The 72,089-nt window shown below is 42.8% G+C and overlaps 3 protein-coding genes and 1 long non-coding RNA gene across 5 annotated transcripts in view; 3 read left to right on the top strand and 1 right to left on the bottom strand.

Moving 5' to 3' along the window:
* The first annotated feature begins 457 nt into the window (after positions 1-457).
* On the top strand, positions 458-3,754 carry LOC116355380 (uncharacterized). Its single transcript, XR_004204397.1, has 2 exons — positions 458-1,029; positions 2,877-3,754. It is a non-coding gene; the product is annotated as an uncharacterized LOC116355380 (long non-coding RNA).
* Positions 3,755-17,276: 13,522 nt separating this feature from the next.
* LOC116355355 (zinc finger protein 502-like) lies at positions 17,277-23,166 on the top strand. 2 transcript variants are annotated; one of them, XM_031798769.1, is made up of 2 exons: positions 17,277-17,911; positions 19,734-23,166. In XM_031798769.1, exon 2 carries the CDS (start codon positions 22,197-22,199, stop codon positions 23,163-23,165), a length of 969 nt encoding a protein of 322 aa, XP_031654629.1. In that variant the 5' UTR covers positions 17,277-17,911; positions 19,734-22,196; the 3' UTR covers position 23,166. The 2 variants fall into 2 exon arrangements, with proteins under 2 accessions (XP_031654629.1, XP_031654630.1); XM_031798770.1 differs by having other exon boundaries at positions 17,291-17,911; positions 19,734-20,927.
* Positions 23,167-35,113: 11,947 nt separating this feature from the next.
* Positions 35,114-61,621, top strand: LOC109884405 (zinc finger protein 501-like). The gene is made up of 2 exons (XM_031798749.1): positions 35,114-35,723; positions 56,975-61,621. The coding sequence occupies exons 1-2, from the start codon at positions 35,396-35,398 to the stop codon at positions 58,102-58,104; spliced, it is 1,458 nt and encodes a 485-aa protein (XP_031654609.1). The 5' UTR covers positions 35,114-35,395; the 3' UTR covers positions 58,105-61,621.
* A 6,896-nt stretch (positions 61,622-68,517) lies between these two features.
* Positions 68,518-72,089, bottom strand: part of LOC109887104 (zinc finger protein 2 homolog) — a 13,995-nt gene continuing 10,423 nt past the window's right edge. The window contains exon 2 of the mRNA XM_031798740.1: positions 68,518-72,089. This exon is cut by the window's right edge and continues 1,466 nt beyond it. The gene's annotated coding sequence lies outside the window, so the exon portion shown is untranslated.

The following is a 72,089-nucleotide window of genomic DNA, read 5'->3' as shown; positions in this document are numbered from 1 at the left end:
TTCTTTACTACAGAAAACATCATTGTGGGGTTCCCGTCATGATTTGCAATGAGATTGGTAAAGTTTAACTTGTGTGCCGTGTTCAGTGCCTCTTTGTATGCAGTCTGTTGATATACCAGGGCCTAACTGCATCAAACAAAGCTTTCTCCCAGCAGCTTTCATAGAACGTAGATCACTGTTGAACTAGGCTGCAGAGCGTTTGTTTAACAGAATGAATATGACATTGCCTTAAATGCAGTGTTAGATGTAAAGTTTAAATTCTCATTCATTACAAATCTTCACTAATCAATCAACACATGCTTTCATTTCGACGTATCAATGTAATATTATTATTTAATGACATACATTTTAAAAATAGACTTTTTGGTCAGGAAATAAAATAAAAATGTCCTTATACTGCGTTACCCACTCCAGTCAGCTGATAACAATGCTGCCAGTGTGACGTATAATCTAGTGGACGGGACCCTTCAACAACAACAGCGAGTCGGTCACTTCAGTAGCTTGCTAGGCGACATGGCCTAAACGTTCAAGCTTTTTAGACTGTTTCAGTGCATATTTGCCCATGTGTTTTAAACATACGTCTGTTTTATAGATAGTTGCCCCATTTATTTTCATATTTACGTTGTTAGTCAGGCAGATGTCTTAAATTTGCCTATCGCTAGGCTATTCGCTAATGCTAACTAGCTATTATTCCCGACCATGAGTTCACTAAGCTACTCTCCTGCTAAAGAAGAGGATGGACGGAGAAAGAAGCTCTCGTGAAAGAGGAGGCGGAAGAGGAGGCTGTTACAATACAAAAACAAGTAGAGGGTGAGGCTGTTACCGTGAAAGAAGAAGAGAAAGACGTTACAGAGAAAGACACCTTCAGAGTGAAAGAGGAGGTGGATGTTACCGTGAAAGAAAAGGAGGATGCAATGAAAGAAGATGAAAACGTTTTTGGAATGAAGGATGAAGAGGGGGAGATTATTGTCACATTAGAGGAGGACGAAGAAGAGAAGACTGGAGAACTGATTAACACCAGTAAATACAGTGAGTACTATCTTATAAAACAGGGACATTGATATGATTAACACCAGTAAATACAGTGAGTACTATCTTATAAAACAGGGACATAAACTCTGCAGTTGTTGAACTAATGTGTGATTTTACATTCTACAGTTGAATGTGTTTTTGTACTGTAGAAATTGTTCATGACGTCCTCTAGTGATTTTTAAAAAACGTTTCATGTCGAAAAGTGATGTCTAAATACAGTAAAGTATAAACACACTAAAGGGAAACAAATGTTTTGAGCAAAATAGTTTTTTTTTTTTTGACAACTGCAAACGAGAAGGAGTGAGTGATGTCATAGTAAGGCTTTCAAGGAGTTGGCTTGATGGGAAGTCGTGATGTCATCCAATAGGCGACTGATCTTCATGTGAATATTCATTATTCTTTTTAAAATCCTTCCTGTTCTGTCAAGTTGGTTGTTGATCATAGACAGCCATTTTCAAGTCTTGCCATTGACTTTCAAGATGATTTAAGTCCAAACTGTAACTAGGCCACTCAGGAACATTCAATCTTGGTAAGCTCCTCCAGTGTAGATTTGGCCTTGTGGTTTAGGTTATTGTCCTGTTAGGACAGTTTTTCATATTCAGATCTCTGAAATGCACTCTACCTACTTAACATTTAGTGTCTCCTTATATTACGCTGGGAAAACAGTTTTCATGGGCACAGAAATCCTAAATCATTTCAGAGTTTGCTAAATCCAATGGTTCTAACCGAGAGTCACCTTGACTCTATTGACAACACCCCAATGAATACTGTCATTAATGTGGTTCTTCAATAATTACACAATACTTAATACTGTAGCTGTTTAGTTACAGTCACGTGTTCAACTATCATCAGCTGATCCAGGAAATCATTTTCTGAATGCCAGTCAAATGACAAACATCACAACATGGGTATATTTGTTGTTAGGTGAAGTTATGGGTCCTACAGTAGGTCTATGTTGTTGTTAGCTGAAGTTATGGGCCAATTTGTAAACACTTAGTGTACCAACACTTATCGTCAGGCTGATGGCAAAGCTAGCCAAAGAGCATTTTACTGGTTTAAGTGTTTTTTTTATTAGTATAAAGCAGTTGATTTGAGACAAAAACACAAACATTACATTAAGCAGGAGATTCAAACAAGCCTTACAATTATAATCCAAAAGTAATGCGTATTGCACTCATAAGCAACCTGGAAATGGAAGATATTTTTGCTGTTAGCCTATGAGAAATCCCCTGCGTTTTCCCCCATGGTGGGGAATTAGTGAATAGACACAGATCTTAATGTGAGTTTCCTTGAGTAGCTCTCATGATCTTGTGCTGTAATATTCAGAATACATTGTGGAAAACTAAAATCTTCGCTCACCATTTTGGCTCCAGGCACATATACTACATCCATAACTAGTGGTTTCCTCATTGTCAGATATACTACATCCATAACTAGTGGTTTCCTCATTAGCATGGAGGAGTTTCTGCAACCAGATATACTACATCCATAACTAGGGGTTTCCTCATTAGCATGGAGGAGTTTCTGCAACCAAATTGTGTGTGCATCGCCCTCCTGCCGCAATTTTAGCAAACACAGAAAGGGGCCTATATTGGAGACCAAAAGTCATCTGGCACACTGATTCGAGTTTCAACAACATAAATAACTTATTTCTAGCCTACAATCATCGATTTTACTACTGTGAAAACAAGGGAAAACAAGACAATTGTAATATAATTTAACAGGCGTCAATTATTGTACAACTTCATGACAATGCTCTGGGCATCAACTTTTACCTCAAATAAACAGTGGATTTGTGCTGTTGTGGGCCTTTAACCATCGGTCTGACATTTTCGTTAACACAGGAGAGAGATGTGAATATCGTGGATCCTCTGGGGAGCCTCAACAACATCATGATGCTGACGAGGCAGAGAAGAGTCCCTCCAGATCAGGACACCTCAAGAAACACCAGCAGAGACCCACAGGAAAGAAACCTCACTGCTGCTCTGACTGTGGGAAACGTTGCAAATCTTCATCAGAAGTTAAAAATCACCAGTGAGTACACACAGGAGAAAAATCGTATAATTGTGATCAATGTGGGAAGAGTTTTATTCAGTCAGACTCCCTGAAATCACACCGGAATCTCCACACAGGAGAGAAGTCTTATAGCTGTGATCAATGTGGGAAGATTTTTTACTAAATCTAGCCATCTGACTAGACACCATCAAGTACACACAGGAGAGAAATCTTATAGCTGTAGTCAGTGTGGGAAGAGTTTTACTCAGCTAAACAGTCTGAAAGAACACCAGACAACACACACAGGAGAGAAATCTCATAGCAGTGATCAATGTGGGAAGAGATACAGTTAAGGGAATTTTTATCAATGATGACTAATTATGTATACATTTCAATCAGGACTGACTAATCCGAATACTATTATGTTACTGAATTTTCTCTCTTGCTCCCAGTATTGAATATAATGTAGTCAAGAGTTTAGAACAATGACGGTCTGTTCCTTGGTACAAATGAATGAACTATCTCCAGACTGTCTAGAATGCGTATCTACACTGACTGACCTTGGCTCTAGGCGAGGAGGGAAGGCTTGAGAGCTATAGAGCCTTTCTACCAGTGTCAAGAAGAGACGGAACATTTAGAAAACGCTGACGTCATTTTCAGTTTATAACCTGTGGTAAAATGTGTATGTACTCAGTACTCTCTTGAATAAAGGCTGTTACTTGACTTTAAGACCGGGACTCTGTCCATTCCTATAAAATAAGGGTCTTACAAATCCTTATGAATTGACAGAGTGTTTAATTTTAATTGGGAATTAAAACAGAGGAATTAAATTCCTTCAACAGATACTCTGGTAAAAGATCTCTGATCAAACATCAGAAAAAACATACATGAAGGAGTTGAATTTTAAAAATCATGATATCAATGAAATAATGTCACAATGTAGAATGGTTTAACATTGTAGTAGGAGTATTTTAATGATGTCACAATGTAGAACCCTAAATGTTTGTTCCCTGTTCTATTGATTTCAACATGATATGGATATTAGCCTCAAGGGAAAAATCCAGGCTCCGAATTGAAAGAGTACTATTTATGTTATTTAACAAAAAGTGACTAACAAAAAAAAGTTGTGTTACACTTACCACGTTGGTGACCCACTTGAATCAAAATGCAACACTTCAAAATGTAGCTAGCTGTTTTCTACAAATTGTCCTCTAACCAGTGATGTACACATTATTCCCAGATTCCGTGTGGTTTTTGAGCTGTTAGTTTTAACAGGACATGCAACTTCATCTCCCTTCTGTCACACACATGATTTTGATGAGTTATGACAAATAAGTGTTGTGTTCCTTTGTTCAATGACCCTTACATTTAATTGTATCACTCCCAAATGTAGCTGACTGGCTTCTGCAGGTTGTCCTCTAACCAGTGAGGTAAAATATTTATCCCGCTTCCATGTGTTTTGTTTAGTTGTGTTAGTTTCAACATCACGTACAACCTGATTTCCCCTATAATCGATATCAGTGATTTATTGCTACTTGTCAAAACAACAGTGTTTTTGGTGCTTGTGCAGTTTATAAGGTGCTTGTTTAAAAAAAATACAAGTAATATGATTATTGTGGCAGATGTTTGTGTATACAGTATGGCCCATTTTATGTTTAGGTTTTCAATATATCACAAAACTGTTTCTGCATATTGGTTATTGATTTGTACACGTTAAAACTGTGTGACATTGGGCTATCCCACCTAGCAAAATGTAATTGAAAATACTTTGAAAAAAGGACTATGCAACCAAATATTTTATATTTACATTTCATGTAACATTTAGTAATCATAATTATTTATGTAACCAACTGACAATTTTGGGTACAACTATATTGACATTGTTGCCCTGCTTTTATAAAATCAGGGTTAATTCTCACATGTGCCAACCCAAATGTACTAGAGCATGACATTAGGGACTGGGCCCAGATCAAACAACATGCCTATGGAGTGAACCCTGAAAAGTGAGAGAAGCTCCGCAGTGAGGTGGAAAGTTACTACGGATACTGCAGGAGTTTCCTCTTGAAATCAGACAACATGGTTGCTGATTTTCTCAAGGGTGGGCAGTCAAATAGTTTTGCGTTTAGCGATTGTGTTGCCATGGATCACAATTTATTTTGACTGCTAGTTTTTCCTTATTGGAGATGAGTTTTGTTTGGGCTGTTCCAAGGGGACGAGAGAGTTATTGAAGCTAGTGAGTTTTAGGAAGACGAAAGTTCTAGAAGCTAGTGAGTTTTAGGGAGACGAGAGTTCTTGAAGCTTGTGGGGAAAATATTTTTCTATAGAAAGAAAAAGGAGAAAACATACGATTGTATGTTATTATTTAGAAATGTGTTTTCTTGTTTTTAAATTCTTGAGAGCCAGTAGACATCATGTTTATATTGTAGAAGGTGAGGCATTGTAGTAGATTATAATGTGAAATGGAAGTTGTTTTCTGTTGGTGGTGAGCAAACTTGTCCAACAAAAATATAGGATATATTTGTTGTCTTAAAGGGGAAGGTTTTACAGGCTTTGGTTTTTCCATTTATGTTTGAGGTTGGACTTTAGCACGTCTAGCTCATTAGCACTGATTGGTGTCACCTCATTAGTCAGTATGTGTTACACCTGTGCTGGCTGGTCCAGGTTCTATTTAAGAGTATCTGGCCCAGTGCTCCAGTTGTTTTGATAGATGTGGAGAGTCAACACCTTTCAGTTGCTCCACCTTTTTGGTTATTTGCTTCCTGCTTATAAGTTTGAGGTGGTGGGACGGGTGCGCCATCGTCCGTGAGGAGATGGCGCAAAGTACATCTGGACCGTCGGTTCCGGGGATTGGACTGGCCAACACGGTGCGCTTTTCTTGGCGGGGAAAAGAGATGGAGCCTTGGGGGAGAGAAACCTTCGGGAGGAACATCCTAATGGGGTGTTGCCTTCAGGGGAACCCAATGGAGAAGGGGTTTGATGTAACCCTATATTTGGAAGAAAAACACAATGAGATTATGAAGACGGTGACGGAAGGGAAAGAAGAAGGTCCCCTGTGTCATTACACGGTGACCAGCCTGGCAAGAAACAACTTCAGGGTGGTCACCGTAACCATGTACAATCCGCACGTGAAGGACGAAGAAGTGAGGGCCTTTCTGGGGAGGTACATGGACAATGTCTCCTCAGCGAGGTACCTCAGGGACTCCCTGGGTTTCTGGAATGGGAAGAGAGGCTTCCAGGCGTTACTCAGGGAGTCCCCGAAGAGTGTGGATGGCTACCTCCATCCTCCGGCAATGTTCTCCCTGGGGGCTGACAGGGGAACCCTATACTATGCACGTCAGCCCCCGTTCTGCAGGCGTTGTATACGGCCATACCCTGGCCTCGTGCAGTAACAAGAAATGTCGTTTTTGTGGGTCGGAAGAGCACGAGGCCAGGGAGTGTGACGAGCCCAAGGCTTGCCACGGGTGTGGCTCCAGAGAACACCTGTGGCGTGATTGCCCGGATCGTCACAGGTCATACGCGTCTGCAGCTGGGGGGGAGCGGGGGATGGGGGGAGGAAAGAAAGGACGCGTGCGGATTGTACGGATGGCACAGGGGAAAAGAAGGCAAGAGAAGAGGATGGAAAGAAGGAAGAAATGAGAAGAAAGAGGTGGGAAGAAGGAAAGAGTGGAAGAGGAAAAGAAGGCAGAAGAACGTAAAGGAGCGGTGAAGGGGACAGTGGTGCGAGAAGGAGTGGAAGAGGGAACGGGGACAGTGACAGGGACAGTGACGGAGAAGGAGGGAGGAGTGGAGGTGGGAGGGGAGGGGGGGGAGATGGGGGGGAAGGAGTGGGGGGACAGCCTGCCAGGCTTCCTCGAGGTCGAAATGAGGGATTTGGTGGAGGAGTTAGCGGGGATGGGATGTTGTGTCTCCCCGCTACCTCCTTCACCAAAGAAGAAAGGGATGAAGAGGGGGAGCTTGCCAGGAAGTGAGAGGGAGGGGGGTGTGGAGGGGGGGGGGGGGAGCTAAGAGAGTGGCGGGGGGGGGGGGTAATTTGTCCTCCCGGTTTGCCTCAGCCCCTTGCATTTTAGTGGATGACTCCAGTGAGGGGTCGGTGGGCTGTTTGCTAGAGGGATCCCAACTCCTGTTTGAGGAGATGGGGTCCCCTACATGCAGCCCCGAGGCAAACAGGGAGGGGAGGATGGTGGGTGGGGAGGGAGGACCCAACACACTGCCTGGGTCATGGGTTGGGATGGAGGACGGGGGGGGCGTCAGGAGAGGAGAGGACGTCCCCGCCGGTGGAGATGGACCAGGGGAGCATCGGGTGAGTCTCCAGTTTTTTTTATTTATTTTTATTTGTTGTTAATAATTAAATGAATAGTTCTGTTTCTTTTTTTAGTCTAAATGTTAGGGGGTTAAGGAATAATGTTAAAAGGAGGGCGGTTTTTTGTTATTTACAGGGTGTGGGGTTTGATTTCTGTTTTTTACAGGAGGTTCACCTGAGGGATGGTGGGGATGTGTGTAGATTTAAGGTGCCATCTCTGGGCTAATGGCTTGCCATGGTCTGGTTGATGGTGGCCTGCACACTACTCCGGCAATGGTCGGTCCTACATGGCGCAACTCCAGGGGGGTTGCGCGGAGGCTCGACTACATTTTTGCATCCAGGTCTTTGGGTCAGTTGTCTGGGCGGCTGTTGCCTGTTTTCTTCACGGATCACGACGGGGTGTTCCTGCAGGTAGGGTCGCCAGTCTGCCTCTTCGGTAGGGGGTACTGGAAGTTAGATCGGGATATACTGGAGGAGCAGGCTTTCGTTGACGCATTTTTTTGTTTCTTTCGGAGGCTTGACGGCCTCCGGTCCATGTGCGAGGGGGTGTTAGAGTGGTGGGATTTAGTTAAGGTGAGGATTAGGGCTTTTATAATAGGATATTGTAGAAGGAAAAAAAGGGAGGAAAGGAGGGAGGTGGATCGTATCCAAAGGTTAATTGAACTCGAGTACGAGGCAGGCAACCTCGGCGGGTCGATTGACTGGGAGAGATTCGCAGCCCTAAAGGCGCAGCTCAGGGAGCTGCAGGAGCAGAAGGCTCGAGCTTTCCTGGAGCGTGCGCATAGTGGCTTTCTAGAACATAATGAGACTTGTTCCGCTATGTTCTTTAAGTCGGTTAGGGCCAGGCAGAGTAGGAAGGTAATGCATGGAGTTAGGGAAGAAAATGGTAGTATAGTAAGTAAACCAGAGGAAATGGTCAGGGTGACAACTGATCATTTCCAAGGCTTATTTAAGGAAAGGGAAATGGATGTAGAGCAGGGAAACGTGTTTTTAGAACACTTGTCCCGGCGGTTGCCAGAGGACATTAGAGACGTGATGGAGGCCCAGATCTCACTAGAAGAGGTTGAGAGCGCTCTTAGGAGGATGGGAAAAGGGAAGGTGCCTGGGATGGATGGGCTGCCGGCTGAGTTTTACCTCAAGTTTTGGGGTATACTTGGACCAGTGGTTCTCAAAGTCTTGAAGGCCATCCTTGAGACGGGGGTCCCGGGGGGATCAATGGCTGTTGGTGTGCTGTCACTTCTTTATAAGAAGGGGGAAGCAACTGACCTTGGCAACTGGCGGCCATTGACCATGCTGTGCGTAGATTACAAGATTCTTGCAAAGGTTTTAGCCCTTCCCTACGTCGTCCACGAGGATCAGACGTGCGGGGTAGAGGGTCGCTCTATAAGATGGAACCTACAGTTGATCAGGGATTCCATCGCTTGGGTTGAAGATAGAGGGCTGCCTTTAATGGTAGCAGCGCTAGATCAGGCGAAAGCTTTTGATCGCGTGAATAGATCTTTTCTATTCAGGGTGTTAGGTAGATTAGGATTTGGGGAGAAGTTTTTATAGGATGGATCCGTACTTTATATGTCGGAGCGGGGTGTCGAGTTAGTGTAAATAGTCACTTAGGTGACGTTTTTGACCTCTCGTCTGGGGTCAGGCAGGGATGCCCACTCTCGGCTCTCCTCTTCGTTCTGTACATGGAGCCTCTGGGGGCTGCCATTAGGGCAGACACAGGGGTGGAAGGCTTGTTGATCCCTGGAAGTGGTGGGCTGCGTGTTAAGATGACGCAGTACGCCGACGACACTTCCTTGCTGTTGTGCAAGGACTCGTGCCTGACAAGGTCCCTTGCCATCTTTGGGGATTTCACCCGAGCGTCGGGAGCAGTTCTGAACCATGCAAAGTCTTCCGTCAAGTTTTTCGGAAGATGGCGCGGTAGAACGGATGTGCCTGGGGGGTTATCTCTCTGTGAAGGGGCCCTGAGGATTCTCGGGGTTCATTTTGAGACCTCCGGCTCAGCGACGCTAAACTGGAACATGCGTATCGCAGTGGTACAGAGGAAGCTAGCAATGTGGAAGGCTAGGTATTTGTCTTTTATGGGCAAAGTCCTGGTCCTAAAGGTGGATGTGTTGCCGTCTCTTTTGTATTTGGCATATATCTACCCATTGCCGGCTTGTCTGAGGAGGCCTCTAGTGAGGCTTGTGTTTCAGTTTATGTGGAGTGGCAGGTGCGAGTGGGTCGCCAGGGCACGCATGATCTGTCCCATCGGGGAGGGAGGTAGGGGGGTACCACATTTCTCCCTCAAGCTGGACTCAATTTTTGTTTCTTTCTTGTTAGCGGAGCTTGCTCAGCCAGTGATACACCCGTCCGGTTAACTCCTGCGGGTGTTCTTCTCGTATAAGGCGAGAAGCGTAATGGTGTGGTCTAACACTGGTCCTCGGGCGGAACAGCTGCCGTGGCACTTTGGTCATGCGGCCAAGTGGCTGCGTGCGCACCCCGAGGTTGAAGTTGCCCGAGTAGGTTTAGACCACAGGCACCTGTACGGGGAGGTCAGGCAGGCAGGGAGTCCTGCGCCCGTAGCGGGCATCTCGTCAGTGGTCTGGGAGGGAGTGCAGGCGCGGGGCCTGGACAACGGGCTCAAGGACCTGAATTGGTTGAGCCTTCATAAGCGTTTGCCGGTACTTTCCATCTTGTACCGGTATAGTTTGGTGCGATCCCCCACCTGTCCAAGATCTGCTTGTGGCAGGGAGGAGACTGTGCGCCATGCCTTCTGGGACTGTGCCTTTGCCGGACTAGTATGGGCTAGGGCACAGGTGATGCTAGGTGTGGTTAGGAGTGATTTTGTTTTGACATGGGCTAGGCTAGAGAGAGGCGTAGGGAGAGCAAAGGGAACGGATAGGGACAGGTTTCTGCTCTGGATAGATTAGGGAAGGGGAGATAGGGAAAGGGTTAGGTATGACGGGGAGGGACGATGCTCCCGTGAGGTTTGTTTTTGTTTGATGTTTTTGTAAATAGAGTTTTATTAAGAATGAATGAGAATTATGATTTTGTAATAGTATGAATGGTATTGATTGTAATAAATTATTTTAACCACCTTTTTAGTTTGCTTCCTGTCTTTCAGTTTGGTGTGGGTTTTTCTTTTGTTTGCCTCTTCTTGGGCAGATTTAGTGGGTCTCATGGTCTTTTAGGTCCCAGTTGTTGTTACTTGTCAACTTCCAGTGGACACCCCCATAGTGTCTTTCAGAGCCCCTCCTAAAGAACAAGCTAATATTTTGGGTTGGATATTGCATCATATTGTTAATATTGTAATCAATGGCATTTCTTTACAATGCTTATTAGTCTTTCAGTGGTTATTCTTCTGTTTTTATCCTCAAGTTTGTGTACTAAATATTTCTCTTTATTTTCATTGTTTTTCATGTGAAGCCATTGTTTTGCATCCATGTCTGAAATGTGCTCTATAAATGATGCTTGATTTGAACATATTGCAAAACAAATTAACCCAATGACCAACCAATCAACAGACTCTTGTCCATCTTGGTATGAGAATCAGTCTCATTCCCACTTTTCAAACCTGCTGAAGGTGAGGTGGACTGGTAAACACCACCCCCGGCTCCACCAGGGGCTTGAGGTGGTCTCCCACAGCTCTGCTTATGTCATGTTCTGTGGCCTTGCCGTTCCAGTTCTTGACTGCCCCTGCAACACAGAAAGAAATACATTTAGTCATATTATATATAACACTCAAAGTAATGGATATGGAGCATCTCATGCCTCAGTTACACCTGGCACCTAAATGTGACTTCTCTCATCTGATCACACCAAGCTGCATTAGGTTCAGAGCTACCAGGATGGGCCTATGACATAGCCTGGATGCCGTCAGGCCACCGAATAGGCATAAGCAATGTCAAAAGATGAGTGGGGAAATGTACATTTTACACAAGTGACCTTCATAATAAATCAAATGTTATTTGTCACATATGTATGTTATTGCGGGTGTAGCTAAATGCTTGTGTTCCTAGCTCCAACAGTGCAGTAATATCTAACAATTTCACAAATACCTAATACACACATGTAAGTAATGGAATAAGAATATATCAAATCAAATGTATTTATATAGCCCTTCTTACATCAGCTGATGTCTCAAAGCCCTGTACAGAAAACCAGACTAAAACCCCAATCAGCAAGCAAAGCAGGTGTAGAAGCACGGTGGCTAGGAAAAACTCCCTAGAAAGTCCAAAACCTAGGAAGAAACCTAGAGAGGAACCAGGCTATGAGGAGGGGCCAGTCCTCTTCTGGCTGTGCTGGGTGGAGATTATAACAGAACATGGCCAAGATCTTCATAAATGACCAGCATGGTCAAATAATAATAATCACAGTTGTTGTCGAGGGTGCAGCAAGTCAGCACCTCAGGAGTAAATGTCAGTTGGTTTTCATAGCCGATCATTGAGAGTATCTCTACCGTTCCTGCTGTCTCTAGAGAGTTGAAAACAGCGGGTCTAGGACAGGTACCACGTCCGGTGAACAGGTCAGGTTTCCATAGCCGCAGGTAGAACAGTTGAAACTGGAGCAGCAGCACGGTCAGGGGACAGCAAGGAGTCATCATGCCAGGTAGTCCTGAGGCATGGTCCTAGGGCTCAGGTCCTCCGAGAGAGAGAAAGAGAGAATTAGAGAGAGCATACTTAAATTCACACAGGACACCGGATAAGACAGGAGAAGTACTCCAGATATAACAAACTGACACTAGCCCCCCGACACAAACTACTGCAGCATAAAAACTGGAGGCTTTTACAGGAGGGGTCAGGAGACACTGTGGCCTCATCCGATGATACCCCCAGACAGGGCCAAACAGGAAGGATATAACCCCACCCACTTTGCCAATGCACAGCCCCCACACCACTAGAGGGAAAGCTTCAACCACCAACTTACCATCCTGAGACAAGGCCGAGAATAGCCCACAAAGATCTACGCCACGGCACAACCCAAGGGGAGGCGCCAACCCAGACAGGAAGATCACGTCAGTGACTCAACCCACTCAAGTGACGCACCCCTCCTAGGGACGGCATAAAAGAGCACCAGTAAGCCAGTGACTCAGCCCCTGTAATAGGGTTAGAGGCAGAGAATCCCAGTGGAGATTCAGCCCTAGCAGAGCCCCAAGTCCCATGGGGACGTCCTCGAGGGCGTGGATGTTCTCCCCATCAAAGGCCAGCGGGATTTCACTCTCATGGTGAAATGGGCTTCCGCCGATGTGCAGTGAAGAGCGTTGAAATCAACGCTGTCAACAAAAGTAAGAAAAGATTAATACAATTAACAAACAAAAAATGTTCAGTTATAATTTTATATAAGCATGCACACCTATGTTTATGAAGAAACAGATGATTTGATTTGTGCATAGGAACACTGGACATAAAGGCCACTTGGGTCGTCCTTTTTTTTTTTTTTTACCCGGCAAGACAGTTAACAAATTCTTATTTTTAATGACGGATTAGGAACAGTGGGTTAACTGCCTGTTCAGGGGCCGAACGACATGGGCCGAACGACCTTGTCAACTCTGGGATTTGAACTTGCAGTTACTGTTCCAACGCTCTAACCACTTGGCTACCCTGCCACCCCAAGGTACAGAGGTTGGGCAAGAGCAGAATCACTGCTGTGGTCTCCAGTCCTAGTAAAGTAAAGCAATGATCTTACTACACTTGCTAATTTTATTACAAAATACATTAGAGAAAGGGAAGGAATAAGAGCAAATACCTCTTCTGTATTGTCCTTCAGGGACTGTTAAAATAGCAGGATGATGTCCTCTCCCCTGCCTCGCCTCTCTACCTCTGATAGTCCTTGAATTATCTTTGCGTCTATATCCATTCTATGGACTTGATTCATTTCTGAGAAGATTTGAAAATATACTTTGCACACATTTGTATGCTGCTAGATTTTTGTATTGACTGCTATGTAGGTTAAATGTATCTGTACCTTCTTGATCCCAATTGCATTGTGTCCATGTCCTGTCCTATAAGAATTTCAAAGGAAGAGAAAATGTGTCAAAGAACAGTCTTGCAAGCATTAATATATATATATATATATATATATATATATATATATATATAAAATAAATATTGAAAGATAAATATTAAATAAATATTGAAATATAAATGGCATCGACATACAATTGAATGTAAAATAGACATATTGGAGAAAGCACTATCCAAAAAACTACTGCCATACAGGCCTAATATCACATTTCAAGATATCTTTGTACACAAATTGTTCAATATTTCATCAGGCTGACTTGAAAGATTATAAAATCAAATCAAATCAAATTTTATTTGTCACATACACATGGTTAGCAGATGTTAATGCGAGTGTAGCGAAATGCTTGTGCTTCTAGTTCTGACAATGCAGTAATAACGAACAAGTAATCTAACTAACAATTCCAAAAAAACTACTGTCCTATACACAGTGTAAGGGGATAAGGAATATGTACATAAGGATATATGAATGAGTTATGGTACAAAGCAGCATAGGTAAGATACAGTAGATGATATCGAGTACAGTATAACATATGAGATGAGTATGTAAACAAAGTGGCATAGTTAAAGTGGCTAGTGATACATGTATTACATAAGGATGCAGTCGATGATATAGAGTACAGTATATACATATGCATATGAGATGAATAATGTAGGGTAAGTAACATTATATAAGGTAGCATTGTTTAAAGTGGCTAGTGATATATTTACATAATTTCCCATCAATTCCCATTATTAAAGTGGCTAGAGTTGAGTCAGTGTCATTGACAGTGTGTTGGCAGCAGCCACTCAATGTTAGTGGTGGCTGTTTAACAGTCTGATGGCCTTGAGATAGAAGCTGTTTTTCAGTCTCTCGGTCCCAGCTTTGATGCACCTGTACTGACCTCGCCTTCTGGATGACAGCGGGGTGAACAGGCAGTGGCTCGGGTGGTTGATGTCCTTGATGATCTTTATGGCCTTCCTGTAGCATCGGGTGGTGTAGGTGTCCTGGAGGGCAGGTAGTTTGCCCCCGGTGATGCGTTGTGCAGACCTCACTACCCTCTGGATAGCCTTACGGTTGAGGGCGGTGCAGTTGCCATACCAGGCGGTGATACACCCCGCCAGGATGCTCTCGATTGTGCATCTGTAGAAGTTTGTGAGTGCTTTTGGTGACAAGCCGAATTTCTTCATACGCAACATTTTGCTGCGTGGCAATGCTGTGTTTGGATTCTGAAGGGCATTTATACAAAAGAGGTAGTCTAGACACTGTATTAATACCATTATGCATTTGAATCCCATCTACAGCTTCCATATAAGATATTAATTTCCCTCCACCAGGGGGCGTACATGTAACGTTTCCAAAATGGGACAGTATTGTACATGTAACGTTTCCAAAATGGGATAGTATTGTCCATGTAACGTTTCCAAAATGGGACAGTATTGTACATGTAACGTTTCCAAAATGGGATAGTATTGTCCATGTAATGTTATGCCCCCTTGTGAGTTAATAGTATTGCATGCTGTAGCAGGCTATATAAAGAGGAAGACCTCCATTGACGATTCAGTTCGTTGTAACATCTCGTCTGGACAGGTCACCGTCCTAAGTTAGTTAGTTAGTTAGTTAGTCACAAAAGTGAGAACTGCTCTAGATTGGAAACTTACGTTAATGAAGTGTAAAGCCATGTTGGCTCTATGGAAACGATATACAATATGTGGGAAAGAATATAGTTGTGGGAAATAATCCAAACGTAGTTGTGCCTAGTTAGGACATAACGTTATTTAGATAGATAACGGGCTCGTACAACGCCAACGGTCAAACCCGGCTTTTTAATATTTACGGTAATTAACTCTAACTTTGTGGAAGCTATTCACAGAAAACCATCATTGTCTTTGTTATTCATTAGTATGTTATATTATTATATAAATAATTTTGAGACATATTTAGAGCCAAAGAGACAGTTTCAGGTTGTTTTTTTTTACGTCAACAACAGCAGTTCAAATTTCAATAGCTCTTTAACCATTACGCCTAAAACTTTCAAAACGGGTTCTAGCCAGTTTATACCCGATGGCATACACACAAATTGCACACTTTTTTTGTCGATTTACATCTCGGACTATTTAAAATTATTTATTTTCATTTTTGAATTTCAATAGCTCATTGGTCATGTGACCTAGTGACTTCAAACAAGGTTCAGAGTGTCCACTGACTACCGTTCTATATTTCACACCCTTTAGTTTGTCCATTTTCATCTCACATGATTTTACATACATTTTTCCAAATGTAACATTTCAAAAGCTCCTTGGTCATGTGACCTTGTGACTTCAAGCAAGGTTCAGAATGTCCACTCAGTGGGCCTACACATTGCACACCCTTTGGTCACCCCCAAAACCAATATCTCATTTGGCCGCCTTTCCTTACAGTTCTCTGCTGCCAATGACTGGAACGAATTGCAAAAATCACTGAAGCTGGAGACTCATATCTCCCTCACTAACTTTAATTAAGCACAAGCTGTCAGAGCAACTTACAGATCATTGCACATGTACATAGCCCATCTGTAAATAGCCCATAAAACTACCTCCTCCCCATATTGTTATTTATTTATTTATTTTTTCTCCTTTGCACCCCAGTATCTCTACTTGCACATTCATCTTCTGCACATCTATCACTCCAGTGTTTATTTGCGAAATTGCAATTATTTCGCCACTACGGTCTATTTATTGCCTTACCTCCCTAATCTTACTTCATTGGCACATACTGTATATAGACTTTTCTATTGTTATTGACTGTTTATTCCATATGTAACTCTGTTGTTGTTTATGTCACACTGCTTTGCTTTATCTTGGTGAAATAAAAAGTTTACAAATAAAAAATAAATAATCTGTGGGAATGTCTTATGTCCGTCCTACATGTAGTGTTGGTACATGGAATATATATCAACTGCATAGACCATAAATTGCTATTGCAAATAGAAGTATTATGTTCAAAAACTGACATTTTCAGATATTATTTTGACAAACACACTTTGGTGTTTACAATTCATTCTCTTTTGTCATAGATTTGGTGGGCAGTCATCTGTGATAGACTTTCTTTAAGCAGGTACTGATGAAACTGTCACTTAACATTTTTTTCTTGAAGTCTACAAACGCTCTACATTTATTCACTCTGTGAGGGTTGGATCCTATATGCTACTGTTATTATTGTCCTGTAAATGGTTCAGTGCCTATAATTTAGGCTGTGTGTGTAGAATGGGGCATAAAGGAAATTACCTCTATTACTCTTATTACTACTAAATTATAGTGATAAGGAAAACAGCATACACATTTGGCTTGTGTATTCATTTGCCTATAACTAATCAGAATTCCATTATGTTTACATAAAAAAGAGAATATTTCAAAATGAGAAGATCCTGCCATGGAAAAGACGACTGGGTGGACATAAAGTGGAAAGGAGGGGAAATAACTCCCACCATGGCAGGATGCTAATCACATTTCCACATATTTTAACTTTGGAAAGCGAACTAATGTCCAAATCGTGAAAATAAGAACTGTGCAATGTTGTGCGCAATATTTAGAGTCTGTGGCTCAAATGGTTTGAAAGCGCGAATATCTGTTGAATATCGAACTTGAAACTGTCGTAACACTGGCATCCAAACTCGATAGCACAGAGTTGATCATCCATATGACGTTGGGGAATAGTGCATTGTGGGTAGTTAAGATTTCTCGAAATAAGTTAATAAATATGCAAAAACATAACTGTTTGTTCTTCTAGGTAACCATAAAGTGACCACAACTAGCTTACTAAGTCTTTAACCACACGGTATTGTTACACTGGTGAGTAAAAACGCATGCTTCCTACACTTTAACTTGTTGTCTGAAGATAAAACATACATTTTGCTCAACTGCGTTACCCACTCCAGTCAACAGAGGGCGGTGTGCGACTTTAAGGCAATGCTGCTAGTGTGACGTCTATTCTAGTGGACGGAACGCTTCTTTCAACGTCAGACACCTCCGTAGCTTGCTAGGCAAAAAGCCGAACCAATAAAGCTCTTTAGACGCTTTCGTGTTTATTAGCCACCGTGTTTTAAACCAATTTCTGTCGTCTAGTTAGTTATCAGATTTATTTTCATATTTACGGTGTTGTTAATTAGTCAGCTAGCTGGCTGGTTAAGTTAGCATTAGCCTAACTAGTTAACATCCCTGACCATGCGGTCACTAAGCTACTCTTCTGCTAAAGAAGAGGAAGTCTACTGGACGGAGAAAGAAACTCCCGTGAAAGAGGAGGAGGAGGAAGAAGAGGAGGCTGTTACAGTAAAAAAAGAAGTAGAGGTTGAGGCTGTTACCATGAAAGAAAAAGGGAAAGACGTTACAGTGAAAGAAGAGGAAGACGCGTTCAGAGTGAAAGAGGAGGAGGATGTTACAGTAAAAGAAGAGGAAGATGCGTTCAGAGTGAAAGAGGAGGAGGGGGAGATGACTGTTACATCGAAAAAGGAGGAGGAAACTGGATATCTGGGCCCGGTTTCCCAAAGCCATCTTAAGGCATCCAATGGTTCTAACAATGAATTTAGCCATAAGATGGTTTTGAGAAACCGTTCCCTGATTAACACTAGTAAGTACTTTCTTAAAAACAGAAGCACAAACTCTGCAGTTGTTGATCTGATGTGTGGTGTTAAAGGGGAAATATTCAATTGCAATATCCATATTTGGACTTGTAAATTATTTATTTATAGCCATTGATTCTTGAAGAATTTAACACATGCTTCATTAGCTTAGTTCAACTGTTGTACCCCATCAGAACCCCAAATAAGCCTTTTTTACTCTGTTTAGAAACAATGTAAATCAACACTGTATCGCCTCAACATTGTTAAAACGTTGATATCATGGATGGTCAGTCCTTGCATCCATAGGTCTGTCAATGAATTTGCGACCAGTTACATTTCTCCAGCCCCATCCATCATCTTATTACCAAATAGCATTACCATTGTTTGAACTGCAGATTGGTTGATTGATTGTTGTGTGGCTTTTTTAAAGGGACAACCTAGTATTTAAACAGCAACTAAATGGCTGCCCAGAGACTTGGTTTGGTAAACAGCTGAGGGATGGGGGCTGGAGAAATGTAACCACTCTCAAATTCATAGAGAAAGCTATTGTATCAACCTTAACACAAAACCTAGGGACCTCGTCAAGAAGTTCAAACATCTTGGCGTCACAGTTATAAGGTGTTGGCTTGACAGTCGGTGGACCCAGGATCGAGTCCAGCTCCTGAATTCACTACACTATGAATACAAGGACTGGCCATCCATGATGTCATAATGATAGTTTAACCAGGTTTCTAGGCTATATAGTATATTCTAGAATGACCCGTGTAGATTTCCTGTGGTGGTCAAATTGTTAGAGCTGTTGATAAATCATTGTATAATATTCAGCCATTTATTTTCATGCCATAACATCAATATGCCTAAACAGAAGAGAAGACCACCACCTCCTGCTGGCCTTCATAAATGCTGACGTTGTTGGTAATAGGCTACACAAGCAGTAGGCAACCTACATTTGGGGGGCAAATTTATCTTACCATTTATACTGATCTGCGTGACAGTTTGATTTTCATATGAACATTTTCATGGAACAGTTTAATTTCATTGATAATAGTATCTCAATCATTGTCTGTGATTAATCTACATTCTATATAAATGAAAATTATACAAATCTAAAAGTAACTTTTATTGCCAACTATGTATAAAATTGCCTGCATAAAGCCAACAAATAGAAACATTGCAGCCTGCAGGTAGAAAATATCCCGATAAAAATAAATATCCTAGAAATCACATTGGCTGCACATGGCCTGTCTACAACGAACTTGAAACATTCTATCAACTGGGTCCTCCGAAACTTGCAACATTGTATAAAATATTCTGGGCCCTCAGTTTCCCACTGAGTTTGGGACAGACACAGCTGTTGGCTATTTGTGTAAAGGATAAGAAGTAATCAGGTATTTTATGACATTTCCACTGGATCAGCGCATTATGTTTCTCCCTTTAATGCTGAGTTTTTCCCTTTAAATCTTAGCTCACCATTTTTGTTCCAGGCAGATACACTACATCCATAACTAGTGGTTTCCTCATTACCAGATATACTCCCTCCATAAATAGCGGTTTCCTCATTAGCAGGGAGGTGTTTCTGCAATCAAATTGTGTGTGCATTGCCCTCGTGCCGCAATTTGAGCAAACACAGAAAGGGGCCTTTTTTGGAGACCAAAAGTCGTCTGACACACTGCTTGACTGTCTTAAGACAATTGTAAAATATTTTAACAGACGTCAATTGTTGTACAACTTCATGGATACGCTCTGGGCATCACCTTTTACCTCAAATAAACAGTGGATTTCTGCTGTTGTGGGCCTTTAACCATCTGTCTGACTTTGTTGTTCACACAGGAGAGAGATGTGACTATCGTGGATCCTCTGGGGAGCCTCAACAACAACATGATGCAGAAGAGGCAGAGACATGTCTCTCCAGATCAGAACTCCTCAAGAGACACCAGCAGAAATCCACATGGAGGAAATATTACCACTGCTGCTCTGACTGTGGTAAAAGATTCAACTATTCAGTAGAACTTAAAATACATCAAAGACATCACACAAGAGAGAAACCATATGGCTGTGCTCAATGTGGGAGAAGTTTTGTTTATCCTTGCCATCTGACTGAACACCAGAGAACACACACAGGAGTGAAACCATTTAGCTGTGATCAATGTGGGAAGAGTTTTGCAAAATCTAGCCATCTGACTGAACACCAGAGAACACACACAGGAGAGAAACCATATAGCTGTAATCAATGTGGGAAGAGTTTTTCTACTTCTAGCTATCTAACTACACACCAGAGAACACACACAGGAGAGAAACCTTATAGCTGTGATCAATGTGGGAAGAGTTTTACTCGGTCACACAGCCTGACTATACACAAGCGGACACACACAGGGGAAGAGATACTCTGATTAAACATAAAATACATGAAGGAGTTGTTTCATGATATCACTGAAATAATGTCACAATGTAGAATGTTTTAACATTGTAGTAGGAGTGTTTTAATGATGTCACAATGTAGAATGTTTTAACATTGTAGTAGGAGTATTCTAATGATGTCACAATGTAGAACCCTAATTGTCTGTCCCCTGTTCCATTGATTTCAACATTATATGGATATTAGCCTCAGGGGGAAAATCCAGGCTCTGAATTGGAAGAGTACTATTCATGAGATTCAACAAAAAGTGACTAACAAAAAAAGTGTTGTGTTATACACTTACCACGTTGGTGACCCACTTGAATCAAAATGCAACTCTTCAATGTTTATGTTTTCAGTTTATCCCAAACTGTTTCTACATATTGGTTATTGATTTGGACACGTTAAAACTGTGTTTTGACATTGGGCTATTCCCATTTAGCAAAATGTAATTGAAAAGATGTTGAATGTCCGATGTCCAATATATGTTCGGTTGTAGTTGAAAAGATGTCTTTTCTGGTCGTTTTTTCAATGACTTGAAGACAACTTCATTTCAACGTACTTGCAGCCTATACACATGGATGCAGTATAATGAATTGGTCTATAATCAATTTTTATTAACAATCCTACATCACTCCAGCATTTCTTTGGAACATTCAAATGCTAATTGTCTTTATTCCACTACTGAAGATGTATGTCTCAAAACACCTCATATTTCAAACTTTCAGCCTGACAAAAGATACATGTTTTATTATTCCATGCCTCACCATTCAGTTATTATTGCCAATACATATTAACAAAGGGGTGTACATTTGGTTTTGATATTTCATATTTACAATTCATGTAACGTTTAGTAATAATTATTTATGCAACCAGCTGACAATTTTGGGTACAATTATATTGACACTATTGCTCTGCTTTTATAATATCAGGGTTCATTCTCAGATGTGCCAACCCAAATGTACTAGAGCATGACCTTGGGGACTGAGCCCAGATCCAACAACATGCCTATCGAGTGAACCCTGAAAAGAGAGAGAAGCTCCGCAGTGAGGTGGAAAGTTACTACGGATATTGCAGGAGATTCCTCTTGAAATCAGACATGTCATTGGTGAGAACAACCTGGTTGCTGATTGTCTCAAGGGTGGGCAGTCAAAATGTTTTCGTTTAGTCAGTGAGTTGCCATGGATCACAATTTATTTTTGACTGCATGTTTTTCCGTTTTGGAGATGAGTTTTGTTTGGGCTCGTTCCGAGGGTACGAGAGTTCTAGAAGCTAGTGAGTTTTAGGAAGACGAGAGTTCGAGAAGCTGGTGAGTTTTAGGATTCTATAGAATCATTCTATAGAATGGAAAATGAGAAAAGATACGATTGAAAATTATTATTTAGAAATATTTTTTCTTGTTTTTAATAGCCAGTAGTTTTTAATAGCCAGTAGACACTGTTTATATTGGTGAAGTTGAAGCGTTGTAGTTGATTATAATGTCAAATGGAATGTAAAATTGTTTTCTGTTGGAGGTGAGCAAACTTGTCCAGCAAAAATATTGGATATATTTGTTGTCTTAAGGTGTTGGTATTTGATTTTCAATTTTTGTTTTGAGGTTGGACTTTAGCACGTTTCGCTCGTCAGCACGTTTAGCTCGTCAGCACGTAGGACGCACTGATTGGTGTCACCTCGTTAGTCAGTATGTGTTACACCTGTGCTGGCTTGTCCATCTCATTAGTGGGAAGGTGTTTCACCTGAGCTGGTCCAGGTTCTATTTAAGAGTGTCTGGCCCAGTGCTCCAGTTGTCTTGATAGATGTGGAGAGTCAACACCTTTAGTTGTTCCACCTTTTTGGTTTAAGATGTTTTCATTTTAGGTTGAAGCTTCTTTCTGAAGAGAGCTTTTTTTTAAAGAAAAATGAATACAAACAAGCAAACCTGGTCGGTTCCGGGGATTGGTATAGCAAATACCGTAAGATTTTCATGGACTGAAAAGGAGATGGAACCTTGGGGCAGGGAAACTTTTGGAAGGACTATATTGATGGGATGCCTCAGGATAGAGGTGAAGGAAGTACTCTGCCTTCAAGGGAACCCGAATGAGAAGGCTTTCGATGTGACGTTTCACAAAGAGGAGAAACATGATGATGTATTGAAGATGGCAAAGGAAGCGGTGAAAACGGGACCCCTGTGCCATTATGCGGTGACCAGCCTGGCGAAGAACAACTTCAGGGTGGTCACCGTAACCATGTACAATCCGCATGTGAAAGATGAAGAGGTGAGGGCCTTTCTGGGGAGGTACATGGACAATGTCTCCTCAGCGAGGTACCTCAGGGACTCCCTGGGTTTCTGGAACGGGAGGAGAGGGTTCCAGGCGTTACTCAGGGAGTCCCCGAAGAGTGTGGATGGCTACCTCCATCCTCCGGCGATGTTCTCCCTGGGGGCTGACAGGGGAACACTCTACTATGCACGTCAGCCCCCGTTCTGCAGGCGTTGTATGGCCTACGGCCATATCCTGGCCTCGTGCAGCGCCAAGAAATGTCGTTTTTGTGGGTCGGAAGAGCACGAGGCCAAGGAGTGTGACGAGCCCAAGGCTTGCCACGGGTGTGGCTCGAAAGTACACCTGTGGCGTGATTGCCCGGCTCGTCACAGGTCATACGCGTCTGCAGCTGGGGGGGGAGCGGGGGATGGGGGGAGGAAAGAGAGGACGCATGCGGATTGTACGGATGGCACAGGGGAAAGGAAGGAGAAGGACGAAGAAGGGAAGAAGGAAGAGGCGAAAAGAAAGAGAGAAGATGGAAAGAAGGAGAGATTAAAAAGAAGGTGGAAGAACGCTACCTCCTTCACCAAAGAAGAAAGGGATAAAGAGGGGGAGCTTGGCAGGAAGTGAGAGGGAGGGGGGTGTGGAGGGGGAGGGGGGGGCTAAGAGAGTGGCGGGGGGGGGGGTAATTTGTCCTCCCGGTTTGCCTCAGCCCCTTGCATTTTAGTGGATGACTCCAGTGAGGGGTCGGTGGGCTGTTTGCTAGAGGGATCCCAACTCCTGTTTGGGGAGATGGGGTCCCCTACATGCAGCCCCGAGGCAAACGGGGAGGGGGGGATGGTGGGTGGGGAGGGAGGGAGGACCCAACACACTGCCTGGGTCATGGGTTGGGATGGAGGACGGGGGGGCGTCAGGAGAGGAGAGGACGTCCCCGCCGGTGGAGATGGACCAGGGGAGCATCGGGTGAGTCTCCTGTTTGTTTTTTTGTTTTTTTTATTTGTTGTTAATAATTAAATGAATAGTTCTGTTTCTTTTTTTAGTCTAAATGTTAGGGGGTTAAGGGATAATGTTAAAAGGAGGGCGGTTTTTTGTTATTTAGAGGGTGTGGGGTTTGATTTCTGTTTTTTACAGGAGGTTCACCTGAGGGATGGTGGGGATGTGTGTAGATTTAAGAGGGAGTGGGATAAGGGGGAATCTTTTTGGGGCATAGGAGGGGTGCACTCAACAGGAGTAGGGATTTTGTGTGGGCATAGAGAGGTTAAAATAGAGAACACTTTTGTAATAATGCAGGGTAGAGTTTTGGGGATAGATGTTAAGTTTAGAGAAGCTAGATATAGGTTAATTGGGGTGTATGGGCCACAGGTGGCGGCAGACAGGAGGGAGATGGTGGACTGTCTGGCGCCCCTGTGTGTTACAAACAGGCACTTGGTGATAGGAGGAGACTTTAATATAGATTTAGGGGTAGGCGGTGATAGCAGTGCAGGTGCCATCTCTGGGCTAATGGCTTGCCATGGTCTGGTTGATGGTGGCCTGCACACTACTCCGGCAATGGTCGGTCCTACATGGCGCAACTCCAGGGGGGTTGCGCGGAGGCTCGACTACATTTGTGTATCCAGGTCTTTGGGTCAGTTGTCTGGGCGGCTGTTGCCTGTTTTCTTCACGGATCACGACGGGGTGTTCCTGCAGGTGGGGTCGCCAGTCTGCCTCTTCGGTAGGGGGTACTGGAAGTTAGATCGGGATATACTGGAGGAGCAGGCTTTCGTTGACGCATTTTTTTGTTTCTTTCAGAGGCTTGACGGCGGTCCATGTGCGAGGGGGTGTTAGAGTGGTGGGATTTAGTTAAGGTGAGGATTAGGGCTTTTATAATAGGATATTGTAGAAGGAAAAAAAGGGAGGAAAGGAGGGAGGTGGATCGTATCCAAAGGTTAATTGAACTCGAGTACGAGGCAGGCAACCTCGGCGGGTCGATTGACTGGGAGAGATTCGCAGCCCTAAAGGCGCAGCTCAGGGAGCTGCAGGAGCAGAAGGCTCGAGCTTTCCTGGAGCGTGCGCATAGTGGCTTTCTAGAACATAATGAGACTTGTTCCGCTATGTTCTTTAAGTCGGTTAGGGCCAGGCAGAGTAGGAAGGTAATGCATGGAGTTAGGGAAGAAAATGGTAGTATAGTAAGTAAACCAGAGGAAATGGTCAGGGTGACAACTGATCATTTCCAAGGCTTATTTAAGGAAAGGGAAATGGATGTAGAGCAGGGAAACGTGTTTTTAGAACACTTGTCCCGGCGGTTGCCAGAGGACATTAGAGACGTGATGGAGGCCCAGATCTCACTAGAAGAGGTTGAGAGCGCTCTTAGGAGGATGGGAAAAGGGAAGGTGCCTGGGATGGATGGGCTGCCGGCTGAGTTTTACCTCAAGTTTTGGGGTATACTTGGACCAGTGATTCTCGAAGTCTTGAAGGCCATCCTTGAGACGGGGGTCCCGGGGGGATCAATGGCTGTTGGTGTGCTGTCACTTCTTTATAAGAAGGGGGAAGCAACTGACCTTGGCAACTGGCGGCCATTGACCATGCTGTGCGTAGATTACAAGATTCTTGCAAAGGTTTTAGCAGACCGGTTGCGCTCAGCCCTTCCCTACGTCGTCCACGAGGATCAGACGTGCGGGGTAGAGGGCCGCTCTATAAGATGGAACCTACAGTTGATCAGAGATTCCATCGCTTGGGTTGAAGATAGAGGGCTGCCTTTAATGGTAGCAGCGCTAGATCAGGCGAAAGCTTTTGATCGCATGAATAGATCTTTTCTATTCAGGGTGTTAGGTAGATTAGGATTTGGGGAGAAGTTTTTATAGGATGGATCCGTACTTTATATGTCGGAGCGGGGTGTCGAGTTAGTGTAAATAGTCACTTAGGTGACGTTTTTGACCTCTCGTCTGGGGTCAGGCAGGGATGCCCACTCTCGGCTCTCCTCTTCGTTCTGTACATGGAGCCTCTGTGGGCTGCCATTAGGGCAGACACAGGGGTGGAAGGCTTGTTGATCCCTGGAAGTGGTGGGCTGCGTGTTAAGATGACGCAGTATGCCGACGACACTTCCTTGCTGTTGTGCAAGGACTCGTGCCTGACAAGGTCCCTTGCCATCTTTGGGGATTTCACCCGAGCGTCGGGAGCAGTTCTGAACCATGCAAAGTCTTCCGTCAAGTTTTTCGGAAGATGGCGCGGTAGAACGGATGTGCCTGGGGGGTTATCTCTCTGTGAAGGGGCCCTGAGGATTCTCGGGGTTCATTTTGAGACCTCCGGCTCAGCGACGCTAAACTGGAACATGCGTATCGCAGTGGTACAGAGGAAGCTAGCAATGTGGAAGGCTAGGTATTTGTCTATTATGGGCAAAGTCCTGGTCCTAAAGGTGGATGTGTTGCCGTCTCTTTTGTATTTGGCATATATCTACCCATTGCCGGCTTGTCTGAGGAGGCCTCTAGTGAGGCTTGTGTTTCAGTTTATGTGGAGTGGCAGGTGCGAGTGGGTCGCCAGGGCACGCATGATCTGTCCCATCGGGGAGGGAGGTAGGGGGGTACCACATTTTCCCCTCAAGCTGGACGCCATTTTTGTTTCTTTCTTGTTGACGGAGCTTGCTCGTCCGGTTATACACCCGTCCGGTTACCTCCTGCGGGTGTTCTTCTCGTGTAAGGCGAGAAGCGTAATGGTGTGGTCTAACGCGGGTCCTCGGGCGGAACAGCTGCCGTGGCACTTTGGCCATGCGGCCAAGTGGCTGCGTGTGCACCCCGAGGTTGAAGTTGCCCGAGTAGGTTTAGACCACAGGCACCTGTACGAGGAGGTCAGGCAGGCAGGGAGTCCTGCGCCTGTAGCGGGCATCGCGTCAGTGGTCTGGGAGGGAGTGCAGGCGCGGGGCCTGGACAACAGGCTCAAGGACCTGAATTGGTTGGGCCTCCATAAGCGCTTGCCGGTACGTGCCATCTTGTACCGGTATAGTTTGGTGCAATCCCCCACCTGTCCAAGATCCTCTTGTGGCAGGGAGGAGACTGTGCGCCATGCCTTCTGGGACTGTGCCTTTGCCGGACTAGTCTGGGCTAGGGCACGGGTGATGCTAGGTGTGGTTAGGAGTGATTTTGTTTTGACATGGGCTAGGCTAGAGAGAGGCGTAGGGAGAGCAAAGGGAACGGATAGGGACAGGTTTCTGCTCTGGCTTCTCATGAGTCTCTTTAAAAGGGGACTGTGGGAAGCCAGGCAGAATTTAGTCAAGACAGGGAGAGATTGGGGGGTGGAAGGGATAGTGAGAAGGGTGGAAGGTGATTTGAGGGGGAAGATGAAGAGGGAGGAGAGGAAGTGGGGGAAGCATGCGGCACGGGAGAGGTGGAAAGGGGGTTTAGGGCTGGGAGTGTTAGAGTGAGTTTGGTAAGGGGATAGATTAGGGAAGGGGAGATAGGGAAAGGGTTAGGTATTGGTTAGGTATGATGGGGAGGGACGATGCTCCCCTGAGGTTTGTTTTTGTTTGATGTTTTTGTAAATATAATTAATTAAGAATGAATGAGAATTATGATTTTGTAATAGTATGAATGGTTTTGAATGTAATAAATAATTTTAACCACCTTTTTGGTTTGCTTCCTGTCTGTACGTTTGGTGTGGGTGTTTCTTTTGTTTGCCTCTTTCCTGGGCAGTTTTAGTGGGTCTCATGGTGGGTGTCTTTTAGGTCCCAGTTGTTGTTACCAGTCAATTTTCAATCGATGCCCCCATAGTGTCTTTCAGAACCTCCTAAAAAACAAGTTACATTTTGGGTTGGTTATTTTAACATTTTAATCAATGGCATTTCCTTAGGATGCTCATTAGTCTTTAAGTTGTTCTTGTTTTTATACTAAATATTTTGGTTTATTTTCATTTGTTTTTTTCCTGTGAAACCATTGTGTTGCATCCATGTCTGAAATGTGCTGTATAAATAAAGCTTGATTTGATTTGAACATATTGCAAAACAAATTAACCCAGTGACTGACCAATCAACAGACTCTTGGTCCCTCTTAGTATGAAAAACAGTATCAATCCCACTTTTCCAGCCTGCTGAAGGAGTGGTAAACACCACCCCCTGCTCTAACAGGGGCTTGAGGTGGTCTCCCACATCTCTGCTTATGTTATGTTCTGTGGCTTTGCTGTTCAATTTCTTGACTGCCCCTGTAAGACAAACACATTTAGTCATATAAAACACTCAGTACACCGTCTCACCTCACACTGTATTGGAGCAGCAGCAGCTGACTTGATCGTTGATGCTAATCAGCATGTTTTGAATCTGAGAGTAAATAGAGCCGACGACAACTTTAAAAATGAAGGGTTCAACTGAAAACGATGGTGACAAGTTTGGATCCGACAAAAATGTTAACCTGCTAGGTAGGTTGTTAGGGATAGGGGGCAGCATTTTCACTTTGGATGAATTGCGTGCCCATAGTGAACTGCCTCCTACGCTGTCCCATATGCTAATATATGCATATTAATATTACTATTGGATAGAAAACACTGAAGTTTCTAAAACTGTTTGAATTATGTCGGTGAGTATAACAGAACTCATAGGGCAGGCAAACTTCCAAACAGGAAGTGTAAATTCTGGGGCTGGTTGGTTTTCAACTCATCGCCTATTCACATCCAAATAAGACATGTATCTGGTCGCACTTCCTACACCTTCCACTAGATGTTAACAGTCAGTAGAACGTGGAATGAAGCCTCTAGTGTGATGTGGGACTGGATGGCAGCTATTTGAGTCACTGGTCTGGCAGAATTCCATTTCCTGGTTACGCAGATGTAGTCATGATATCGCCTGCGTTCCATTACTCTGTAGACAAAAACGAATGCTCCGGTTGGAACGTTACTGGATATATATGATAATAACATCCTAAAGATTCATTCTCTACTTAGTTTGACCAGTTTATTTGACCTGGAATATAACTTTTTGTCCGAGTTCGTCTGGACCAGCGCCAGCTTTTGGACATGTGAGCTAAACCTGCAAGCAAAAGTAGCTAATTGGACACTAGTAATGGACATTATGGAACAAAACAACAATTTATTGCGGAACTAGGATTCCTTGCGCTGCATTCTGATGAAAGATCATCAAAGGTAAGGGAATATTTATGATGTAATTTCTGTTGACTCCAACATGGCGGAGAAATATTGTGTGCCTCTGAGCACCTTTTTTCGTAACGTTTAAAAAAAATCTGACACAGCGGTTGCATTAAGAACCAGTATATCTTTAATTACAGTGCCTTGCGAAAGTATTCGGCCCCCTTGAACTTTGCGACCTTTTGCCACATTTCAGGCTTCAAACATAAAGATATAAAACTGTATTTTTTTGTGAAGAATCAACAACAAGTGGGACACAATCATGAAGTGAACGACATTTATTGGATATTTCAAACTTTTTTAACAAATCAAAAACTGAAAAATTTAGCGTGCAAAATTACTCAGCCCCTTTACTTTCAGTGCAGCAAACTCTCTCCAGAAGTTCAGTGAGGATCTCTGAATGATCCAATGTTGACCTAAATGACTAATGATGATAAATACAATCCACCTGTGTGTAATCAAGTCTCCGTATAAATGCACCTGCACTGTGATAGTCTCAGAGGTCCGTTAAAAGCGCAGAGAGCATCATGAAGAACAAGGAACACACCAGGCAGGTCCGAGATACTGTTGTGAAGAAGTTTAAATCCGGATTTGGATACAAAAAGACTTCCCAAGCTTTAAACATCCCAAGGAGCACTGTGCAAGCGATAATATTGAAATGGAAGGAGTATCAGACCACTGCAAATCTACCAAGACCTGGCCGTCCCTCTAAACTTTCAGCTCATACAAGGAGAAGACTGATCAGAGATGCAGCCAAGAGGCCCATGATCACTCTGGATGAACTGCAGAGATCTACAGCTGAGGTGGGAGACTCTGTCCATAGGACAACAATCAGTCGTATATTGCACAAATCTGGCCTTTATGGAAGAGTGGCAAGAAGAAAGCCATTTCTTAAAGATATCCATAAAAAGTGTTGTTTAAAGTTTGCCACAAGCCACCTGGGAGACACACCAAACATGTGAAAGAAGGTGCTCTGGTCAGATGAAACCAAAATGGAACTTTTTGGCAACAATGCAAAACGTTATGTTTGGCGTAAAAGCAACACAGCTCATCACCCTGAACACACCATCCCCACTGTCAAACATGGTGGTGGCAGCATCATGGTTTGGGCCTGCTTTTCTTCAGCAGGGAAGAATGGTTAAAATTGATGGGAAGATGGATGGAGCCAAATACAGGACCATTCTGGAAATAAACCTGATGGAGTCTGCAAAAGACCTGAGACTGGGACGGAGATTTGTCTTCCAACAAGACAATGATCCAAAACATAAAGCAAAATCTACAATGGAATGGTTCAAAAATAAACATCCAGGTGTTAGAATGGCCAAGTCAAAGTCCAGACCTGAATCCAATCGAGAATCTGTGGAAAGAACTGAAAACTGCTGTTCACAAATGCTCTCCTTCCAACCTCACTGAGCTCAAGCTGTTTTGCAAGGAGGAATGGGAAAAAATGTCAGTCTCTCGATGTGCAAAACTGATAGACATACCCCAAGCGACTTACAGCTGTAATCGAAGCAAAAGGTGGCGCTACAAAGTATTAACTTAAGGGTGCTGAATAATTTTGCACACCAATTTTTCAGTTTTTGATTTGTAAAAAATGTTTGAAATATCCAATAAATGTCGTTCCACTTCATGATTGTGTCCCACTTGTTGTTGATTCTTCACAAAAAAATACAGTTTTATATCTTTATGTTTGAAGCCTGAAATGTGTCAAAAGGTCGCAAAGTTCAAGGGGGCCGAATACTTTCGCAAGGCACTGTATATGTAAAACATGTATCTTTCGTCAAAGTTTATGATGAGTATATCTGTTATCTGAAGTAGCTCTCTGTAATTACTCCGGATATTTTGGAGGCATTTCTGAACATGGCGCCAATGTAAACCGAGATGTGGATATACATATGCATATTATCGAAACATAAATGTATTGTGTAACATGATGTCATATGAGTGTCATCGGATGAAGATTATCAAAGGTTAGTGATTAATTTGATCTCTAATTCTGCGTTTGTGACTATCTTTGGCTGGAACCCCTAGCCATAAGAGGTTGGGTTGATGTTTGGCTATGACTATGTCTCAAAATAAATTATAATAATAATATAACATACTAAAAATGAATAACGAAGACAATTATGCCTTTCTGTGAATATCTTCCATAACGTTACTATAGTTAATTACCGTAAATAATAGAAGGCCGGGTTTGACCGTCGGCGTTGTATGAGCTACAGTACAGTACCGTTCTATCTATCTAAATAACGTTATGTCCTAACTAGGCACAACTAGGTTTGGATTATTTCCCTCAACTATATTCTTTCCCATATATTGTATATCGTTTCCATAAAGCCAACATGGCTTTAAACTAACTAACGTAAATTTCCAATCTAGAGCAGTTCTCACTTTGTGAGAATGAACTAGCTAACGTTGACTAACTAACTAAGGACGGTGACCTGTCCAGACGAGATGTTACAACGAACTGAATCGTCAGTGGAGGTCTTCCTCTTTATATAGCCTGCTACAGCATGCAATACTATTAACTCACAAGGGGGCATAACGTTACATGTCCAATATTATCCCATTTTGGAAATGTTACATGGACAATACTATCCCATTTTGGAAACATTACATCTCTGCCCCCTGGTGGAGGGAAATTAATATCTTAGATGGTAGCTGTAGATGGGATTCAAATGCATAATGGTATTAATACAGTGTCCAGTGTCTAGACTACCTCTTTTGAAAAATGCCCTTCAGAATCCAAACACAGTATTGCCACGCAGCAAAATGTTGCGTATAATCTTAAGTCAGCCTGATAAAATATTGAACAATTTGTGTTCAAAGATATCTTGAAATGTGATATTAGGCCTGTATGGCAGTACTGTTACTGTATGGCAGTACTGTTACTGTATGGCAGTACTGTTACTGTATGGCAGTACTGTATTGGCTAGTGCTTTCTCCAATATGTTCTTCTATTTTACAGTACATTGTATGTCGATGCCATTTTTCTTTCAATATTTATTTTATATATATATATATATATTAATGCTTGCAAGACTATTCTTTGACACATTTTCTCTTCCTTTGAAATTCTTATAGGGCAGAACATGGACACAATGCAATTGGGATCAAGAAGAAGGTACAGATATGTTGTAGGACAGCTGCATTTGAAGTGTACATTAAACCTACATAGCAGTCAATACAAACTGAAATCTAGCAGCATACAAATGTGTGCAAATTATCTTTTCAGATCTTCTCAGAAATGAATCAAGTCCATGGAATGGATATAGATACAAAGATAATTCAAGGACTATCAGAGGTAGAGAGGCGAGGCAGGGGTGAAGGACAATACAGAAGAGGGATTTGCTCTTATTCCTTCCCTTTCTCTAATGTATTTTGTAATACAATTGGCAAGATCATTGCTTTATATTACTAGGACTGGAGACCACAGCAGTGATTCTGCTCTTGCCCTACTTCTTTCTGTACCTTGGGGTGGCAGGGTAGCCAAGTGGTTAGAGCGTTGGAATAGTAACCAAAAGGTTGCAAGTTCAAATCCCCGAGTTGACAAGGTAGAAATCTGTCATTCGGCCCCTGAACAGGGAGTTAACCCACTGTCCCTAGGCCGTCATTGAAAATAAGAATTTGTTCTTAATTGAACTGCCTAGTTAAAAAAAAAAAGATGACCTGAGTGGCCTTTATGTCCATGACAAGGTATGCCTATGCACAAATCATCTGTTTCTTCATAAACATAGGTGTGCATGCTTATATAAAACTACAGCTGAACATATTTTATGTTAATTGTATTAATCCTTTCTTACTTTTGTTGACATAGATTTCAACGCTCTTCACTGCACATCGGCGGAAGCCCATTTCACCATGAGAGTGAAATCCCGCTGGCCTTTGATGGGGAGGACATCCACACCCTCGAGGACGTCCCCATGGGACTTGGGCTTTGCTAGGGCTGAATCTCCACTGGGATTCTCTGCCTCTAACCCTATTACAGGGGCTGAGTCACTGGCTTACTGATGCTCTTTCATGCCTTCCCTTGGAGGGGTGCATCACTTGAGTGGGTTGAGTCACTGATGTGATCTTCCTGTCTGGGTTGGCGCCCACCCTTGGGTTGTGCCGTTGCGGAGATCTTTGTGGGCTATACTCGGCCTTGTCTCAGGATGATAAGTTGGTGGTGTGGGGGCTGTGCTTTGGCAAAGTGGGTGGGGTTATATCCCTCCTGTTGGCCCTGTCCGGGGGTATCATCGGATGGGGCCAGAGTGTCTCCTGATCCCTCCTGTCTTGTGAATGAAATAAAAGGTTACTTTTCTTTAAATTTAATAAAACATCATTCATTCACAAAGTTCAGACCCCTTCCCTTTTTCCAGCATTTTGTTACGTTACAGCTTTATCTTAAAATTGATTTAAAAAAATAATAGAATCCTCATTAATCTACACAATAATGAAAAAGTGAAAACAGGTAAATAACAGAAATACCTTATTTACATAAGAATTCAGGCCCTTTGCTATGAGACTCAAAATTGCTTTCAGGTGCATCTTGTTTCCATTAATCTTCCTTGAGATGTATCTACAACTTGTTCGGAGTCCACCTGGGGTAAATTCAATTGATTGGACATGATTTGGAAGGCACACACCTATCTATATAAGGTCCCAGAGTTGACAGTGCATGTCAGAGTAAAAACCAAGCAATGAGGTCGAAGGAATTGTCCGTAGAGCTCCAAGACAGGATTGTGTCAAGACACAGATCTGGGGAAGGGTACCAAAAAAAATTATTATGCAGCATTGAAGGTCCCCAAGAACACAGTGGCCTCCATCATTCTTAAATGGAATACTCTTCCTAGAGCTGGTCACCCGGCCAAACTGAGCAATCGGGGGAGAAGGTTCTTGGTCAGGGAGGTGACCAAGAACATGATGGTCACTCTGACAGAGCTCCAGAGTTCCTCTGTGGAGATGGGAGAACCTTCCAGAAGGACAACCATCCTGCAGCACTCCACCAATCAGGCCTTTATGGTAGAGAGGCCAGACGGAAGCCACTCCTCAGTAAAAGGCACATGACAGCCCGCTTTGAGTTTGCCAAAAGGCACCTAAAGGACTCTCAGATCATGAGAAACAAGATTCTCTGGTCTTATTAAACCAAGATTGAACTCTTTGACCTGAATGTCAAGCGTCACGTCTGGCATAAACTGGCACCCTCCCTACGGTGAAGCATGGTGGTGGCAGCATCATGCTGTGGGGATGTTTTTCAGCAGCAGGGACTGGGATACTAGTCAGGACTGAGGGAAAGATGGACAGGGCAAAGCAAAGTACAGAGAGATCCTTGATGTAAACCTGCTACAGAACGCTCAGGACCTCCGACTGGGGCAAAGGTTCACCTTCCAACAGGATAACGACCCTAAGCACACAGCCAAGACAGCGCAGGAGTGGCTTCGGGACAAGTCTCAGAATAACCTTGAGTGTCCCAGCCAGACCACAGGCTTGAATTCGATCGAACATCTCTGGAGAGACCTGAAACTAGCTGTGTAGCAAAGCTCCCCATCCAACCTGACAGAGCTTGAGAGGATCTGCAGAGCAGAATGGTAGAAACTCCCTAAATACAGGTGTGCGGAGAATGTAGAGTCATACCCATGAAGACACAAGGCTGTAATCGCTGCCAAAAGGTGTTTCAAAGGGTCTGAAAACTTATGTAGATGTTCAGTTTATTATTTTAATAAATTAGCAAACCAAAATATTACATGTTTTTGCTTTGTCATTATGGGGTATTGTCAAGTGAGTATTTACAACAAAAAAATATTTTAGAATAAGGCTGTAACGTAACAAAATGTGGAAAACGTGAAGGGGTCTGAATGCTTTCTGAATGCATTGTGTTGTTACACCATGTAGGAGCAGTATAGACCAAGTCTGTTCATTATATACATCAACATGATGTATTGTTACACCATGTAGGAGCAGTATAGACCAAGTCTGTTCATTATATACATCTACATGATGTATTGTTACACCATGTGGGAGCAGTATAGACCTAGCCTGTTCATTATATACATCTACATGATGTATTGTTATACCATGTAGGAGCAGTATAGACCAAGTCTGTTCATTATAAACATCTACATGATGTATTGTTACACCATGTAGGAGCAGTATAGACCAAGTCTGTTCATTATATACATCTACATGATGTATTGTTACACCATGTAGGAGCAGTATAGACCTAGTCTGTTCATTATTTACATCTACATGATGTATTGTTACAGAATAGGAGCAGAATAGACCAACATTAGCTAGCTACTTATTTAGATTTAGTACTGGCTTAAATATTCTGTAGTAAAACTTTTTATTTTATTTGCACTAATCAATAAACACATTCAGGTATTTGTATGTCTCAGTATAATAGTATTATTTAATTAAATCCATTTAAAATCATCTTTGTCTGAAAATAAAATATGATCCTCAAGTGCGTTTCCCCTCCAGTCAGCAGACCGCGATGTGCGTCTTTCAGGCGTGACGTATAATCTAGTGGACGGTTCTTCAGAAACAGCTCGTCAACCACCTCGGTAGCTTGCTAGCCAACGTAGCCGAAAGATCCAAGCTATTTATTCGATTTCGGTCTATATTAGCTACTGTGTTTTAGACACACTTTTGTCGTATCTACTTGTTAACCTATTTAATTTAATATTACATTATTTTGTATTAGTCAGCTATAGTAGCTGGCTGGTTAAGTTAGCACTAGCCTAGTTGCTAATGCTAGCTAGCTAACATCCCCGAACATGAGTTCACTAAACTGCTCGCCTCCTGTTAAAGAAGAGGGGGTCTGCTGGACGGAGGAAGAAGCTCTGGGGCTGAACATTGTCCTGAAAGAGGAGGATGTGACAGTAAAACAAGAAGTAGAGGTTGAGGCTGTTACAGTGAAAGAAGAAGAGAAAGACGTTTCAGTTAAAGAAGAGGAAGACGCATTCAGAGTGAAAGAGGAGGATGTTACAGTAAAAGAAGAGGAGAAAGAGGATACATGTTTTGGAGTGAAAGATGAGGGGGAGATGACTGTCACATTGAAAGATGAAGTCGAAGAGGAGGAAATAGGAGATAGGATTAACACTAGTAAGTACCGCCTTAAATGTGTTTTTAACTTTGGATATTCAATACCTCTTCAACAGGGGGCCCTAGGATGATGACTGATATGTCTAGAATCAACGTAGAGAACAAGCTACCCCTTGTTTTCTCCGTTCCGTTTCCAAAAAGTGACTTAACATATATATTTGAGAAGGGTCTATCTGCTGACCATAGACTGGGGGGCACGGCATGTAGTGATTTTCATGTAGTGATGATTTACTTAACATCAAACAAATTTATTTATATAGCCCTTCGTACATCAGCTGATATCTCAAAGTGCTGTACAGAAACCCAGCCTAAAACCCCAAACAGCAAGCAATGCAGGTGTAGAAGCACGGTGGCTAGGAAAAACTCCCTAGAAAGCCTAAAACCTAGGAAGAAACGTAGAGAGGAACCAGGCTATGTGGGGTGGCCAGTCCTCTTCTGGCTGTGCCGGTGGAGATTATAACAGAACATGGCCAAGATGTTCAAATGTTCATAAATGACCAGCATGGCAGAACAGTTGAAACTGGAGCAGCAGCACGGCCAGGTGGACTGGGGACAGCAAGGAGTCATCATGTCAGGTAGTCCTGGGGCATGGTCCTCCGAGAGAGAGAAAGAAAGAGAGAAGGAGAGAATTAGAGAACGCACACTTAGATTCACACAGGACACCGAATAGGACAGGAGAAGTACTCCAGATATAACCAACTGACCCTAGCCCCCCGACACATAAACTACTGCAGCATAAATATTGGAGGCTGAGACATCGTGCCCCCTAATAGTGCCATGTGAGAGTTGGGTTGGCTACACCAAAAATTATGTATATACTGACAAGATGTCTCTTTGCCCAAACAAGGGGAGTCGTTGTCCACAAAGTGGCACTGCGGGTTGTCTCGCTCCCGCCTATCCTTTCTTTGGATTGGTGGATACTTCTTCTTATTATTGTAATCTATTGTTTATATTCTATGGGGGTTGTTGACTTCAACCGCCTGTATTCAATGGAGAGAGATGCTAAGCTACTAGCATGAATATGCATATCGATCTGGAGACAACTCCTATTGTGTTTTTATCAAAGTTGTCAGCATGTTACGTGTCCACATAATAACTTAATCATTACGAAACTTCTGTTGGATCAAGTAAACTTAACGTAGCAAATAAGACATTAATTTTGTTGTCGACCAAATTCGACACTTTCCACATTGGGTTGATGATCGTTTCCACTTGGATACAACCTACTGTTGCCTACTGGCATGACCGAGAGAGATACAACCTACCCTAGCCTGGCAACCTACTGGAGTCTACTGGCATGACCTAGAGAGTTGCAACCTACTGTAGCCTACTGGCATGACCTAGAGATACAACCTATTGTAACCTACTGGCATGACCTAGAGAGATACAACCTACTGTAACTAACTGGCATGACCTAGAAGATACAACCTACTGTCATGACCTAGAGAGATAAACCTACTGTAGCGTACTGGCATGGCCTAGAGAGATACAACCTACTGTACCCTACTGGAATGACCGAGATAAATAAAACCACTTGGATACAACCTACTGTAGTCTAATTTCATGACCTAGAGAGATCCAACGTACCCTAGCCTGGCAACCTACTGGAGTCTACTGGCATGACCTAGAGAGATACAACCTACTGTAACCTACTGGCATGACCTAGAGAGATACAACCTACCCTAGCCTGGCAATCTACTGGAGTCTACTGGCATGACCTAGAGAGTTACAACCTAATGTAGCCTACTGGCATGACCTAGAGAGATACTTCCTAATGTAACCTACTGGCATGACCGAGAGAGATACAACCTACTGTAACCTACTGGCATGAGCTAGATAGATACAACCTACTGTGACCTACTGCCATGACCCAGAGAGATACAACCTACTGTAACCTACTGGCATGAGCTAGATAGATACAACCTACTGTAACCTACTGGCATGACCTAGAGAGATACAACCTACTGTAACCTACTGGCATGACCTAGAGAGTTACAACCTACTGGCATGACCTAGAATATACAACCTATTGGCATGACATAGAGAGTTACAACCTACTGTAGCCTAATGGCATGACCTAGAGATACAACCTACTGTAACCTACTGGCATGACCGAGAGATATACAACCTACTGGCATGACCTCTAGAGAGATACAACCTACTGTAACCCACTGGCATGACCTAGAGAGATACAACCTACTGTAACCCACTGGCATGACCTAGAGAGATACAACCTACTGTAACCCACTGACATGACCTAGAGAGATACAACCTACTGTAACCCACTGACATGACCTAGAGAGTTACAACCTACTGGCATGACCTAGAATATACAACCTATTGGCATGACCTAGAGAGTTACAACCTACTGTAGCCTAATGGCATGACCTAGAGATACAACCTACTGTAACCTACTGGCATGACCGAGAGATATACAACCTACTGTAGCCTACTGGCATGACCTAGAGAGATACAACCTACAGTAACCTACTGGCATGACCGAGAGAGATACAACCTACTGGCATGACCTAGAGAGATACAACCTACTGTAACCTACTGGCATGGCCTAGAGATTTACAACCTACTGTAGCCTAATGGCATGACCTAGAGAGATACAACCTACCCTAGCCTACTGGCATGGCCTAGAGAGATACAACCTACCCTAACCTACTGGCATGACCTAGAGAGTTACAACCTACTGTAGCCTAATGGCATGACCTAGAAAGATACAACCTACCCTAGCCTACTGGCATGGCCTAGAGAGATACAACCTACTGTAACCTACTGGCATGACCTAGAGAGATACAACCTACTGTAACCTACTGGCATGACCGAGAGAGATACAACCTTCTGGCATGACCTAGAGAGATACAACCTACCCTAGCCTACTGGCATGGCCTAGAGAGATACAACCTACTGTAACCTACTGGCATGACCTAGAGAGATACAACCTACTGTAACCTACTGGCATGACCTAGAGAGATACAACCTACTGTAACCTACTGGCATGACCGAGAGAGATACAACCTACTGGCATGACCTAGAGAGATACAACCTACTGTAACCTACTGGCATGACCTAGAATATACAACCTACTGGCATGACCTAGAGAGATACAACCTACTGCAACCTACTGGCATGACCTAGAATATACAACCTACTGGCATGACCTAGAGAGATACAACCTACTGTAACCTACTGGCATGACCGAGAGAGTTACAACTTACTGGCATGACCGAGAGATTTACAACTTACTGTAGCCTACTTACATGACCTAGAGAAATAAAACCTACTGTAACCTACTGGCTTGACCTAGAGAGATACAACCTACTGTAACCTACTGGCATGACCTAGAGAGATACAACCTACTGTAACCTACTGGCATGACCTGGAGAGATACAACCTACCCTAGCCTGGCAACCTACTGGAGTCTACTGGCATGACCTAGAGAGTTACAACCTACTGGCATGACCTAGAATATACAACCTATTGGCATGACATAGAGAGATACAACCTACTGTAACCTACTGGCATGACCGAGAGAGATACAACCTTCTGGCATGACCTAGAGAGATACAACCTACCCTAGCCTACTGGCATGGCCTAGAGAGATACAACCTACTGTAACCTACTGGCATGACCGAGAGAGATACAACCTTCTGGCATGGCCTAGAGAGATACAACCTACTGTAACCTACTGGCATGACCGAGAGAGATACAACCTTCTGGCATGACCTAGAGAGATACAACCTACTGTAACCTACTGGCATGCCCGAGAGAGATACAACCTACTGGCATGACCTAGAGAGATACAACCTACTGTAACCTACTGGCATGACCGAGAGAGATACAACCTTCTGGCATGACCTAGAGAGATACAACCTACCCTAGCCTACTGGCATGGCCTAGAGAGATACAACCTACTGTAACCTACTGGCATGACCTAGAGAGATACAACCTACTGTAACCTACTGGCATGACCTAGAGAGATACAACCTACTGTAACCTACTGGCATGACCGAGAGAGATACAACCTACTGGCATGACCTAGAGAGATACAACCTACTGTAACCTACTGGCATGACCTAGAATATACAACCTACTGGCATGACCTAGAGAGATACAACCTACTGCAACCTACTGGCATGACCTAGAATATACAACCTACTGGCATGACCTAGAGAGATACAACCTACTGTAACCTACTGGCATGACCGAGAGAGTTACAACTTACTGGCATGACCGAGAGATTTACAACTTACTGTAGCCTACTTACATGACCTAGAGAAATAAAACCTACTGTAACCTACTGGCTTGACCTAGAGAGATACAACCTACTGTAACCTACTGGCATGACCTAGAGAGATACAACCTACTGTAACCTACTGGCATGACCTGGAGAGATACAACCTACCCTAGCCTGGCAACCTACTGGAGTCTACTGGCATGACCTAGAGAGTTACAACCTACTGGCATGACCTAGAATATACAACCTATTGGCATGACATAGAGAGTTACAACCTACTGTAGCCTAATGGCATGACCTAGAGATACAACCTACTGTAACCCACTGGCATGACCTAGAGAGATACAACCTACTGTAACCCACTGACATGACCTAGAGAGATACAACCTACTGTAACCTACTGGCATGACCTAGAGAGATACAAGCTACTGTAACCTACTGGCATGACCTAGAGAGTTACAACCTACTGTAGCCTAATGGCATGACCTAGAGATACAACCTACTGTAACCCAGTGGCATGACCTAGAGAGATACAACCTACTGTAACCCAGTGGCATGACCTAGAGAGATACAACCTACTGTAACCCACTGACATGACCTAGAGAGATACAATCTACTGTAGCCTACTGGCATGACCTAGAGAGATACAACCACTTGGATACAAACTACTGTAACCTACTGGCATGACCGAGAGAGATACAACCTACTGTAGCCTACTGGCATGAGCTAGATAGATACAACCTACTGTGACCTACTGCCATGACCTAGACAGATACAAGCTACTGTAACCTACTGGCATGACCTAGAGAGTTACAACCTACTGTAGCCTAATGGCATGACCTAGAGATACAACCTACTGTAACCTACTGGCATGACCTAGAGAGTTACAACCTACTGTAGCCTAATGGCATGACCTAGAGATACAACCTACTGTAACCTTCTGGCATGACCTAGAGAGATACAACCTACCCTAGCCTACTGGCATGGCCTAGAGAGATACAACCTACTGTAACCTACTGGCATGACCTAGAGAGATACAACCTACTGTAACCTACTGGCATGACCTAGAGAGATACAACCTACCCTAGCCTGGCAACCTACTGGAGTCTACTGGCATGACCTAGAGAGTTACAACCTACTGTAGCCTACTGGCATGACCTAGAGAAATAAAACCACTTGGATAAATCCTACTGTAACCTACTGGCATGACCTAGAGAGATACAACCTACTGTAACCTACTGGCATGGCCGAGAGAGATACAACCTACTGGCATGACCTAGAGAGATACAACCTACTGTAACCTACTGGCATGGCCTAGAGAGTTACAACCTACTGTAGCCTATTGGCATGACCTAGAGATACAACCTACTGTAACCCACTGGCATGACCTAGAGAGATACAACCTACTGTAACCCACTGGCTTGACCTAGAGAGATACAACCTACTGTAACCCACTGACATGACCTAGAGAGATACAACCTAATGTAACCCACTGACATGACCTAAAGAGATAAAACCTACTGTAGCCTACTGGCATGGCCTAGAGATTTACAACCTACTGTAGCCTACTGGCATGACCTAGAGAGATACAACCACTTGGATACAAACTACTGTAACCTACTTGCATGACCGAGAGAGATACAACCTACTGTAGCCTACTGGCATGAGCTAGATAGATACAACCTACTGTGACCTACTGCCATGACCTAGAGAGATACAAGCTACTGTAACCTACTGGCATGACCTAGAGAGATACAACCTACCCTAGCCTGGCAACCTACTGGAGTCTACTGGCATGACCTAGAGAGTTACAACCTACTGGCATGACCTAGAATATATAACCTACTGGCATGACCTAGAGAGTTACAACCTACTGTAACCTACTGGCATGACCTAGAGAGTTACAACCTCCTGTAACCTACTGGCATGCCCTAGAGAGTTACAACCTACTGTAGCCTAATGGCATGACCTAGAGATACAACCTACTGTAACCTACTGGCATGACCTCTAGAAAGATACAACCTACTGTAACCCAGTGGCATGACCTAGAGTGATACAACCTACTGTAACCCAGTGGCATGACCTAGAGAGATACAACCTACTGTAACCCAGTGGCATGACCTAGAGAGATACAACCTACTGTAGCCTACTGGCATGACCTAGAGAGATACAACCACTTGGATACAAACTACTGTAAACTACTGGCATGACCGAGAGAGAGACAACCTACTGTAGCCTACTGGCATGAGCTAGATAGATACAACCTACTGTGACCTACTGCCATGACCTAGAGAGATACAAGCTACTGTAACCTACTGGCATGACCTAGAGAGTTACAACCTACTGTAGCCTAATGGCATGACCTAGAGATACAACCTACTGTAACCTACTGGCATGACCTAGAGAGTTACAACCTACTGTAGCCTAATGGCATGACCTAGAGATACAACCTACTGTAGCCTACTGGCATGACCTAGAGAGATACAACCTACCCTAGCCTACTGGCATGGCCTAGAGAGATACAACCTACTGTAACCTTCTGGCATGACCTAGAGAGATACAACCTACTGTAACCTACTGGCATGACCTAGAGAGATACAACCTACCCTAGCCTGGCAACCTACTGGAGTCTACTTGCATGACCTAGAGAGTTACAATCTACTGTAGCCTACTGGCATGACCTAGAGAAATAAAACCACTTGGATAAAACCTACTGTAACCTACTGGCATGACCTAGAGAGATACAACCTACTGTAACCTACTGGCATGACCAAGAGAGATACAACCTACTGGCATGACCTAGAGAGATACAACCTACTGTAACCTACTGGCATGACCTAGAGAGATACAACCTACTGTAACCTATTGGCATGACCTAGAGAGATACAACCTACCCTGGCCTGGCAACCTACTGGAGTCTACTGGCATGACCTAGAGAGTTACCACCTACTGTAGCCTACTGGCATGACCTAGAGAGATACAACCTAGTGTAACCTACTGCCATGACCTAGAATATACAACCTACTGGCATGACCTAGAGAGATACAACCTACTGTAACCTACTGGCATGACCTAGAATATACAACCTACTGGCATGACCTAGGGAGATACAGCCTACCCTAGCCTGGCAACCTACTGGAGTCTACTGGCATGACCTAGAGAAATAAAACCACTTGGATACAACCTACTGTAACCTACTGGCATGACCTAGAGAGATACAACCTACTGGCATGACCTAGAGAGTTACAACCTACTGTAGCCTACTGGCATGACCTAGAGAAATAAAACCACTTGGATACAACCTACTGTAACCTACTGGCATGACCGAGAGAGATACAACCTACTGGCATGACCTAGAGAGGAACAACCTACTGTAACCTACTGGCATGACCTAGAATATACAACCTACTGGCATGACCTAGAGAGATACAACCTACTGTAGTGTACTGGCATGACCTAGAGAGTTACAACCTACTGTAACCTACTGGCATGACCTAGAGAGTTACAACCTACTGTGGAATACTGGCATGACCTAGAGAGTTACAACCTACTGTAGCCTGCTGGCATGACCTAGATAGATATAACCTACTGGCATGACCGAGAGAGTTAAAACCTACTATAGCCTACTGGCATGACCTAGAGAGTTGCAACCTACTATAGCCTACTGGCATGACCAAGAGAGAGAGAACCTACTGTAACCTACTGGCATGACGAGAGAGATACAACCTACTGGCATGACCTAGAGAGATACAACCTACCCTAGCCTGGCAACCTACTGTAACCTACTGGCATGACCTAGAGAGATACAACCTACTGTAACCTACTGGCACGACCTAGAATATACAACCTACAGGCATGACCTAGAGAGATACAACCTACTGTAACCTACTGGCATGACCTAGAGAGATACAACCTGCTGTAACCTACTGGCATGACCTAGAGAGATACAACCTACTGTAACCTACTTGCATGACCTAGAGAGATACAACCTACTGTAACCTACTGGCATGACCGAGAGAGATACAACCTACTGGCATGACCTAGAGAGATACAACCTACTGTAACCTACTGGCATGACCTAGAATATACAACCTAATGGCGTGACCTAGAGAGATACAACCTACCCTAGCCTGTCAACCTACTGTAACCTACTGGCATGACCGAGAGAGATACAACCTACTGGCATGACCTAGAGAGATACAACCTACTGTAACCTGCTGGCATGACCTAGAATATACAACCTACTGGCATGACCTAGAGAGATACAACCTACTATAGCGTACTGGCATGACCTAGAGAGTTACAACCTACTGTAACCTACTGGCATGACCTAGAGAGTTACAACCTACTGTGGAATACTGGCATGACCTAGAGAGTTACAACCTACTGTAGCCTGCTGGCATGACCTAGAGAGATGTAACCTACTGGCATGACCTAGAGAGTTACAATCTACTGTAGCCTACTGGCATGACCTAGAAAGATACAACCTACTGTAACCTACTGGCATGACCTAGAGAGTTACAACCTACTGGAGTCTACTGGCATGACCTAGAGAAATACAACCTACTGTAGGCTACTGGCATGACCTAGAGATACAACCTACTGTAACCTACTTGCATGACCTAGAGAAATACAACCTACTGTAGGCTACTGGCATGACCTAGAGATAAAACCTACTGTAACCTACTTGCATGACCTAGAGAAATACAACCTACCCTAGCCTGGCAACCTACTGGAGTCTACTGGCATGACCTAGAGAGTTACAACCTACTGTAGCCTACTGGCATGACCTAGAGAAATAAAACCACTTGGATAAAACCTACTGTAACCTATTGGCATGACGTAGAGAGATACAACCTACTGTAACCTACTGGCATGACCTAGAGAGAGACAACCTACTGTAACCTACTGGCATGACGAGAGAGATACAACCTACTGGCATGACCTAGAAAGATACAACCTACCCTAGCCTGGCAACCTACTGTAACCTACTGGCATGACCTAGAGAGATACCACCTACTGTAACCTACTGGCACGACCTAGAATATACAACCTACTGGCATGACCTAGAGAGATACAACCTACTGGCATGCCCGAGAGAGATACAACCTACTGGCACGACCTAGAATATACAACCTACTGGTATGACGAGAGAGATACAACCTACTGGCATGACCTAGAGAGATACAACCTACCCTAGCCTGGCAACCTACTGTAACCTACTGGCATGACCTAGAGAGATACAACCTACTGTAACCTACTGGCACGACCTAGAATATACAACCTACTGGCATGACCTAGAGAGATACAACCTACTGTAGCGTACTGGCATGGCCTAGAGAGATACAACCTACTGTAGCCTACTGGCATGACCTAGAGAGATACAACCTACTGTAACCTACTGGCATGACCTAGAGAGATACAACCTGGCCTGGCAACCTACTGGAGTCTACTGGCATGACCTAGAGAGTTACCACCTACTGGACTCTACTGGCATGACCTAGAGAGTTACAACCTACTGTAGCCTACTGGCATGACCTAGAGAAATAAAACCACTTGGATACAACCTACTGTAACCTACTGGCATGACCTAGAGAGATACAACCTACCGTAACCTACTGGCATGACCTAGAATATACAACATACTGGCAAGACCTAGAGAGATACAACCTACTGTAGCGTACTGGCATGACCTAGAGAGTTACAACCTACTGTGGAATACTGGCATGACCAAGAGAGTTACAACTTACTGGCATGACCTAGAGAGTTGCAACCTACTATAGCCTACTGGCATGACCTAGAGAGATACAACCTACTGTAACCTACAGGCATGACCTAGAGAGATACAACCTACTGTAACCTACTGGCATGACCTAGAGAGATACAACCTACCGTAGCCTACTGGCATGACCTAGAAAGATACAACCTACTGTAACCTACTGGCATGACCTAGAGAGTTACAACCTACTGGAGCCTACTGACATGACCTAGAGAGATACAACCTACTGTAGGCTACTGGCATGACCTAGAGATAAAACCTACTGTAACCTACTTGCATGACCTAGAGAAATACAACCTACCCTAGCCTGGCAACCTACTGTAACCTACTGGCATGACCTAGAGAGATACAACCTACTGTAACCTACTGGCGTGACCGAGAGAGATACAATCTACTGTCATGACCTAGAGAGATACAACCTACTGTAACCTGCTGGCATGACCTAGAATATACAACATACTGGCATGACCTAGAGAGATACAACCTACTGTAGCGTACTGGCATGACCTAGAGAGTTACAACCTACTGTAACCTACCGGTATGACCTAGAGAGTTACAACCTACTGTGGAATACTGGCATGACCTAGAGAGTTACAACCTACTGGAGCCTACTGGCATGACCTAGAGAGATACAACCTACTGTAGGCTACTGGCATGACCTAGAGATACAACCTACTGTAACCTACTTGCATGACCTAGAGAGATACAACCTACTGTAACCTACTGGCATGACCTAGAGAGATACAACCTACTGTAGTCTACTGGCATGACTTAGAAAGTTACATTCTACCATAGCCTACTGGCATGACCTAGAAAGATACAACCTACTGTAACCTACTGGCATGACCTAGAGAGTTACAACCTACTGGAGCCTACTGGCATGACCTAGAGAGATACAACCTACTGTAGGCTACTGGCATGACCTAGAGAGATACAACCTACTGTAACCTACTTACATGACCTAGAGAAATAAAACCACTTGGATAAAACCTACTGTAACCTACTGGCATGACCTAGAGAGATACAACCTACTGTAACCTACTGGCATGACCTAGAGAGATACAACCTACTGTAACCTACTTACATGACCTAGAGAAATAAAACCACTTGGATAAAACCTACTGTAACCTACTGGCATGGCCTAGAGAGATGTAACCTACTGGCATGACGAGAGAGATACAACCTACTGGCATGACCTAGAGAGATACAACCCACTGTAACCTACTGGCATGACCTAGAGAGATACAACCTACCGTAGCCTACTGGCATGACCTAGAAAGATACAACCTACTGTAACCTACTGGCATGACCTAGAGAGGTACAACCTACTGGAGCCTACTGGCATGACCTAGAGAGATACAACCTACTGTAGGCTACTGGCATGACCTAGAGATAAAACCTACTGTAACCTACTTGCATGACCTAGAGAGATACAACCTACTGTAACCTACTTGCATGACCTAGAGAGATACAACCTACTGTAGCCTACTGGCATGACCTAGAGAGATACAACCTACTGTAACCTACTGGCGTGACCTAGAGAGATACAACCTACTGTAACCTACTGGCATGACCTAGAGAAATACAACCTACCCTAACCTGGCAACCTACTGGAGTCTACTGGCATGACCTAGAGAGTTACAACCTACTGTAGCCTACTGGCATGACCTAGAGAGATACAACCTACTGTAACCTACTGGCATGACCTAGAGAAATACAACCTACCCTAGCCTGGCAACCTACTGGAGTCTACTGGCATGACCTAGAGAAATAAAACCACTTGGATAAAACCTACTGTAACCTATTGGCATGACGTAGAGAGATACAACCTACTGTAACCTACTGGCATGACCTAGAGAGAGACAACCTACTGTAACCTACTGGCATGACGAGAGAGATACAACCTACTGGCATGACCTAGAAAGATACAACCTACCCTAGCCTGGCAACCTACTGTAACCTACTGGCATGACCTAGAGAGATACCACCTACTGTAATCTACTGGCACAACCTAGAATATACAACCTACTGGCATGACCTAGAGAGATGCAACCTACTGTAACCTACTGGCATGCCCGAGAGAGATACAACCTACTGGCATAACCTAGAGAGATACAACCTACTGGCATGACGAGAGATACAACCTACTGGCATGACCTAGAGAGATACAACCTACCCTAGCCTGGCAACCTACTGTAACCTACTAGCATGACCTAGAGAGATACAACCTACTGTAACCTACTGGCACGACCTAGAATATACAACCTACTGGCATGACCTAGAGAGATACAACCTACTGTAACCTACTGGCGTGCCCGAGAGAGATACAACCTACTGGCATAACCTAGAGAGATTCAACCTACTGTAACCTACTGGCATGACGAGAGAGATACAACCTACTGGCATGACCTAGAGAGATACAACCTACCCTAGCCTGGCAACCTACTGTAACCTACTGGCATGACCTAGAGAGATACAACCTACTGTAACCTACTGGCACGACCTAGAATATACAACCTACTGACATGACCTAGAGAGATGCAACCTACTGTAGCCTACTGGCATGACCTAGAGAGATACAACCTACTGTAACCTACTGGCATGACCTAGAGAGATACAACCTACTGTAACCTACTGGCATGACCTAGAGAGATACAACCTACCCTGGCCTGGCAACCTACTGGAGTCTACTGGCATGACCTAGAGAGATACAATCTAGTGTAACCTACTGGCATGACGAGAGAGATACAACCTACTGGCATGACCTAGGGAGATACAGCCTACCCTAGCCTGGCAACCTACTGGAGTCTACTGGCATGACCTAGAGAGTTACAACCTACTGTAGCCTACTGGCATGACCTAGAGAGATACAACCTACTGTAGGCTACTGGCATGACCTAGAGAGATACAACCTACTGTAACCTACTTACATGACCTAGAGAAATAAAACCACTTGGATAAAACCTACTGTAACCTACTGGCATGACCTAGAGAGATACAACCTACTGTAACCTACTGGCATGACCTAGAGAGATACAACCTACTGTAACCTACTTACATGACCTAGAGAAATAAAACCACTTGGATAAAACCTACTGTAACCTACTGGCATGACGAGAGAGATACAACCTACTGGCATGACCTAGAGAGATACAACCCACTGTAACCTACTGGCATGACCTAGAGAGATACAACCTACCGTAGCCTACTGGCATGACCTAGAAAGATACAACCTACTGTAACCTACTGGCATGACCTAGAGAGGTACAACCTACTGGAGCCTACTGGCATGACCTAGAGAGATACAACCTACTGTAGGCTACTGGCATGACCTAGAGATAAAACCTACTGTAACCTACTTGCATGACCTAGAGAGATACAACCTACTGTAACCTACTTGCATGACCTAGAGAGATACAACCTACTGTAGCCTACTGGCATGACCTAGAGAGATACAACCTACTGTAACCTACTGGCGTGACCTAGAGAGATACAACCTACTGTAACCTACTGGCATGACCTAGAGAAATACAACCTACCCTAACCTGGCAACCTACTGGAGTCTACTGGCATGACCTAGAGAGTTACAACCTACTGTAGCCTACTGGCATGACCTAGAGAGATACAACCTACTGTAACCTACTGGCATGACCTAGAGAAATACAACCTACCCTAGCCTGGCAACCTACTGGAGTCTACTGGCATGACCTAGAGAAATAAAACCACTTGGATAAAACCTACTGTAACCTATTGGCATGACGTAGAGAGATACAACCTACTGTAACCTACTGGCATGACCTAGAGAGAGACAACCTACTGTAACCTACTGGCATGACGAGAGAGATACAACCTACTGGCATGACCTAGAAAGATACAACCTACCCTAGCCTGGCAACCTACTGTAACCTACTGGCATGACCTAGAGAGATACCACCTACTGTAATCTACTGGCACAACCTAGAATATACAACCTACTGGCATGACCTAGAGAGATACAACCTACTGTAACCTACTGGCATGCCCGAGAGAGATACAACCTACTGGCATAACCTAGAGAGATACAACCTACTGGCATGACGAGAGATACAACCTACTGGCATGACGAGAGATACAACCTACTGGCATGACCTAGAGAGATACAACCTACCCTAGCCTGGCAACCTACTGTAACCTACTAGCATGACCTAGAGAGATACAACCTACTGTAACCTACTGGCACGACCTAGAATATACAACCTACTGGCATGACCTAGAGAGATACAACCTACTGTAACCTACTGGCGTGCCCGAGAGAGATACAACCTACTGGCATAACCTAGAGAGATTCAACCTACTGTAACCTACTGGCATGACGAGAGAGATACAACCTACTGGCATGACCTAGAGAGATACAACCTACCCTAGCCTGGCAACCTACTGTAACCTACTGGCATGACCTAGAGAGATACAACCTACTGTAACCTACTGGCACGACCTAGAATATACAACCTACTGACATGACCTAGAGAGATGCAACCTACTGTAGCCTACTGGCATGACCTAGAGAGATACAACCTACTGTAACCTACTGGCATGACCTAGAGAGATACAACCTACTGTAACCTACTGGCATGACCTAGAGAGATACAACCTACCCTGGCCTGGCAACCTACTGGAGTCTACTGGCATGACCTAGAGAGATACAATCTAGTGTAACCTACTGGCATGACGAGAGAGATACAACCTACTGGCATGACCTAGGGAGATACAGCCTACCCTAGCCTGGCAACCTACTGGAGTCTACTGGCATGACCTAGAGAGTTACAACCTACTGTAGCCTACTGGCATGACCTAGAGAGATACAACCTACTGTAGGCTACTGGCATGACCTAGAGAGATACAACCTACTGTAACCTACTTACATGACCTAGAGAAATAAAACCACTTGGATAAAACCTACTGTAACCTACTGGCATGACCTAGAGAGATACAACCTACTGTAACCTACTGGCATGACCTAGAGAGATACAACCTACTGTAACCTACTTACATGACCTAGAGAAATAAAACCACTTGGATAAAACCTACTGTAACCTACTGGCATGGCCTAGAGAGATGTAACCTACTGGCATGACGAGAGAGATACAACCTACTGGCATGACCTAGAGAGATACAACCCACTGTAACCTACTGGCATGACCTAGAGAGATACAACCTACCGTAGCCTACTGGCATGACCTAGAAAGATACAACCTACTGTAACCTACTGGCATGACCTAGAGAGGTACAACCTACTGGAGCCTACTGGCATGACCTAGAGAGATACAACCTACTGTAGGCTACTGGCATGACCTAGAGATAAAACCTACTGTAACCTACTTGCATGACCTAGAGAGATACAACCTACTGTAACCTACTTGCATGACCTAGAGAGATACAACCTACTGTAGCCTACTGGCATGACCTAGAGAGATACAACCTACTGTAACCTACTGGCGTGACCTAGAGAGATACAACCTACTGTAACCTACTGGCATGACCTAGAGAAATACAACCTACCCTAACCTGGCAACCTACTGGAGTCTACTGGCATGACCTAGAGAGTTACAACCTACTGTAGCCTACTGGCATGACCTAGAGAAATAAAACCACTTGGATAAAACCTACTGTAACCTATTGGCATGACGTAGAGAGATACAACCTACTGTAACCTACTGGCATGACCTAGAGAGAGACAACCTACTGTAACCTACTGGCATGACGAGAGAGATACAACCTACTGGCATGACCTAGAAAGATACCACCTACTGTAATCTACTGGCACAACCTAGAATATACAACCTACTGGCATGACCTAAAGAGATACAACCTACTGTAACCTACTGGCATGCCCGAGAGAGATACAACCTACTGGCATAACCTAGAGAGATACAACCTACTGGCATGACGAGAGATACAACCTACTGGCATGACCTAGAGAGATACAACCTACCCTAGCCTGGCAACCTACTGTAACCTACTAGCATGACCTAGAGAGATACAACCTACTGTAACCTACTGGCACGACCTAGAATATACAACCTACTGGCATGACCTAGAGAGATACAACCTACTGTAACCTACTGGCGTGCCCGAGAGAGATACAACCTACTGGCATAACCTAGAGAGATTCAACCTACTGTAACCTACTGGCATGACGAGAGAGATACAACCTACTGGCATGACCTAGAGAGATACAACCTACCCTAGCCTGGCAACCTACTGTAACCTACTGGCATGACCTAGAGAGATACAACCTACTGTAACCTACTGGCACGACCTAGAATATACAACCTACTGGCATGACCTAGAGAGATGCAACCTACTGTAGCCTACTGGCATGACCTAGAGAGATACAACCTACTGTAACCTACTGGCATGACCTAGAGAGATACAACCTACCCTGGCCTGGCAACCTACTGGAGTCTACTGGCATGACCTAGAGAGATACAATCTAGTGTAACCTACTGGCATGACGAGAGAGATACAACCTACTGGCATGACCTAGGGAGATACAGCCTACCCTAGCCTGGCAACCTACTGTAGCCTACTGGCATGACCTAGAGAAATAAAACCACTTGGATACAACCTACTGTAACCTACTGGCATGACCTAGAGAGATACAACCTACTGTAACCTACTGGCATGACCGAGAGAGATACAACCTACTGGCATGACCTAGAGAGATACAACCTACTGTAACCTACTGGCATGACCTAGAATATACAACCTACTGGCATGACCTAGAGAGATACAACCTACTGTAGCGTACTGGCATGACCTAGAGAGTTACAACCTACTGTAACCTACCGGTATGACCTAGAGAGTTACAACCTACTGTGGAATACTGGCATGACCTAGAGAGTTACAACCTACTGTAGCCTGCTGGCATGACCTAGAGAGATATAACCTACTGGCATGACCGAGAGAGTTACAACTTACTGGCATGACCTAGAGAGTTGCAACCTACTTTAGCCTACTGGCATGACCTAGAGAGATACAACCTACTGGCATGACCTAGAGAGATACAACCTACAGTAACCTACTGGCACGACCTAGAATATACAACCTACTGGCATGACCTAGAGATGTAACCTACTGGCATGACCGAGGGAGTTAGAACTTACTGGCATGACCTAGAGAGTTACAACCTACTGTAGCCTACTTACATGACCTAGAGAAATAAAACCACTTGGATAAAACCTACTGTAACCTACTGGCATGACCTAGAGAGATACAACCTACTGTAACCTACTGGCATGACGAGAGAGATACAACCTACTGTAACCTACTGGCATGACGAGAGAGATACAACCTACTGGCATGACCTAGGGAGATACAACCTAACCTAGCCTGGCAACCTACTGGAGTCTACTGGCATGACCTAGAGAGTTACAACCTACTGTAGCCTACTGGTATGACCTAGAGAAATAAAACCACTTGGATACAACCTACTGTAACCTACTGGCATGACCTAGACAGATACAACCTACTGTAACCTACTGGCATGACGAGAGAGATACAACCTACCCTAGCCTGGCAACCTACTGGAGTCTACTGGCATGACCTAGAGAAATAAAACCACTTGGATACAACCTACTGTAACCTACTGGCATGACCTAGAGAGATACAACCTACTGGCATGACCGAGAGAGATACAACCTACTGTAAACTACTGGCATGACCTAGAGAAATACAACCTACCCTAGCCTGGCAACCTACTGGAGTCTACTGGCATGACCTAGAGAGATACAACCTACTGTAACCTACTGGCATTACCTAGAGAGATACAACCTACTGTAACCTACTGGCATGACCTAGAGAAATACAACCTACCCTAGCCTGGCAACCTACTGGTGTCTACTGGCATGACCTAGAGAGTTACAACCTACTGTAGCCTACTGGCATGACCTAGAGAGATACAACCTACTGTAACCTACTGGCATGACCTAGAGAAATACAACCTACCCTAGCCTGGCAACCTACTGGAGTCTACTGGCATGACCTAGAGAGTTACAACCTACTTTAGCCTACTGGCATGACCTAGAGAGATACAACCTACTGTAACCTACTGGCGTGACCTAGAGAGATACAACCTACTGCAACCTACTGGCATGACCTAGAGAAATACAACCTACCCTAGCCTGGCAACCTACTGGTGTCTACTGGCACGAGCTAGAGAGTTACAACCTACTGTAGCCTGCTGGCATGACCTAGAGAGATATAACCTACTGGCATGACCGAGAGAGTTACAACTTACTGGCATGACCTAGAGAGTTGCAACCTACTATAGCCTACTGGCATGACCTAGAGAGATAAATACTTGGATACAATCTACTGTAGTCTACTGGCTTGACCTAGAGAGATACAACCTACTGTAGTCTACTGGCATTACCAACATCGATAGAACCACTGGTATACAAGCATTTCTCAACTTTTTTTTCTCACATTTTGGGATATTGTGATGTCATTATGAGGAATTGTCTGAAGATTGATCATTTAAAAAAAATGTAATCCATTTTAGAGTAAGGCTGTAACGTTACAAAATGTGTAAAAGGGGAAGGGGTCTGAATGCATGTATGTTGTATGTTCTAGGACTGTCCCAGATAACAAAAATAGTATTTTCTTTCTACCAATTGATTGGTTGATATGTTATTACGTGTGATTTTTCATATAGACGCATCCCATGTGTTTAATCAACTCAACTATGTGTTGAATCAAATCAACTGTATGTGCTCAATCAATTCAACTGTTTGTGCGGATCTTGAACTGAACTGATACTTCAAGCGTTTGATTAAATAATTAACACAAATTACTTGAGGAAGCCAGAGATCAATATATCCAGAAGGAAATAACCAGCCGACCTGCTGCTGGCCTTCCTAAATTCTGACGTTATGCTCCTTGGTAAAGTCTGCAAACTTTTTCCATTCTCCATTTGGAGTATCTTACCATTTCTACTGATCTTCGTGTCAGTTATGAACGAGTTACAACACCTGATTGGCCCCACCACTTCCTGGGTCGGTGAAGAGTGGTATTAAATTTAAGGAATAAATCCGAGCCTCACGCTCATCACCTGTGGAAGGCGGGGCTTCCAGCGAGGCGTGGATTTAATAGTATGTTGTACCTAGTTTCCATCCTTCAGGGAACAGTAGTTATAGTCATAACTTGTAGATTTAATAGTATGTTGTACCGAGTTTCCCTCCTTCAGGGAACAGTAGTTATAGTCATAACATTAAACTTAAATACTGGATCTTGCTGTCAGACAGTTTATTTGTATTCAGATCTCTGAAATGCTCTCTAACTACGTAACATTTAGTGTCTCCTTATGTTCCGCTGGGAAAACCGTTTTCATGGGCACAGAAATACTCAATCATTTCAGAGTTTGCTAAATCTGAGAGTCACCTTAAGTTGATTCACAACACCCAAATGGATACTGTCATTAACGCAGTTCTTCAATATTTACACAATTCTTAATACTGTAGCTGTTTAGTTACAGTCACATGTTCAACTATCATCAGCAGATCCAGTAAATCATTTTCTGAATGACAGTCACATGACAAACATCACAACATGCAACAACAACCAAAGTGCTTCTTCATTCATTACTCTGGTAAAGACAGTTATGCCGTGCTCCATGTTGGATCCAACATCCTTAACAAATTGATGTTTATAATGTGTTATTGTATGCTTGATATACAGTAGGATCTCGTTAGTCTGTTTCAACACAGAGATACTTAGCTCATAATGTGTAGAGTAGAGGGCGACAGATTAATCGAAATGGCCGTTTACATTGCACTCCATGAGGAGACTGGTGGTAGGCTGAATACCTGTTATGTGAGTGCAGCAAGGAGCCAAGGTAAGGTGCTAGCATTAAGCGTATCTTATAAAAAACAATCAATCTGAACATAATCACTAGTTAACTACACATGGTTGATGATATTACTAGTTTATCTAGCTTGTCCTGCTCTGCATATAATCAATGCGTTGCCTGTTAATTTATCATTGAATCACAGCCTACTTCACCAAATGGGTGATTTAACAAGCGCATTTGCAAAAAAAGCACAGTCGTTGACCAATGTGTACCTACCTAACCATTAACATCAACGCCTTTCTTAAAATCAATACACAAATATATATTTTTAATCCTGCATATTTAGGTAATATTGCCTGCTAACATTAATTTATTTTAACTAGGTAAATTGTGTCACTTCCCTTGCGTTCTGTTTAACAGAGTCGGGGTATATGCAGCAGTTTGGGCCAGCTGGCTCGTTGCGAACTGTGTGAAGACCATTTCTTCCAAACAAAGACACCTGTTAGAGAAAATACGGAACAGTTCGTATATCACAGAAAGAATAAACGTCTTGTTTTCGAAATTATAGTTTCCGTATTTGACCATATTAATGACCTACGGCTCTTGTTTCTGTGTGTTATTCTAATTAAGTCTATGATAGAGCAGTCTGACTTGAGCGGTGGTAGGCAGCATTAGGCTCGTAAGCATTCATTCAAACAGCACTTTACTGTGTTTGCAGGCAGCTCTTCGCAATGCTTCAAGCATTGCGTTGTTTATGACTTCAAGCCTATCAACTCCCAAGATTAGGCGGGCAATACCAAAGTACCTATTAGAACATCCAATAGTCAAAGCTATATGAAATCCAAATGGTATAGAGAGAAATAGTTCTATAATAACTACAACCTAAAACTTCTTACCTGGCAATATTGAAGACTCATGTTAAAAGGAACCACCAGCTTTCATATGTTCTCATGTTCTGAGCAAGGAACTGAAATGTTATCTTTTTTACATGGCACATATTGCACTTTTACTTTCTTCACCAACACTATGTTTTTGCATTATTTAAACCAAATTGAACATGTTTGTGCATCGCCCTCGTGTGCCAATTTTAGCAAACACAGAAAGGGGCCTATATTGGAGACCAAACGTCTTCTGGCACACTGCTTAGGGTTTCAACAACATGAATAACTTATTTCTAGCCTACAATAATCGATGTTACTACTGATGTGAAAACAAGACAACATTTTACTGTAGTTTCTGACTTGACAGTCTTAAGACAATTGTCAAATAATTTTAACATTCATTACAGACGTCAATTGTTTGTACAACATCATGGCTACGCTGTTGGCATCACCTTTTACAGTGGATTTCTGCTGTTGTGGGCCTTAAACCACCTGTCTGACTTGTTGTTCACACAGGAGAGAGACGGGACTATCATGGATCCTCTGGGGAGCCTCAACAACAACATGATGCTGACGAGGCAGAGCAGAGTCTCTCCACATCAGAACACCTCAAGAAACACCAGCAGAGACCCGCTAGGAAGAAATCTATTTGCTGCTCTGACTGTGGGAAACGTTGCAAATCTTCATCAGATCTTAAAATACATCAACGAGGACACACAGGAGAGAAACCATACTGCTGCTCTGACTGCGGGAAAAGTTTCTCAAGATCAAATTCACTAAAAGTACACCTGAGAATTCACACTGGCGAGAAATCTCACCACTGTTTTGATTGTGGGAAGAGTTACTTAAGATTAAAATCACTAAAAGTACACATGAGAATTCACACTGGAGAGAAACCTTACAGCTGTGATCAATGTGGGAAGAGTTTTACTCTATCTAGCTATCTGATTATACACCAGAGAACACATACAGGGGAGAAACCGTACAGCTGTTCTCAATGTGGGAAGAGTTTTACTCAGTCCAGCAACCTGTTATCACATCAGAGAAAACACACAGGGGAGAAATCTTATAGCTGTACTCAATGTGGGAAGAGTTTTACTCAGTCAAGCACCCTGTTATCACACCAGAGAACACACACAGGAGATAAACCTTATTGCTGTGATCAATGTGGGAAGAGTTTTACTACATCTAGCCATCGGATTGTACACCAGAGAACACACACAGGAGAGAAACCTTATAGCTGTACTCAATGTGGGAAGTGTTTTACTCACTTATGCAGCCTGTTATCACATCAGAGAAAACACACAGGAGAGAAATCTTATAGCTGTACTCAATGTGGGAAGAGTTTTACTCAGTCAAGCAACCTGGTATCCCACCAGAGAACACACACAGGAGAGAAACCTTATAGCTGTGATCAATGTGGGAAGAGTTTTACTTCATCTAGCAGTCTTATTGTACACCAGAGAACACACACAGGAGAGAAACCTTATAGCTGTGATCAATGTGAGAAGAGTTTTGTTACATCTAGCCGTCTTATTGTACACCAGAGAACACACACGGGAGAGAAACCTCATAGCTGTGCTCAATGTGAGAGGAGATACTCTGATAAAAGATCTCTGATCAAACATCAGAAAATACATACATGAAGGAGTTGTTTCATGATGTAGAATGCTTTAACATTGTATGTTTTAATTATGTCACAATCTAGATGCCTAATCGTTTGCCCCGTGTTCTATTGATTTCAGCCTGATATGGATATTAGGCTCAGGGGGAAAATCCAGGCTCTGATTTGAACGAGTACTATTTATGTGATTTAACAAAAAGTGACTGACACAAAAAGAGCTGTGTAACACTTACCATGTTGGTTACCCACTAGAATCAAAATGCAACACTTCAAAATGTAGTGATCTGCTTTATACAAATTGTCCTCTAACCAGGGATGTACACATTACTCCTAGATTCCGTGTGGTTTTTGAGCTGTTAGTTTTAACAGGATGTGCAACCATATCTCCCCACTTTCACGCAATTGATTTCAACATGATATCGTTGAGTGATGAAAAATAAGTGTTTGTTTAGCGACCCCTACATTTAAATGCATCACTCCAAACTGTAGCTGACTGTCTTCTGCAGGTTGTCCTGTAACCAGTGAGGTAAAAGATATCTCCCATTTCCATGTGTTTTTTAGCTGTGTTAGTTTCAACGTACAACCTACTTTCCCCCCTAATCGATTTCAGTGATTTAGTGCTACTTGTCAAAACAACAGCGTTTCTGGTGTTTGTGCTGTTTATAATGAGCTTGTTTAAAAAATTCAAGTAATATGATTGTTGCAGGTTTTTGTATTAAGTGAATTATTGCCAATACATATTAATGTACATTTGGTTTTGATATTTTTTATTTACAATTCATGTAACATTTAGTAATCTTAATTATCATAATTATTTATGCAACCAGCTGACCATTTTTGGGTACAATTATATTGACATTGTTGCCTTGCTTTTAGAATATCAGGGTTCATTCTCAGATGTGCCAACCCAAATGTACTAGAGGATGACATTGGGGACTGGTCCCCGATCCAACAACATGCCTATCAAGTGAACCCTGAAAAGAGAGCGAGGCTCCGCAGTGAGGTGGAAAATTACTACGGATATTGCCCGAGTTTCCTCTTGAAATCAGACATGTTCGTTTTAAAGAAAACTTGCTGATTGTCTCACGGGTGGGCACTCTAAATGTTTGTGTTTTGCGTTTAGCCAGTGCGTTACCATGGATCACAGTTTATTTTGACTGCACATTTTTCCGTATTGGAGATGAGTGTTGTTTGGTTCTAGAAGCTAGTGGGGGAAAACATTTTTTACATTTGTTTTAATTGTTGACAGCCAGTCGACATCATGTTCATATTTTAACCCGAACTTTCTAGTTTTAGGATTCTAGAAAGAAAAAGGAGAGAACTAATATGATTGTATATTATTATTTAGAAATGTGTTTTTTCTTGTTTTTTAGTTGTTGACAGCCAGTAGACACCATGTTTATATTGGTGAAGGTGAAGCATTTTAGTTGATATTAATATGAAATGGATGTTGTTTTCTGTTGGTGATGAGAACTTATCCAACAAAAATATAGGATATATTTGTTGTCTTAAGGGGGAAGGTGTTACAGGCTTTGGTTTTTCCATTCATGTTTTGAGGTTGGACTTTAGCCCGTATAGCTCGTTAGCACTGTGAGGGAATTTTCTGTTAAACCTTACTAATGCTTGTGTAGTAAAATCTCATTCTTTAAGCCGAGGCATTGGGCTTGAGATTGGTAAAGAACCTAACTCCTATAACATAGAAAAGTGTGTTGATATAGGCCTGTTCTAACTCAAATCAAATTTTATTTATGTAGCCCTTCTTACATAGCGAAGTGCTGTACAGAAACCCAGCCTAAAACCCGAAACAGCAAGCAATACAGGCGTAGAAGCACGGTAACTAGGAAAAACTCCCTAGAAAGGCCAAAGCCTTGGAAGAAATCTAGAGAGAAACCAGGCTATAAAGGGTGGCCAGTCCTCTTCTGGCTGGGCTGGGTGGAGATTATAACAGAACATGGCCAAGATGTTCAAATGTTCATAAATGACCAGCATGGTCAAATAATAATTACAATAGTTGTCGAGGGTGCAACAGGTCAGCACCTCAGGAGTAAATGTCAGTTGGCTTTTCATCACCGATCATTGAGAGTATCTCTACCGCTCCTGCTGTCTCTAGAGAGTTGAAAACAGCAGGTTTGGGACAGGTAGCATGTCCGGTGAACAGGTCAAGGTTCCATAGCCACAGGCAGAACAGTTGAAACTGGAGCAGCAGCACGGCCAGGTGGACTGGGGACAGCAAGGAGTCATCATGCCAGGTAGTCCTGAGGCATGGTCCTAGGGCTCAGGTCCTCTGAGAGAGCAAAAGAAAGAGAATTAGAGAGAGCATGCTTAAATTCACACAGGACACCGGATAAGACAGGAGAAATACTCCAGATATAACAAACTGACCCTAGCCCCCCGAAACATAAACTACTGCAGCATAAATACTGGAGGCTGAGACATGAGGGGTCAGGAGATTCTAACTGTTCTGGGTGTGTAGAATGAACCCATGATGTTCGGACACTCAGCCAAGAATATGATAGAAACTGACTGGTTCCTCTTGATCCTCCACAGAGTAAAGGTTATATCCTGCACACCAGTAACATAGCTATTGTTTTGGAGCCTGTTTTTGGGGAAATATTCTGGTGGAGAAATCAGAATTAGCTAAGTAACATAGTAACATAGTTAAGATGTATTACCTGCAGAATATGCTGATATGAACTATTGACCTCTTGTTATTTGAATGTCTCCTTCCCCCATCAAATGGGCCTCAGTCACTTTGGGTCCAGAGATGGGAGATGTCAGGCTTATCGATCACATGTCCCTGTTGCTATGCAGAATATCAGCATCGATCACATGTCCCTGTTGCTATGCAGAATATCAGCATCGATCACATGTCCCTGTTGCTAGGCAGAATATGAGCATCGATCACATGTCCCTGTTGCTATGCAGAATATCAGCAGAGAGTAAGGCAAAGGAGATCTGAAGGAAAAATTGTTTCCATATGTGAACTGTGTGTTTAATGCAAACCATGTGAAGGGATGGCGTGAGTAATGGGAACCAATCACTTGTCTCCACAGTGTCTGTGCGCCGGTCACCTCCTCCTAGGGGGAGATTGTATTTGGGGCCCAAGGTGTGGCACAGGATGTGTGGGGTTGGTGTTTGGAACCATTGTACGTCATCTCTGAAGTTGCACCTATCCTGAGATAGTATATAACCCAGAAGCAAGCCTCCTTGTTTTAATAGAAGTAAAACCTTGATTGATTATTAATTTAGCCTCTCATTATTGATTATGGGTAGAATTTCCACCACAGCACGTAGGGCGAACCGATTGGTATCACCTCTTTAGTCAGAATGTGTTACACCTGTGCTGGCTTGTCCGTCTTGTTAGGGTTGGATGTTGCATACATTTGTTAATATTGTAATCAATGACATTTCCTTAGGGTGCTCATTAATTAGTCTTTCAGTTGTTAATCTTCTGTTTTTTATCCTCTTATGTTTGTTGCGTAGTAGATATTTCTGTTTATTTTCATCGTTTTTTAAATAAATGTATTCCTGTGAAGCCATTGTGTTGCATCCATGCTTGAAATGTGCTGTATAAATAAAGCTTGATTTGATTTGAACATATTGCAAAAGAAATGAACCCATTCACTGACCAATCAACAGACTCTTGCTAAACCAATGAACAAATATGTGCAAAAGCAACACGGATCTTGGTCCATCTTAGTATGAAAAACAGTATAAATTCAGTATATCTCCCACTATGTCAAAATAGTGCATGCTATGTACGTTTAGTATCACTTTTCCACCAACCCAGTGGAATAGACAACCGGTGGAAATGATAGGCAATTAGCAAGACTCCCCCAATAAAGGAGTGGTTCTGCAGGTGGTGACCACAGACCACTTCTCAGTTCCTATGCTTCCTGGCTGATGTTTTGGTCACTTTTGAATGCTGGCGATGCTTTCACTCTAGTGGTAGCATGAGACGGAGTCTACAACCCACACAAGTGGCTCAGGTAGTGCAGCTCATCCAGGATGGCACATCAATGTGAGCTGTGGCAAGAAGGTTTGCTGTGTCTGTCAGCGTAGTGTCCAGAGCATGGAGGTGCTACCAGGAGACACGCCAGTACATCAGGAGACGTGGAGGAGGCCGTAGGAGGGCAACAACCCAGCAGCAGGACCGCTACCTCCGACCTTTGTGCAAGGAGGAGCAGGAGGAGCACTGCCAGAGCCAGAAACAGACTCCATGAGGGTGCTATGAGTGCCCGACGTCCACAGTTGGGGGTTGTGCTTACAGCCCAACACCGTGCAGGACGTTTGGCATTTGCCAGAGAACACCAAGATTGGCAAATTCGCCACTGGCGCCCTGTGCTCTTCACAGATGAAAGCAGGTTCACACTGAGCACATGTGACAGACGTGACAGAGTCTGGAGACGCTGTGGAGAACGTTCTGCTGCCTGCAACATCCTCCAGCTTGACCGGTTTGGCGGTGAGTCAGTCGTGGTGTGAGGTGGCATTTCTTTGGGGGGCCGCACAGCCCTCCATGTGCTCGCCAAAGGTAGCCTGACTGCCATTAGGTACCGAGATGAGATCCTCAGACCCCTTGTGAGACCATATGCTGGTGCGGTTGGCCCTGGGTTCCTCCTAATGCAAGACAATGCTAGACCTCATGTGGCTGGAGTGTGTCAGCAGTTCCTGCAAGAGGAAGTCATTGATGCTATGGACTGGCCCGCCCGTTCCCCAGACCTGAATCCAATTGAGCACACCTGGGACATCATATCACACTCCATCTACCAATGCCATGTTGCACCACACTGTCCAGGAGTTGGTGGATGCTTTAGTCCAGGTCTGGGAGGAGATCCCTCAGGAGACCATCCACCACCTCATCAGGAGCATGCCCAGGCATTGTAGGGAGGCCATACAGGCACGTGGAGGCCACACACACTACTGAGCCTCATTTTGACTTGTTTTAAGGACATTACATCAAAGTTGGATCAGCCTGTAGTGTGGTTTTCGACTTTAATTTTGACTCCAAATCCAGGCCCCGATGGGTTGATAAATTTGATTTCTATTGATAATTTTTGTGTGATTTTGTTGTCAGCACATTCCACTATGTAAAGAAAAAAGTATTTAATAAGAATATTTCATTAATTCAGATCTAGGATGTGTTATTTTAGTGTGAGCAGTGTATTTACGTTGTTTGTCAGCTAGCTGGTTTGCTAAGTTAGCTTAGAACTAGACGAGACTATTTTCCACCATAATTTGCAAATAAATTCATTAAAAATCCTACAATGTGAATTTCAGGATTTTTTTTCTCATTTTGTCTGTCATAGTTGAAGTGTAACTATGGTGAAAATTACAGGCCTCTCTCATCTTTTTAAGTGGGAGAACTTGCACAATTGGTGGCTGACTAAATACTTTTTTGCCCCACTGTAACTATAAAACTCTTACTTGATTTTCTCCGTCCGGGTACTACAATTTAAATAAAACTGCCCTTAAGGCCTGAAAATTCGGGGGGGGGGGGGGGGGGTGTTTTCACAGTATGAGAGGAGTTGCTGTTGGAACAGAATAGCTTCCGTCCCTCTCCTCGCCCCGAACCAGGGACCCTCTGCACACATCGACAACAGCCAACCTCGAGGCATCGTTACCCATCGCTCCACAAAAGCCGCAGCCCTTGCAGCGCAACAACTTCGAGGTCTCAGAGCGAGTGACGTCACCGATTGAAATGCTAACTAGCTAGCCAATTCACATCGGTTACTCTATATTTATTGAATAAACCTTTTTTCCATAAAGTCAGAGTGAACCAAGGTGGCTGACTATCTGTTGATGTTGAAGAAGCATCCCTTTAGAATATTGGTTCAGAAATAATATCCTATTGGTGAGCCAACTGGTAAATGCAGAGGGTTTTTTACTCAGTTATAAAGAATTCTTATCACTTTACAAGGTCCCTGTAACACCTAAAGATTTTGCAATTGTTTTAGATGCCATTCCCTCAGGTGTTGCTATGTTATTCAGGAACATGTCAAGACCTGACCCTCAGAGCCTACCTTCTATTGACCCTGTTGACTCATCAGTAGGAAAGATTTGTTTCTCTTTTGGTCCATTCAACAACAGAGCGATACGATCCTTGTTTCAGCAGGATGTTGTATCTATACCTTATGTCGTGCCTTATTGGAATGGATTTATTGATAATATCTGTTGGAAAAAAGTTTGGATGTTGCCACAAACATACCTACTTGTTAACAAAATTAAGGAAATTTCCTTTAAAATTATTCATAAATATTATCCTGCCAACCACTATATGAAGAAGTTTAAGGAAAACATCAACTCAAATTGCTCCTTTTGTAATGACCACCCAGAAACAGTTGTGCATCTTTTTTGGCATTGTATGCATGTAAGAAAACTGTGGCAAGACATCAGTAGGTTTATAATTGAACACATTTATGAAGATTTTACACTATTGTGGAGAGATGTACTGTTTGGATTCTTTACATACAATAGAAATAAGCGGAATCATTTTTATGTAATTAATTTCATTATTCTTTTGGCCAAATTTCATATACACAAATGTAAATTTACAAACAGAAAACCACATTTTCGTACCCTACAAAAAGAAATTGAACTGTATTTTAAGACGGTTAAATGCTCTACTAACAAAAAAGATGTTAGAATTGTAAGTATATGCATGTCCCTTAAGGTCCTTGTGTAATTGTAATGTGATATTGTACCCCCTAGCTCGATTGTCTATTATTTGTAATCAATGTATGCTTGTGTTCCCTCATGTGCTTTATGTATTGATTTGTTGTTAATAATACAAATTTTAAAAAAAATAAAAAAAATAAAAAATAAAGAGGCATCCCGTCTACTAGATTATACGTCACAGTGGCAGAATCACCTGAAAGACACACATCGCCATCTGCTGACTGGAGTTGGTATTGCAGTTGAGAAAATACTTTCAGACAAAAAGCTAAAAAGCGACTGCCCCTAAAAACCAATGACTCCCTTTCACAACGGGCGATGTGGCATCAGAAACATTTATTATCGTGTAAAAATGTACTACAACGTGTCGCTAAATAGAATAACTTTGGTCATTCCCAGTCAGCACGTGACGTCCAAGGACGTCGAATTATGGGCGATATCAGGTCTGTCTGTTGTGGCCACTATTTCACCACAAAATAGTCATCCCAAATTGGGATGTGTATAACTATGTAAATGTCTCTCAGACAAGATGACTTTTATAAATTCTTCAAATTAAACTGTGGGGGAACCCCAAAAAGTTATTTGAAGAACCCCTTATCATGGATCCTCTAAGAACCTTTTGGGGTTCCTTTTTTTAACTCCTTGTCCACCCTCCCTCCATTATAAAAACATATTTTAATAACAATATTGACAATATTGATTTAAATAATTCATTGTTTTTTTAGTGGCACCACAAATGTGAATTAATATTTACAAAACAATTGACCAAACAAAACACATTACAAAATTGCGCCATTTCTGCAGACATGTCAGACCATAATAAATAATACATTTACTTTGTATAGTGCTTTTCATGACATTTAAAAAAAATTAAGATTTACAATAAAAACAACATACATTGAAAATGAATCATAGGTCAACTAACAATATTGTAGACTTGATGCTACATACAGTTTTTTCAGCTTTAGTGTGTATATCGTATCCCCTTAGTTATGTTAGGAAGTTTACCATCTTTATGACCGGCCCTGGTAACTTCACCCCAACTTCTCTTTTCCCCAGAACACAGTAACTTATCAACATAAGTGTTTTTCTGACATTTTGGGGAAATTTAAGGGAAAATAAAAAATCCAGGCATAGCAGAGCCCCAAGTCCCAAGGGGACGTCCTCGAGGGTGTGGATGTTCTCCCCATCAAAGGCCAGCGGGATTTCACTTTCATGGTGAAATGGATTTCCACCGATGTGCAGTAAAGGAGTGAAGAGCGGTGAAATCTGTGTCAACAAAAGTAAGAAAAGATTAATACACATACAATTTAAAAAGAACATAACAAATGTTCAGCTGTAGTTTTATATAAGCATGCACACTTATGTTTATGAAGAAACAGATGATTGGTGCATAGATATACCTTGTCACAGACATAAAGGCCACTCGGGTCCTCATTGAAGAGGTTGGGCAAGAGCAGAATCGCTGCTGTGGTCTCAAGTCCTAGTAAAGTAAAGCAATGATCTTACTACACTTGAACATTTTATTACAAAATACATTAGAGAAAGGGAAGGAATAAGAGCAAATAGCTATTCTGTATTGTCCTTCAGGGACTGTCAAAATAGCAGGACGATGTCCTCACCCCTGCCTCGCCTCTCTACCTCTGATACTTCTTGAATGATCTTTTTGTCTATATCCATTCCATGGACTTGATTCATTTCTGAGAAGATCTGAAAAGATAATTTGCTAAAAGATTTCAGTTTGTTTGTGTGTAGGTTAAATGGTTTCAAATCAAATTTATTTGTCACATACACATGGTTAGCAGATGTTAATGCGAGTGTAGCGAAATGCTTGTGCTTCTAGTTCCGACAATGCAGTAATAACCAACGAGTAATCTAACCTAACAATTCCAAAACTACTACCTTATACACACAAGTGTAAAGGGATAAACAATATGTACATAAAGGTACATGAATGAGTACTGGTACAGAACGGCATAGGCAAGATGCAGTAGATGGTAGCATTGTTTAAAGTGGCTAGTGATATATTTTCCATCAATTTCCATCAATTCCCATTATTAAAGTGTCTGGAGTTGAGTCAGTGTGTTGGCAGCAGCCACTCAATGTTAGTGGTGGCTGTTTAACAGTCTGATGGCCTTGAGATAGAAGCTGTTTTTCAGTTTCTCGGTCCCTGCTTTGATGCACCTGTACTGACCTCGCCTTCTGGATGACAGCGGGGTGAACAGGCAGTGGCTCGGGTGGTTGTTGTCCTTGATGATCTTTATGGCCTTCCTGTGACATCAGGTTGTGTGCACTTCAAATGCAGCTGTCCTACAACATATCTGAACCTTCTTCTTGATCCCAATTGCATTGTGTCCATGTTCTGTCCTATAAGAATTTCAAAGGAAGAGAAAATGTGTCAAAGAATAGTCTTGCAAGCATTAAAACAAATATATATATATTAAATAAATATTGAAAGATAAATGGCATCGACATACAATGTAATGTAAAATAGAAGAACATATTGGAGAAAGCATTAGCCAATACAGTACTGCCATACAGTAACCGTACTGCCATACAGGCCTAATATCAAAATTCAAGATATCTTTGTACACAAAATTGTTCAATATTTTATCAGGCTGACTTGAAAGATTATACGCAACATTTTGCTGCGTGGCAATACTGTGTTTGGATTATGAAGGGCATTTATACAAAAGAGGTAGTCGAGACACTGTATTAATACCATCATTTCAATCCCATCTGCAGCTACCATCTAAAATATGAATTTCCCTCCACCAGGGGGCGGAGATGTAACGTTTCCAAAATTGGATAGTATTGTCCATGTAACGTTATGCCCCCTTGCGAGTTAATGGTATTGCATGCTGTAGCAGGCTATATAAAGAGGAAGACCTCCACTGACGATTCAGTTCGTTGTAACATCTCGTCTGGACAGGTCACCGTCCTTAGTTAGGGAAGTTAGCTAGTTCTTTATCACACAAGTGAGAAGTGCTCTAGATTGGAAACTTACATTAATGAGTGTAAAGCCATGTTGGCGTTATGGAAACGATATACAATATATGGGAAAGAATATAGTTCAGGGAAATAATCCAAACCTAGTTGTGCCTAGTTAGGTCATAACGTTATCTAGATAGATAACGGTACTGTACTGTAGCTCATACAACGCCGACGGTCAAACCCGGCTTTCTAATATTTACGGTAATTAACTATAGTAATGTTGTGGAATATATTCACAGAAAACCATCATTATCTTCGTTATTGATTATTAGTATGTTATATTATTATATAAATTATTTCGAGACATATTCAGAGCCAAACATCAACTCAATTTAACCTTTTTAACTTGTTGTCGCATCCAAACTTGTCACCATCGTTTTCAGTTGTAATTGCGAAGTTCCCGGAAGAAGTCCAGCAACAACGGAGAACCTTCGATGAACCCACCTTCTAACAAGTTCTTTGAAGAACCTTTTGGGGCTGTTTTTCCTTGACCAAGAACCCTACGGTTCTTAGGGGAGCTGAGAACAACTCCAGTTGAACCCTTAATTTTTGGAGTTGTAGTCGGCTCTATTTACTCTCAGATTCAAAACATGCTGATTAGCATCAACGATCAAGTCAGCTGCTGCTCCTCCAATACAGTTTGAGGTGAGACGGTGAACTGATGTTGAACTGGGCAGTCAGTCATTCATTCTGTACTATGAGTCTGGTCTAACATTGTTACTGCACATTGTGGTGGAAATTCTAACCAATCAGGAGATACTTTGTAATCTCTTCAAACAATCAACCTTTATTTGATAACAATTGCAATAATGTAGCTGGTCAGTCCTACACTCTGAGGTGGAAGGCTGAGAGCTCGATGACACAAGGAGTTCAGAAGCCTTATATAGTCAAACTATCTTGTGCATATAGAAAACACGTGATCTTGGTATGTGTCCGTGTGTGGAGAACGAGACACAGACTAACTTTGAATTGGTCGTCTCATTCTGTAGCAACAGGTAGTTATTCTAGTCTTCTAGTGAGGTGTCAAACCAACAGGAAATCACTGTAGACACAGTTCCTCTGAAGTAGATCAATGGTTCCCCGAATTGGGGCCAGCAAGCGCCTTTGGCCTGTCTGCCGGATGGGTGTGTCTTGAGCGAGTCAAGAGATAAATCAGACCCAGACTGAACTGTGTGATGTAGTAGGGAGTTGGAGTATCCAACAGGCCAATATTCGACACAGTTTAGCACATAAAACATAATTAACTACACTGACCATAATCCATTGCTTGCCGACATGTCTTGCCTATTTATTTTACACCTGCTATGTGAAAGAGACAGAAGAAAGCTTTGACCATCATGCAATCTGGGAACCTTGGGACATTTCTACCCTAAACCCTAACCTTAACCATTTTGTCAACTTCAACCGGCTAGGGATGTCCCAAGGATGTATCTATACCTGAAAATACATTATCTAAGTGATTGATAGTTGGTATTCAGCAGTCATAAAGCCTGATTTACTTTAATTAACTACTAAAATAGTGATTTTGTCAGACAGCAGCTCTACACCATATTGACTGACTGATCTATTCATCCTTCTTCTCCTCTGAAGACCCAGTGAGGGTGGAGCTCAGTCAGAGAGCTGTTGAGGGACTGGTCAGCCAGAGAGGTGAGAGGTCACACATGGTTTAGATGGTAAATATTTATGATCACAGCTACAAAGTTTGTCCACCTGTGTGTGTTCTCTGGTGTATAGTCAGATATCCAGATGTAGTAAAACTCTTCCCACATTGATCACAGCTAAAAGATTTCTCTCCTGTGTGTGTCCCCTTAGTGGTTAGTCACGTCAGCAAAAGGGAATATGTTCCATCTATGTTTATTTACATGAGTGCAAATTGTCCACTGATATTGGTGTAATTTCTCACCCCATTTGGCTGTATGAAAGTAAATTTCCTCTCAGACACACATTTGTTCTTTGATATTATGAAGGTAATTTGTGTCAAATGTACTTTTCCCCACTCATTCCCCCATCTCTTTACATTGCTTATGCATATTTAGTGGCCTGACTGCATCCAGACTATGTCAAAGGCCCATCCTTCTAGATCTGAACCTAATGCAGCTTGGAGTGATCAGATGACAGAAGTTACATTTAGGTGCCAGGTGTAACTGAGGCCATAGATGCTCCATATCCATTACTTTGAGTGTTTTATATAATATGACTAAATGTGTTTCTGTGTTGCAGGGGCAGTCAAGAAATGGAACGGCAAGGCCACAGAACATGACATAAGCAGAGATGTGGGAGATCACCTCAAGTCCCTGGTAGAGTGTTAGGGAAGATTCAGAATTTGTTGGTAACATATGTAAGATGTTTTTATATTCATCAAATGGGTGTAAGTTACTTCTCATCAGAATGGTATTTTTGTATAATGCTGTGGCGAGGTTGCAGTTATCTGTTCTATGTCAAAACTAAGTTGCATGGGCCACAGAGAGGGGAGAGGTCAAAGTGTCATCATGTGTAAACATATCTTTTACTCCCTACCTTTTTCTAGTGGGGAAAGGAGGGTGGCAGTGTCTGGAATCATTCTCATGCTCCCTTTTATCTTAACCTATAGCCTCACTCTCCTCTCCGTGAGTTTGTATTTAGAGTGGGTTGTATCTAAATGACAATTTGATATATGCCTGTTGATATGGAGGATTGGTTTATGGTTCTGGGGTTTGGGAAAGGAGACAAAGCTGAACGATGAATTATGTCTATGCTGTCTGACTATGTGTGATCTTTGCTATAAAGGATCCCATTTTGCCATTGTGTGGGGACTCTCAACTTTTCATTAGAGATACTGAACTGTTGAAAGTCAAAATGCTATAGAGCTTATATAATTAAAGATGGACTTTTATAACTAACTCTGACTTGTGTGTGGTTTGCTCCCATGATTTGGTAAATAGAGGAAATTTCCACGACAAGAGCCAGGGGTGGTGTTTACCACTCCACCACGCCTTCAGCAGGCTGGATCTGTTTGATCCAGTTTTCAGTAATTGAATCCTTTGACGTATTGTTGATTTCAAAATGTTTCATCTTCAGCAAATGCACTGGGTTGGTGGAAAAGTGATACTAAACGTACATACCATGCACTATTTTAACATGTACTGTTTTTCCTACAAAGATGTGTGTTGGTTTTGCTAGTCTGTTGATGTCATTGGGTTCTTTTGTCTTACAATATGTTCAAATCAAGCTTTATTTCTACAACACATTCACAGGAAAGAACTATGAAAATAAACAATAATAACTGAAAGACTAAGGAAATGCCATTGATTAAAATATTAATTGGACGCAATATCCAACCCAAAAATATAAGCTTGTTTTTTAGGAGTGGCACTGAAAATTGACAAGTAACAACAATTGGGAACTAAAAAACACCCACTAAATCTGCCCAAGAAGAGAAAAACCACAAACTTAAAGACAGGAAGCAACTAAAGGTGTTGACTCTCCACATCTATCAAGACAACTGGAGCACTGGGCCAGACACTCTTAAATAGAACCTGGACCAGCTCAGGTGAAACACCTTCCCACTAACGAGATGGACAAGCCAGCACAGGTGTACCATATACTGACTAATGAGGTGACACCAATCAGTACGTGCTAACCTCAAAACAGTAAAAAAAACAAAGCCTGTAACGCCTTAAAGACAACAAATATATCCTATTTGTTTGATGGACAAGTTTGCTCACCACCAACAGAAAACTTCCATTATAATCAACTACAATACTTCACCTTCTACAATATAAACATGGTGTCTACTGGCTATCAACAATTAAAAACAAGAAAAAACATTTCTAAATAATAATATACAATTGTATTATTTTTTCCCATTTTTCTTTCTATAGAATCCTAAAACTCACTAGCTTCTAGAACTAGCTCCTTAATGTCTGATTTCAAGAGGAAACTCCTGCAATATTCATAGTAACTTTCCACCTCAATGCAGAGCTTCTCTCTCTTTTCAGGGTTCACTCGATAGGCATGTTGTTGGATCGGGGCCCAGTCCAAAATGTCATGCTCTAGTACATTTGGGTTGGCACATCTGAGATTGATTCCTGATATTCTAAAAGAAGGGCAAGAAATCAATATAATTGTACCCAGAAATGGCCAGTTGGTTGCATAAATGACTACTAAATGTTACATGAATTGTAAATGTGAATTATCAAGTGAGGCATGGAGTAATGATTTTTTAAATATATTTTGTCAGACTGAATGTTTGAAATATGAGTAGGTGATTTGAGTCATGCTTCTTCAGTAGTGGAATAAAGACAATTAGCACTTGAATGTTGTCATGAAATACTGGAGTGATGTAGGATTGTTAATAAAATT

Source organism: Oncorhynchus kisutch, linkage group LG20 (assembly GCF_002021735.2).
Source record: "Oncorhynchus kisutch isolate 150728-3 linkage group LG20, Okis_V2, whole genome shotgun sequence".
NCBI lineage: Eukaryota > Metazoa > Chordata > Actinopteri > Salmoniformes > Salmonidae > Oncorhynchus > Oncorhynchus kisutch.
Note: the sequence above shows the minus strand (reverse complement) of the source record. Positions and strands in the feature narration are given on the sequence as shown.

Coding starts and splice junctions, on each gene's coding strand:
- LOC116355355 (XM_031798769.1), top strand. CDS start 22,197: ATGAATACAAACAAGCAAACCTGGTCGGTTCCGGGGATTGGTATAGCA.
- LOC109884405 (XM_031798749.1), top strand. CDS start 35,396: ATGAGTTCACTAAACTGCTCGCCTCCTGTTAAAGAAGAGGGGGTCTGC. Junction 35,724..56,974: donor AGGAGATAGGATTAACACTA/GTAAGTACCGCC, acceptor TTGTTCACACAG/GAGAGAGACGGGACTATCAT.